Genomic DNA, 61010 nt, shown 5'->3' with positions numbered 1-61010 from the left:
TTCGGTGGGCTTTTCTGTTCCTTCCTCTTAGGTCAAAGGTTCCAACTTTGTAAGGTTTTAAGCTATTGAGGAGAGCAATTTAGCTGTCCACTTCTGGTGGACCCATCATACTTTTCAGAGCCATGAGTTACAAGACAATCTATATTACTACTTTTGTTGGCTTAGATTGGAACATTGGTTGGAGAAGGATATTCTCAGGTATATGAAAAGGCAATGCTTTGTAGTTGCTATCTAAATTTCCCAATTTCCCTTGGCTTGATTGCAAGATCACTTAGAAGTTGTCATCCCTCTTTGCCTTTTCCTCAATTTCATTTCCTGCTGTAGCTCATGTTATAAGATGAAGTATCACAAAATGCCAGTTAAGCCTGGCTAGGTTACACATGCAATTGTCATTTAGCCGCATGGAGGATTCCTGTGGCCAATCCAAACCGTTGGTTTGATCGATAGTTGGTTTGTCACATGTTAAATTTCATGGTACCAAGTCAATCATATAGCCCACCATGTATATTAGATTTTCCTGCCATGGCTGAACAACCTTTAGCTATCCCTTTCCCTAAATTTCAAAGAGTGGTTGGAGTTTTTCCTCGTGTGTCTTATGTTAGTGTACATTACAAGAATGTTAAAGTGTGTGGTGTGTGAAGGACTAACGTATTGGAGTTGCTTTTTGGATTTGATGTTTATTTTGACATGGACAGATTGGAAAGGTTCTAACTGAAATGGAGACCCTATGGTTTCTTGTTCACATATAAAAATTGCCAATTAGTAAGTTTGATATTGAAAGTTCAGGATTATGCGATAGTGCTCAGTAGTGGTTTGAGGCTTTGAGCATTGTAAGTAGGGGTGAAACAAGTCCAGGTTAGGCTGGGTTTCTTAAAACCCTAACCCAACCCTAGGTCCCCAAAACTCAACCCAATCCTGTCGGGTTCATGCTCAGGCCCATCCCTACAGAGCTCAGGGTTGGGCCGGGTAGGGTCGGGTTGATCCTAGCTGGTCTTCTTAGTGGAATCACATTTCAATACAACAGAATGCAATGACATTATGGGCTGAGTTAAATCTTGGCCACATTGAAAGTCCATGTTGAGAATTGTTGCTAAATCATGAAAATAAAAGAAAAGAAAAGAAGAAGAAGAAGAAGAAGAAATAAGATAGCAAAATAATAAATAACAAAAGCAAATGGAGAATTAAAAATTATCATACAAATTAACAATAACAACACAAAAACAACAAATGTCTCTCTATTGATGCTTGATAAATAGGGAGCAAGGGTTTTAAAATACATTTATAGTGTATCCTAGGGTGAGAAAACATTGTTAGTTAAACAAAATAATAATCAGGGTTAGATTCAGGGCGGGTTAGGGTCGGGCTGGGTTTTCTATGCCTCAACCCAGCCCAGCCCAGCCCAACCCACATAGGGTTGGGCTGCGTTGGGCTGGGTTGACCCTCATAGTCGGGTTAGATAGGGTTTGGGCTTAGGGTAGGTTAGGGCGAGTTCGAATCGTCAAGGTTAAACTTATACCCCTAATTGTAAGCATGTATGGATATACACAGGGACGCTTGCAAAGGAAATGGGTTGATTGAATTAGTTATTGAAAGTTGACACATGATTAATCAAGATTACTGTACTACAAATCCTACGGTTAGAACTATGACATCCTCTTTTCAAGTGGCACAATGTGGATGGACTGTTTTGGCAAGCTTTCCAAAGTGAGGCTGCTGTTAAAAAATTCTTCTTTAAGAACAAAGAAATTTTCTATTATGGGAGTGGATCATTCTTTTTTCATAAGAGTTGTTGCACGGGATGATGTGGACCTGCACAACACAAGTTAAAAACTGACCCAGAGGGAGCTTCGGGATCAGGCTCCGATGCTCAAGTTAGGCCTAGACATCTTAATTCTTACGTAGAGTATTCAATCGACTGAGAGTCTTACCTGTAAACCTGATTGAGTCCCCTTTATATAGGCAACATGGGTCCTCCTCATTGGTCGAGAGTCTCTGGCATGCTTACTTGGGTCCTCCTCCTATTGGAGGGATAATCCTTTGTCGTGGCTGACCTGGTTGGACCCATAACGGTTAACTCAACCTGGGTTAGCTATCACAACGGTTAACCCAAATATGGTAAGGTTCTATAACGACTAACTTAACCGTGGTGAGTTTGGGAGTTAAATAACCACCTGACCTTAGTTAGCCACCTAGGGGTTAAATAACTGCCTAACCTTAGTTAGCTACCTTGGTTGGTTGGGAGCCTCTATTGTTGCTTGGGGAGGTTGGCTCGTGCTAATGAGGTCGAGGTGTGATCTCTCAGCCATTGACTAGTCAAGGAGTATATATGGTACATCATATGCCTCCCACTCTTAAGCTCCTAGCATAGGAGCTTAGGGAGTATCATTTTCAATTTAACACCTGTTCCGAGGCTAGTCGACGAGTATATGATATATCAATGAGTGTAAAAAATCATATTAAAGTTACTATTTTTTTCTCTCTTGGTAATATTTGAAAAATACCATTTTGCTAATAGTTATTTGATCTTTCAAGTTATGACATTTAATATGCTAAAAAAAATTTTCAACTAAGATTTCTTTTATGTTCTCACATGCAAAATAATTCTTTTGAAAGGAATAACCTTAATGATGCTTACTTAATTATGGCCATGGTAGTCTACTTTTTAATTTGTTTTATTTCTTTTCCATTGCCCATCCTCTCTTAAATTGCTTTTTGTATTGAAGATTAGTTTTTTTTCTTTTTCTAGAAGAACAATTCATCGAACTTAGGAAGCTGCTCAGTAGGCTGCCAAAAGAAGTTATGAAGTAGAAAATTAACACTTATCTAAGAAAAACTTAGGCTACGTTTGGTAAGCATTTTCAGAATGCATTGTAAAGTGGACAATATGTTTTTTAGTTCACATTCTCATTTTGAAAACGTAATGCGAGAAACAGCTCGTGACACGTGGCATCACATGCGATGACCCAATTGACGATAAATCGCGGTCCAGCTGGGAAGACAGCGAAGATCTCTCGTTTTCATTTGTGATTTTACGAGTTCACAGAGGAGAGGGATAGTGCGTCATTTTATCGAACTTCTCAAGTGTATCTCTTCTCTGTCCTCACTCCTTAGTCTCAGACTCTGGAGAGACAGCATTGAAGTCGTCGCTCTCTCGAGCTTCTCAATTCGAAAGTAAACCATACTTCTTCTTCTCGTCCTCTATCCTGTGATCTTGAGTCTTGTATTACAGACTCCGGAGACACCAAATCCGTTGCTGTGGTCTTCCAATTTCCATGGAATCACCAACTCTAACAACCTCTCCGCTTCTTCCAGGGCGGTGGCGCCGCTACCTCCCACGCCTCTCGTGGGCTACCAGCTTCGGCCTGAAGACCTCAGTCTGGTCCGAATTGGGTGGCTCTGTGGGTGACCTGGGCACCTACATCCCCATCGTCCTGGCCCTCACTCTGGTCAATCACCTGGATCTCGGCACCACCCTCATCTTCACGGGCCTCTATAATATCATTACAGGCTTCCTCTTCGGTATCCCAATGCCAGTCCAGCCCATGAAAGCTATCGCCGCTGTCGCCATCTCCGAATCCCAAACCCACCTCACCATTCCCCAAATCATGGCCGCTGGTATCTCAACCGCCTCCGTCCTCTTTCTCCTGGGCGCCACAGGCCTCATGTCCTTCTTCTACCGTTTCATCCCGTTGCCCGTCGTTCGTGGCGTCCAGCTCTCACAAGGCCTTTCCTTTGCCTTCTCTGCCATCAAATACATCCGTCACCAGCAGAACTTCGCCACCGGTAAATCGGGCTCTGCTCGCCCCTGGCTCGGTCTCGATGGTCTCATCCTCGCCCTCTCCGCCCTCCTATTCATTGTCCTCACAACAGGTTCTGGCGACTCGGTGGACGAAACTGAAACTGAACCTGAACCAGAACCCCATCGCCCTCGTCATCCGCTTCGAAGGCTGCGTATCTTATCGGCGATTCCATCCGCGCTTCTTGTATTCCTCCTGGGTCTGGTGCTCTGTTTCGTTCGTGACGCTTCCATTGTTAAGGATCTCAACTTCGGTCCTTCGAAGATCCATGTGGTCAAGATTTCGTGGCATGATTGGAAGACCGGATTCATTCGAGCTGCCATTCCTCAGATTCCACTCTCTGTTCTGAACTCTGTGATTGCGGTCTGCAAATTATCAACCGACCTGTTTCCAGAGAAAGAGGCGTCGGCGACGGCAGTCTCCGTCAGTGTGGGAGCCATGAACTTGGTGGGCTGTTGGTTCGGTGCATTGCCCGTCTGCCATGGCGCAGGGGGGCTTGCAGGGCAGTACCGTTGTGGGGGACGAAGTGGTGCGTCGGTGCTGTTTCTGGGGATAGGGAAGCTGGTTCTGGGGCTTGTTTTTGGGAACACATTCGTGAAGATACTGGGTGAGTTCCCAATTGGGATATTAGGGGTTCTCTTGCTCTTCTCTGGTATTGAATTGGCAATGGCTTCCAAGGATATGAACACCAAGAAGGAGTCCTTTGTGATGCTGATTTGTGCTGCTGTGTCCTTGACTGGTTCAAGTGCTGCTTTGGGCTTCGGTTGCGGGATTGTGGTGTTTTTGCTGCTGAAACTGAGGGAATCGGATTTCTCTTCATGGAACTACAAATCAAAAGGGTCTGCTGATATTGATACTGGTCTCCATCCTTAGGAGATTTCGCCTTTATTCTTAGGGTGGGAGAAAGAAAGAATAAAAATTATGATATAATTTATTGGTAGCAGAAGCAAGTTGATGGCAATCATAATAGTGGGAATTCAAGTTCTAGGAAGATTTGGCTCTGTTTTCCCAATATATCTGGGCATGCATCTTTCGACAATGTTTTGTTACTGCATTTTCTTGTTCTTGCGGAGAAAAACCTAAAAAACGATTGATAAAGTTATTCTTATTTATAATTCTAGAAACAACTTTGATAAAACAAGTCGGTTTCTAGAAATGACTTTGAGAGAAAAAAAAGCTTTTGTGCTCGATAAATCTCTCAATTATTTAAACCTAAAAAGAGACAATCGAACCCTTTCTCCCTTTTGGGCATCCGATAACACTATCGGGTTTTTTAGTGGCATTATATTTATAAAAAATATTTCAAAAAATAGGTTTATCAAACACCAAAAAAATTCATTTTGTTTTTAGAAACGTGAAAAGCTATTTCTACTATTTCTAAACGTTGTCAAACTATACCTAAGAATTTGAAACATTGGGAGAAGAATAGAAGACAACCATGTCTTTTGAGGCAGGTCCACTTGGTTGCATGAGAAACCCTTAAAACCAAACAGAGCCCCAGATGAGTGAATCCCTTAAACCCTGCATTGTTCCCAAATTTGACGAGGGTTTGCATTCATTTGGGAATATTTTGTTTTGTTTGGTAGATATTGATTTAGGATTTGGGTAGAGCGAGGCTAAGGTCAACCTACCTTGATCCCGTTTCAAATTCCTAGTATGTTAGTCTTGGGCTGATGATAGCGCCCAAATTCATGGGCTTTTACCCCACTCCAGCTAAAGCTCTGCTAAGCTTGGGGGCCTCTACTTGATAGGACTTATATTTGTAAGTTTTTGGTTTTTTTGGGTAGGCTTATCTTTGTAAGCTTGTTGTAGATTGGGATTCTTTTGGTCCCTTTTAGAAATTAAATGGAAAGGGTTCCCCCACAACCCCAGCATGGGGAGGAATCTTCATGCCAAACCAATGGCTATATTGGAAAAGGTATTATCCATAGAGGGCCCAATCAAAGTAAGAGGGCCAAAAAAAAAAAAAAAAAGTGCAAGGAGAAACTGTACTTTATTATGGGAAAGATTTCATCTAATAAGCGTTTATCTCTCTCATCCTCCCCTTGGAAAAGTCCCCTATGCTCTTTCCATTTAAACCCTCCTCTCATTGGTTGAATCGTGAACTCCAAGAAAATTTACAGCATACCCAACCTTCTGTTTAAATTTAAAAAACAATCAAATAATAAAAGGAAAAGATTAAGGGCCCGTTTGATAACGTTTCTGCCGTTTCTGTTTCAAGAAACGGCAGAAACATAAATTTTCGTTTCTAGAAACAGAAACGGAATTGAAGGTGTTTGATAAGTCATGTTTTTAGAAGTTGATAGTAACCAATGAAAGAATGGCCACAAGTCGTTTCCAGAAACAGCGAAACAAGTTGAACTTGTTTCGCCTAGGTTGTTTCTTGAACCATAAATAAGTAAAAATTTCTAATTCTATTTCTGAAAATAAGTGAAACGAAACAGTTTTATCAAACGCTTTTTACTCCGTTTCTTGAAACATTATCCAACGGGCCCTAAACTTGCTAATGGATTACTTAGGAATAAGGCATGTGCAATTATTAGCCATTAGATGATAAAATTGTAATATTTACCATTGAATGAACAATGACAATGTACATAATATATCCAACAATAAATGAAAATAAAGACATACTATCTGAATCCGTGTACATAATTAAATCTTTCTTCTCTTCTTTTCTCCTCTCGCAACTGACAAGAAACACCACAGGTAGGAATCCCTCCCCTTCCTCTGCCAACCATTATCCCCCCTCTTTACCCTCCCTTCCCTCTACTTCCTTGTTCAAACCGACATCCCAAAATCTTCCACATCCCATATCTCTCTCTCTCTCTACTGGTTGTCGGTGCATGTTAGATTATAAAATAGCAGGGCTGACATAGCAAACCTATTCCCTCCCTCCTTTCCTCCAATTGCTCCTGGCCTAAGAAGCCACATGCTAACGGCACCCAAGAATCAATCATTAACCAGACTACCCATTTCCTCCATTCCAAATCCCTCTCCCCCGTCCCCCATTGCGACTACGCAGACTCCACCAGACTCCACCGGCAGTGAGCTCGCCCTTGGTTCAATCCTCACCCCCCCACCCCTTCAACTCGTCACCATGGATGCCTTGGTCTGTTGCTCCCATCCAACCCCTTCCACCATTGACGCACGTGCCCAATCCCGACGAATTGGAATGTACATCGTTGGGTCCTCCACTCGGGTTGAAATCGTTTGTAATTCCGATATCGTACAATTCCATGCAATACCACCTTCAGGTGGTGACACGTGTATTGATACCAATACAATGGTCCAGATCTGGTACAACTAATAAAACATTAAACCAGTGAAGAGGCATTTAAATCAGATCTGAACCATTGCATAGGTATCAATACACTTGTCACCCCATGAAGGTGGTATTTCATGGAATTGTACGAGATCGGAATTGCAGACGATTTTTTTCCCCTCCACTCGCATCGATGCCAGAGTAACAAATAGGAATAGAATCATTTATGTCGACTGGCATTATTTTCGCCTGTGAGATTTATGACAAGCTAGCAGGTTACCTAAGAATAGGGTAAGCTAGCATTTGTTGACCCTAGGATTTTGTCAGTTTGATTTAAATGGTTGGATTCATATTTGTTATTTTAATTTTAAATATAATAAATGAAAAGAAAAATACTTAAGCAGGTAAATATACGAGAATACGTCTTCTCCAACTCTACTGTGTCATTATGCAACAAATGTTGCAGAGTTCGGAGATTCACTACTTCCTTCTCAAATGACAGTATTAGGAGTGATGACGAATTGCAAAGAAACATCCTGATCACCCTAACCTCTCAATTGACACCCCTATGTGGGTGGCATATGAATTGGAATCGACTGTTTATGGTAGAATTGAATCAGATCGTAGAGAAATGACTCGATTATGATTTCATAAATTATCTTCCTAGTTCGGTTTTAAATTTCAATAGAAAATTACAAACTGTTTTCCAAATCTGGCACTACAAACCAGATAACAAAAATCAAATAAAAACTGATAAAACCGGATTAAATGCAGATTCTGTCTGGTTCTTATTCTGTTCGATTTTGATTTGTAAACCAAATTGAAGGGAGACAATGGTTTGGACTTCTAGAGTCATCGTTGTTCAAGTTCCACTGGTCAAGGTTGGCCCACGACTTTTTTTTTAAATGGTGGGCCCACAACAAATAGTTAACTAATTTGAGTTTGAACCAAGAGCCTTCCCTCCATATTAGTCCACTTGGAGGCCCCACCGAACGGATCAATTTGGGATTAAAATTTGAACATCAATGACCCCAAAGGCAAAAGGGGCTTTTTAGGATCTGGTGATCTTATTGTTATGAAGTTCAAGTTTAAACCCAAAATAAGAAGAATCAGATGCAAAGCTTCCCTTTTTGTCTCTTCCCTTTATTCTCTATCTAATCTTTTTGGAGGAAAATCATTTGCTTCTTTTGTGTTTGGTGGTGGGATCTGGCCATCAGGGTCGATTCGGTTTAAAGTTGACCGGTAGCTGAAGTAATGTGCCATTTGAACCAATTCTCTCTCCCTGATGTTCAGACAAAGGCCAATTTTGTTATTCTGAGATGTTTCAAGAGTTTTTTTTTTTTTGGTGCAAAAACCCTATTGATATGGCGCGTGGATCAATGGGAGGGTGTGTGGGAGTATTTTCAATGCATAGCAGTCGGGGGGCAGTGGTGGTCTTTTTGCTCTTGACTCAGTCTAGGCGTTTCCTACCCCAAGACTGGTAGTTTTTTTTTTATTTTTTATCAAGAGCGTTAAATGACCCAAATTTGTACGAGATAAGGTCTAGAAACCTGGAATCAAACATGCGTTTGATCTCTTAATTCAATTCAGTTTGGAATTTCAGTCTCTATCATTGTGATTGAGAAAAGAAGCAAAGAGTTTCATAAATTGATGAATTAGTTAAGCATTTCTACTTAAAAAGGCTTATAGATCTTATGACAAATAAGATTTTTTTTTTTTTTTTTTTGACAATTTTATTAAGTAAAAGAAAAGAAAATGATACTAAAAAATGTCATAGAATATTCATGGTCGAATACAAAAGATTACAAGAATCATCATTAATCAGCGTTGAAATCAGCAAAATTTGCTGGATCCACTTCTTGAAACCATATGGCATAAATTTGGGATCTAAATGAAATATAATTTATTATTTATGTTTTGAGAAAGGAGTTTGCTATCAAGCTATATGGCCCTTACATTAGTATGGGGGCCTCTGATGTGCATGTATGGGCAATTAAGGGGAGAGGTAGACTGATCATTTCATTGCCCCATGTGAGAGGGCATAGAGGGCACTAATGGGACAATGTTCTCTTGGATTCAAATCCTCTCCAGCCACACTAGAGGCTCATCCCTCATCCCATGGCTGACAGCCCCTTAAGGTGCATGTCCAAGTGCTAGGCTGTGTGGCCAGGATAAAAAGATGCTCTTATCGGTTGGATAGACTGTTATTTTCCCTTTATCATTTAAAAAAAAAAAGAAAGTGCATATGGTGTTTTTTTTTTTTTTTTTTCTTATTAAATATACTGTTTGGCTCTCCTCTATTGTTCTATGTACAAGATATACCAGTGTAGGCGTGTAGATGCCTCTCCTTTTCCTTTTGACCAAATAGTAGGATTTGTTGTTGGAGGCTGGGGAGTCCCTCCGGACTCCAGAGACAGCACAGCTAGCCGTTACCCCCTTACATCGATGACGTGGCATAAATTTTGAAAAAATTAAATCTTTTGGCCTAGCCCTTTCAAAAGACGAGTCAATAGTTACAATCTTCTTCGACACACCATCCTCGTCCTCCTCCTCGTTCAGCTATTTCCTTCCTGCTATCTCCGTTCTCACAGGTTTTCTACCCAAAGGTGATCACTAGAAACCATGGCCGCCAGATCTTCATTGAAGGAAGATGACTTGGTAGTCGATGATGCTCTCGGATGTCCCAAATTATATGCAAAGCTCTGCCAAGACCCCCTTCTCACTCCTTACAATCATGGCCCTCCCTTCACTTTCATTCCGTATAAATTTCAGCCTCAAGAGGTAAGAAAGCCTCTGTCTTCCTATTCTTTGATCCCTTTCTTATTTCAATTTTCGTATCGGAATTTCATGTAAGAAATAATTCTTTGCTAGATATTAAGTGGTCGGCCAATTTCTGGTTTGTTTATAATGTGAATTTTTTTTATATGTTAATAGATTCTGATTGAAGTTCGATTTTTGAAGTTGAAACTTAAAAGAAAATCATGGGTTTTGCTTTCCATTGTATATATCTAATATCTGTTGCAGATGAGTTCAATTATGAGTTCAACTTGACTATGAGAAATTTTATTTTCCATTTCCTTTTGATGTTATAATCTTTCTAGCTTTTCTGGGTTTTCTGAATTGTATAGGATTCGAGAGCGAGGGAGTTAGATCAGATGTTCCCAATAATTGACCCTGAAGCTAAACCTTCCACGAAGCCTAGAATTTATGCCAGCCTCCTCTGGAAGCAACTCAATCACCTTGGGTGAGTGTCTCAAGTCTCAACTCCTTATGTAGAGCTTTCAGAAAGGGGAAATGAATTTTCAGATGGAACTTGATGGTTTCTGATCTTTATTTTCAATATTCTAATTTACCAGGAATGCTGGCTTTGATCCCGAAAAATTTCGAGTAGACCCTTATGGCAACGTTCTGTATTATCATTCAGATTCAGCTTCTCCCCTTTCTTGGGAAATCGATCATTGGTTTCCTTGCTCAAGTAAGGGAACCTTTTTCTGAAATTTATTTCCTAACTGCTGTGTCTCTATCTCATATGGAGGATTTTGGGTCTTTTTGTTGGTGCTGCAGGAGGAGGACGGACTGTTCCTAGCAATCTGAGGATATTACAATGGCAAGTATGTAAGAAGAAGCACGATAAGTTGGAATTTCTCGTTCCCTGGTGGGATCTTCAGTTGGGCATCTCTGTAAACCAGTTTCTTAACATATTTGCTTCTTCCAATTCTGATTTCAGGTAAGTTTCTTTCATTTTCATTCTTTTAATTATTTGGTATCTCCAACATTTCTTTTCCACTTTTGAATGAGCTGAAACTAGAATTCAGTAATGTGGATTTGAAAACATTTGTCAGGTATAGAGCATTTTCGTTTTTATTCTCTGAGGGCGAGAGTGAAGAGTTAAATGATTCACAGACTGCACAGTCACATACTTTTCCCAAACATTTCGTTGAGTCGAAACGGAAAATTGGCCTTGCACCAGCTGCCATAATTTTATCTAGGGGAGAATATTCTGATGGGTCATCAACATTAAGATCTATCGATATCAATAGACGAATCTGGCCAAGCTCCCCTGCAACTGGTAGTGGAAGAACTAATACAGCATTTCTCTGTTCCCATATTTCATTAAATTCATGACTATAATTACTTTGTTTTATTCTTTGAACATTACAGCTTCCAGGAAATTCTTGGTTGACAAAAATCAATCATGCTGCCACTCAATTCAGAGATTTAGGCCTGGTATATCAAAGGAAAATGAGAATCCTGACATGGCTACTAATCCATATCTGGCCATTGTCATGGCCAGAGACTCCTTTAAGCAGAAGGAAGAGGCAGAGAAGATGCAAGCAGAGATTCGAAAATTGGATGAAGAACTGGGTGAAATGAAGCAGAAGAATGAAGTGGAGAGTGTTTCCCTTCAAGAATTGGAGTTGGTGCTAATAAAACGTAGGAGAAGGGCTGAGAAGTGTAGGCGGCTCGCAGAAGAACAATCATCATACAGAGCTGTGCTAGAGAAGATGATTCGAGATGCCATGCACCAGTAAGATTAATTACAGAAAGTAGAAGTTAAAACAATCATATTTTATCCTGGCCTAAATAATTTTGAATTTTTCCTTTTATGTATTGCAGAAGTGTTATTTATAAGGAACAAATTAGATTGAACCAGGCTGCAACCACTTCTCTGATGGCAAGACTAGAAGCACAGAAGGCAAAATGTGATTACTCTGAGAAAGAACTCCACATAAAATTCAACCAAAGAAACGATGTTGAGAAACAGATCAGGCCTCAATGGGAGCAAGCTAGGAAGAGATCGAGGATAGATGATACACTTTCTGATGAAAGAGAAGATAAAACTCTTCTTTACTTACCAGGTATCAGGCCAAGGAAGCATTCACATAAGGAATTGAGAATGTTCCTGCAGGAAGAACAGAAGACATCTGAAGTGGGGTCTTCCTCATGGAGCCCACTTAATGAGAAGAGAAAGGATAAGGTTGAGGAAAAAAATGAACCCATCAAAGGTATTGGCAGAGAGAAGGCTGAGGACCCAAATATACCCATCACTTCCATGGAGGATGACATACCAATTGAGGAAAAGCTTGGAAAATTAGAGATTGAAGAAGAAAGAAAGGAGGACATGTGGATTCCTGTTCTTCGTAGCCCTGAAAGAGAGGAGGATGAAGAATGCAGAAAGCAACGTGGAAAGGGGAATGTGGAGAAGTGGCTAAAAATGCTGTTAGACAAAAACCAGGAAGGACCGACCGCGAACTCACCTCCTCCAACTGTTGATGAACATAGTACAAGAAAGATTGAGGAATCTCCAATTGAAGATGAACATAGTTCAAGCAAGACTGAGGAAATGATAAGAAAGTTGAACCTCACAAACCCACAGAAATATGTAAAGATTTTGCAGTTTCCAGCATTAGAAAACGAGGCAGGTCTCAAACCAGTCCAGGAAGATGTTGCTGTGCGAAATATCCATCAGAGAGATGATGGAAAGGGAAAAGAACAGATTGATGAGAAGAAAATTGGTGAAAACATGTGTGAGAAAACCAATGCAAGAGAAGTGAGTAATGTAGGTAAAGGCATTGGGAGTAGCATGAGCTTTGAAAGTAAAGAAACAAGAGAGAATAGCGGTAAGGAGAGGGGGCTTATGAGGAGTGAGAGTGCCAGAACATTTAGGCCAATCCCATCTTCTCCCTCTGTGATATTGGGAATTAGAAAAGGAGTTGATTATTGCATTCGAAAGAAGCCCATGGTGATTGGGTCTGATGAAGATAGAGATGAGAATCCTGTGGTGAGAAACAATTTCATCAAGTCATCCATCAAAACATTCAAGAAAGCAGTGAAGATATGAAAGTATTTGTTGCTTTCAATTAATCAAGCAATGAATATGAGAAGTGATTTTACATTGTGTGCCAGCAAGTTACTAATTGATTTAGGATGCTAAATAATAATTTCTTTAGTTAAATAACTGTTTGTAAACATAGATGTTCTTTTTGTATCTGTAAATAAAGATTGGTGTCCATGAACTCTATGAGACATTGTATGTTGCATAATTTAATGTCTATGAATGCTAGCTAGTAACTTCTTTACTGGGACAAAGGATGTGTCCAGAGACTCCAAACTCCAAATTCATTTTATGGGAAGCTATATAGTAAAAGAACAGACAAAAGAGGTGGGAGTGCTAGTCTGCTAGGGGAGAGGAGAAACCAAGTCAGTTCTTTCCTCTTCCTAAAAATAAAGATAATGAAGGGTCTTTTGGTCAGTGGTGATTTCCCTTTTTGTTATTAGTAAGTTACCATTTCAGGGGTTTTAAAAGTTCGTTTTTCCTTGATTCACCAAAGAAGCCGTTGCACTGAGACAGGCCCAGTTGAATACTCCCCTCCCCTCCTTTTTCTTCTTTTCCTAGCCAAAAACTAATCCATGGCCCTTCCTTGACCAGCATGATTGATGCGCTTCCTCTACTTTCACCCTCGACAATCATCACAAACCAACTTAAGATGGGCTCAACATCATCAAGTTATCATCTCTCTCCTCAAAAACTGCTCCAAATTACAGTCATTGAACGAAATCCATGCCCAGATGATCCGGACTGGTTTGATACAGGACATCTTCTTGGTTAGCAGGATTATTGCTTTTCTTACCAACCCATCTGACTATCTCAACATGCGATATGCTCGTCGCATATTTGATCAAATCCACCACCCAAACGTGTTCATATGGAATTCAATGATCAGGGGCTACACCCAATGTCGTGCTCCAAGAGATGCACTTTTACTTTTCAAGCAGATGCTTCTCCGTGGGTTTTCTCCTGACAGTTACACATATCCAATTTTAACCAAAGCTTGCTCTCACCTATGTGCGCTTCAAACTGGTAAAATTCTTCATGGGCAGATTGTAAAATTTGGGTTTCAATCGGATATATGCATAATGTCAGGCGTTATTAGTTTTTATGTAAGTTGTGGGAGAATCAGAGTTGCAAGAGATATATTCGATGAAATGCCTGAAAGAGATGTGGTTGCATGGACAACAATGATATCTGGCTATTCTCAGTTGGGCTGTTCTGAAGAATCCTTCCTTCTGCTAGATGAGATGGAAAGGACTGGTGTTAAGCCAAACAACGTTACCATCATGAGCCTACTTTCGGCATGTGGGCATCTCCAAGCTCTAGACAGAGGCCGGTCTCTCCATTCTTATATTCTGGAGAATAACATGGAACATGAAACGGTGATTGCTAATGCACTCATCAGCATGTATGCTAAGTGTAAAATTATGTCATGTGCGTGGGAAGTTTTTGAGAAGACCCCCATGAAAAATGCAGTTACATGGAATACTTTGATCGGTGGCTTCGTTCAGAATGGCCTCCCTACAGAAGCAATGAGGCTCTTCCGAGAAATGGAGCGTTCAGTTGTAAGACCTAATGAGATCACAGTTGTAAGTGCTTTGTCAGCTTGTGCACAATTGGCTGATCTTGAACAAGGAAAACTACTACACTCATATATAAAGGAAAAGAGGTTTAACTATGATATCTTTGTAGGAAATGCTCTAATTAACATGTATGCAAAGTGTGGGGATTTGATTGGAGCTATGTGTGTATTCCATCAAATGCCAGGCACAGACGTTTTTTCATGGACAACCTTGTTAACTGGCCATGTGCATGGAAGTAAGTTCAAAGAGGCCTTGGCAATCTTTCAGGAGATGCAGCTCTGTGGAGTCAAAGCAAATGAAGTTACTTTGGTTAGCTTGTTATCAGCTTGTGCACAGATTGGAGCATTGGATCAAGGCAAACTCATTCATGCTTACATTGAAGAACACCATGTGAAGCAAGATCTGTGCCTAGGAAATGCATTGATTGATATGTATGCCAAGTGTGGATGCATTGAAAGAGCATTATGGGTATTTCATGGTATGTCTTGTAAAGATACTTTTTCGTGGAATGCAGTGATGGGAGGGCTTGCCATGCATGGGCATGGGAAAGTAGTCATTGATCTCTTTACCCAAATGCAAAGGATAGCGGAAGCCATACCTGACGATGTCACCTTTATAACTGTTCTTAGTGCATGTTCCCATACAGGTATGGTTCTCGAAGGATACCACTACTTCAAATCCATGTCTAGCTTATATGGAATCGCCCCAAGCATTGAGCACTTTGGATGCATGGTGGATCTCCTCAGTAGAGCTGGCCTTTTAGAAGAAGCAAGGAAGTTTATTGTAAACATGCCAATAGAACCTAATTCAGTCATTTGGGGATCTCTGCTTTCTGCTTGTCGTTTCCTTGGTAAGGTTGAACTTGGGGAGGAAGTTGCTGAGAAAATCCTCAAGTTGGATCCTGATGACATGGGTGTATATGTGCTTCTTTCAAACATATATGCTAATCTGGGTAGGTGGAATGATGTGAAAAGGGTGAGAAGTAAAATGGAAAATAAAGGAATTGAGAAGTCCCCTGGATGCAGTTCAATTGAAGTGAATGGTGTTGTTCATGAGTTCTATGTGGGGGAGATGGCGCATGATAAATCTAGTCATACATATTTGGTTCTCAATGCACTGATGCTTCAGTCAAAAGAGTTGTTCTACAAATAAAGTCTCAGTTACATTCACTTCTTTTTAACAACAATTTAGTGTTTGACAACTGCTTTAATCTGGCAGGACTTCTGGAAACAGATCATCCAATGAGTCTATTCATCATGTTCAGAGGCAAACTTGCAAGTCCTGCACCTTCAGCACTCATATAGTCCCATAAGATTCCAGACGGCATTTGCTAAATGAGTACAATTGAAGTGTTGTTTAGGATGTCAAAATTATTATTTTTCTTCCAGTGAAAATATTCAACTATTAGAAAAAAAATATTCAAATTATTAACTTGAGGAGCCCCTTGGGGGGGGGGGGTGTTAAGTATCAAGTGATCAGCAAACTAATCATTTTTGTACTGATAGATCCATTTGCATTGTCTCAAAGAAGCTATATCATTTCTACACTGGTAGATCCATTTGCATTGTCTTTCAAAAGAGAAAACCAGTCTTGTGGCCCCTTCTATTGATAGACCCCTTGGGGAACAATGTTCTTGTAGAAAAGAAAGTGAGCTTAAATCGACGTCTTGTTCAAACTCAGTATGGGTGTTGACATTGTTGTGTAGAAGATATTGCCTTCAAATTACTGCCAGAGCTCACTATGGCTGGCTTTTTTTCTTCTTTTTTTTTGGGGGGGGGGGGGGGGGTGGGGAAGGGTTGGCATGGTGTTATAATTGTGACGTGGCAGTTTGGTTAGCATTGAATTAAGTGGATATCCATCACACCATCTAATCATGGGTCAAACTTGATTTCCTTACAATGACAATATGATGCTTGAAATTTTTGAAATGTCAATCCTATGTGAACAACTTCTAATTTTTGCCAAGTCTAACCTAGTTCAATCATAGAAGAATAAGGAGAAATTCCCTTTCTATGCAGGTCATATGATTGATATAGGTTATTAAACTTGAGCTGTGACATATCATGGGAATTTTACCAAAAAAAAAAAAGACATATCATGAGAACTCCCCATCTCTTAATGGTTAGATCGATCATCCTGTCACATGGCTATATAGGTCTCAAAGATTGAGATGCAAGAAAGAAGCTAAGCTGTGTCAGATTAACTGTTGAGAAAGACGAGTGTTATTAAGGCCCAACCACCAAAAATTCAAACAGTGAAGCTGACTTAGCTTTAATCTGTGCCTAAAGTTGGGTTTGGATCATATTTATTTTTCCAAACATTTTCAGGGAAACAAAACCCTTGAAAATGATGGAAACTTTGATCAGCTTAGGACCTTAGGTGGCCTGTCAATTATGTCACTGTTTGAGCTCAAAGAAACACAAAACATTCCACAATGACATAAGAACTACTGGAGAAACCATAACCTGAGATGCTTCTTCAAGCTCTTGCATTGGTGGTTCTTTCTCCACCACAGAACCTTCCCCATTAATTCCAAATTGCATGTTTACACTTTCTGTTATATCAAGAAAAGCTAATCAGAACTGTTATACTGAAATGCCAACCACTAGTTACAGTGTTATCTCTTTCATATATGTTGATCTTCTAATTCTTCTTCTCAAACCAATGACTTATGACTAGTGACCAAACACTGCCTTATAGATTACATAACAGAGAAAAATTAGGGTAAATTTGATGGCACCCTTTGCTTTAGGTATAGAGATTTACTGCTGCCCACCAACTACATAGCTATAATTAAATTAAAAAAAAAAAGAATGAAAGAAGATATACGGTTAAGTTGCACTATTGTTACATGTTGGTCACAAGTTCAAAACTTGGAAACAGCTGGTGAGCTTGCTGGAAACCCATGGTCTTTACTTGATCCAGAATGTGTTATGTATATGTCACTCCAAAGTAACGTATTCATCTCCTAATAATCGTTTCATGGCAATTCCATCTATCGCTCTATCGCAAATGACCAAATCAGCCAAATTTGCCATAAGTACCTCCATATTCTACCAAGTAGAAACGGAAGGCAATACATCCTTACGTTACCAAATCAAAGTGACGTATAACACTTAAACCATTTTTCTATCATTTAATGCTTAGTGGTGCTTCAAAATCTCTTTCCGGAAAGGATTTACCTAAAGCACGATTTGTCAGATATATTGAGTCATATGGGATTATCCTGTTCTCTCCCCCGATCTCCTTATTTTATCCCTTTTTTAATTCAATTGCTTTTTAATTTTTCAATTATACTCTTTTTTCAATATTGAGAATGACAATAGTGTATTAAAGAGATATAATTTGATCGGGGTTAAATAGATCAGATATGTTTGTCGCATCTAAGGGTGTCAATAGGTTCGGTTTCAAATGATGGTAAGGTAGACCATAACCGAATCGAGAACCAACTCGGTTCCATATACAGATACTCAAGCCGATTCAATTTGGCTCGGTCTGGTTTCGGTTCCAATTTGGTTCTGATATGCAATTTTAATTCGGTTATGAAAACGGTTCCACTTTTGAACCATGATTGGGATGGACCGAAGGCCACAATGAACTCAAGTTATGGCCTTATGATCATTGCCATCTCTAAAATTGTGTTAGCATGTAAATATGTGATAGATAAATTGCAAAAAACACTTACCAAGTAAAAAAATAAAAAAGAGCTAGTAAAAAACGCTCTTGAATTTTCAAAATTGAATATTGAAAAAATCCTATACTAGGGTTTTTATTTCCTTTCTTTGGTTTTAAAATAATTCAGTTCAATTTCGATCCAAACCAATAGTTCTTACACTTGAAACCGAAACCGAATCAAATTTAGGAGCATACTCACATACTCAAGCCGAATTTGAACCGAATTAATTTAGTTTGGTTTGGCTCGGGTTATTTGGATCAATATCGATTTCGGTATTCAATTTCGGTTCCCAATTGACACCCTTAATCGCATCCCATGAGGGCAATCATTAGGCTGCCAAAATGTGGCAAGTGGAAGATTTATAGAATTCCTAAAATGTCCATGTGGTGTGATACTTACAAAAAATGCCATGGGAAGAAATATTGTTTATTTTTCGTTGGGGTTTTCCTCCAAAAAACTGTTACATCTTCTTTTGATTCTTTATGAAAGATATCTAGTTGATCAAAAATCAAAGTTAAAGATAGTCTTTATCCTCACCATGTTTTTATATGGAAACCAAAAGCCATTATGGGAATGTATACACGGTGGAAAAAGTACATCAATCCATTGAAATATTATTTGCTACAATAGAATATTTGAAACAAGAAATTTAATCTTAATTTTAGGATGATAGACCTTTCTAATGGATTTTTTTTTTAGTTCTACTGGATTTCATATAATGTCTTTTTCAATAGCTATAGGAAATACATCTCAAGTACACCAATTAGTGGGGATGAGAGGTTTTATCAATACTATAAGTGGTGCTTGTTAGATACGTGTCGGGCACGATTCTACTAGGTAAAATCCCCAATATTATAGTTTTGATGTCTACAACTTGTTTAGAGATACTCGGTGGGGCTCACACATGGTGTGAGTTAGGTGTTTGAGGTGACTCCCGTTGTGACCATTGATGGGGAACCAGATCCTCTCAAGTGCACTAGTGCGTCTAATGCACGGATATCCAACAATCAATGATGCATGTTTGGGTGCTGTCAACTGTCTGTTGCGCATTGGGCATGTTGGGGCACTAGAGAGGATTCGTTCTTCTTCTTTTTTTTTAATTGCTGGCATCTTGGCCTAATTAATCCCACAGGCCCATATTGACCCTACAATCACATGAACTAGGGCATACTAGGGTTCAGTGAGAACCATTTAATTGTCACTGAAGGTAATGAAGAGCATTAAATACCCCCTGTGAGTGGCTTCAAGAAGTTAAGAGGAGTCGAACTCAAAACCACATGCTTTAGCGACGGAATTGTGAAGATGCATCAACAATGGATCACAGGAGATACAATCATAGTGGATTATACAGTTGAGATGCCCCATACCCATCCAACAATCAATAAAATACCAGTGTGAGAGATTTCATTACACAAGGATAGCGTGCCAATCCCACTCTCAACAAAAATAATTGCACTAAATGTAATCGGGATGTGAGGACTGACCTAACTCAAGAAGTAATACAAATATAGTAATAAGGGTAAGGAGGTCTAGTAGTGGGTTTTTAAAATTTTTGGAAGTCTAGTAGTGGTTATTCTTCAATCTAAAATTGTCCAAATCATGTCCATCTCTATCATGGAAAAGATTTGAAATTTGATAAATAGGAGATGTAGCCCTACTTTCCCACAAAGTGGGGGCATGCTCCTTGCCACATGGTAGATATTAGATACTAGGATCTCCAATAAGTCCTTCCTAAATGGCCATGCATGAAATTAACATTCATCTTTAAAATTTGGTTGATAAAGGAACTATCTTAACTCCATAAAATAGGAGAAAAAAAAGTGGAGGGTGATAAGATCAAGATATATTTGCATCTCTCACGTTAAGTCAACTGAGGCATACGAGGGAATGACTCATGATATAATATAAAAGATCCACATGATTATGAAGAAGAGTAGAAATCAATATTAGGTCATTTTTTTTTTTGTTAATCAAGGTGTTCAGGCCAGTTTACACGCACTTTGACTAATCCTCAAGAAGACTAGCACAACAACCCACTGTTATGATCTCCACTTAATATTAGGTCAGTTGATTCGTATCAGTATTAGTGATTATCAATATTAACAATAGCTCGAAACTAAATAATTGATACATTATGATATCCGCATTTTTTAGAGCATCGTGCATTGGATATAGCCCCCCCTTTTTTTTTTTTTGAAATGTATATATTTTTTTAAAATAAAAACACTTTTTTTTTAAATGTATATATATATATATATATATAATTTTTTTAATAAAAATATAAAGATGGATCCTTAATTAGACCATCCAGGCAGCCAAACATGACTCTGAGATCTGATTAGGAAACAACTGAAAAGGAAGAATCTCTTTTAAGTATTTCATGTGTTATCAATGTCTTCAAATAAGCAAAGGTTGAAGACTTGGCGAGTGGTCTAACTCATGACCACGTGAGTCCTTGAGGTTGTGGGCCTGGTCCCATAATACGGATTTGTGCGATTTGGTGGGGGCCCACTTATCAGAAGATATGCCCATCTGGAAAGGCGTGCACGTGAAAGTGGGGAATCATAGGCTCTCCTAAAATCCTATGATCTTATCCCGTTTCCAGGTAGGTCCATTTTATTGGTCCCAACGTAAGTGGGCCTAATATTTTATGATCAATATTAAAGAATTTTTTTTTTTTTTTTTCGCTCCCTCCATTGGTTGTACTATCTTATACTTTTGCTAGAACTTATAATTTAAGTGCTTGCAAATAATATCTTCCTCATAAGTAATACCCAAAATAATATTAAATATGTAAAATAATTGGAGGTTTCAAGCTGCAAGATAATGGAGGTTTAGGGGGCCCAAGTCACCTGCTCTGTCTCAATCTCACATGTTCATAGAATCAGGACCAATGGAAGAATGGACCCCACCTTCAAGATTATATCACCAAATCCAATAAATATAAACAAAAAGAGAGCCTGATTTAATTATTTTTAAACATTTGATGGAGATTCTAAACTTTTTACCCCTCATGCCAAAAATAATAACAATAAAAGATGGATACTAGAAGCTTTTGGACATGCAAGAATATTACAAGACCAATCTAAGTCATATATTTTTCATGTTTTTTTTAATCCTATTTACAGTTGGGAGAGTATAAAGATGTTTAAAGTGCTAGATACTAATAAAAATAGATTTGTTTGGTGACAAAGAAATTAAATGTCTACAATAATCTAAATTCATTTTAAAATTATCCTTTGTAAAATTTACTGATCCAAATTTCTGTAAGGCTCAATCTATTTCAATCTAAATTGAAAAAAAAATAATAATAATAATTTATGAGTAAGAAAAAAAGATCTTTCTAATTCTTCGAGTATCATATGATTGTTGCTATCAATCCATGTATTTATATCATATGATAGGAATCGCTGAACAATCACTGCTCATATGATATCTGCAATGTGTCAACTTTCATACTAAGCTTCTAATATGCACAAGTATTTTAGAAAGTCATATTGTGCAATTAATTTTTTTTGGAGAACAAAGTTGCTTCCCCAATAGTCTGTGCTTCATTGAAGGAAGTAATAAACCCTTGCCACTATGACTCTATCTCAATGGAGCAATTAATGCAAATGAGTTAAAAAATTTGCATGGGGATAAGTAGAGAGAAAAGATATCAAATCCTTAGGGGATAAGTAGAGAGAAAAGATATCAAATCCTCAGGTTTAACAACAAAAACGGTTTTAAACAGGGTTGAATGGTGAAACAGAATTCATGTAGCCACACCATTTAGTTGGGAAAAGGCTTAGTAGACTTGAGTTGAATTGAGCTGAGGAAAAAAAATACATATATTTTTCAGCCTTCAACTTTGCCATATGTCATCACTTGCAGTACACTCTAATGTGGGACAATGATTTCTGCTAATGCTCTCAATCAAACTGAATTCAAGCTTCTTTTACCGATTTCATTTAGGAAGGATCCAAATTTCGGTTGACCTTTTATAATCTTCACTTACCCTCTCAGTTCAGCTCTAAAACCTATAATTCAGTATATAGAACTCCTTCAAGATGGATGTCCACATCCAATTCATCAAGTTGAGTTTTATTTCGTTCAACAGCTCATTACAATTTTTTTTCCCCCAAAAATCCTCTAAATATTTTTCCATACCTCTTAACAGCAAGAGGGAGCCTCTTTAGCTGAAGTTACCTAAAAGGAATCCATAGGGATTTCACGTATCTAGAGCAGTATACAATAGTTTAGTTCACAATTAGGTCTGTTTTCGCCTTTGGCCTGGTGGTTGTTGTCCTTGTCTCATATACTGTTGTACCTATTCCTTTGCTTATTCAATTTAACTTTTGCCTTTTTTTTTTTGAGGTGGGTGGGGTGGGGTTGGGTGGGTGAATAGACAGATAGTAGTCACAAAGTAATCAAGTCGAACTTCTAATGTGTCCTAGAGATTAGTGTGCATTGGATGGCTGGGAGGCACTTGGGATGCATGATCGGGTGCTGCCGGCCGATTGTACAAATGAAATCTTTGTAGACAGCTGGAAGCACCCACGCCCACTCTCAAGTGCCTCCCAACCATTCGATGCGCACTGGAGATTGAGGATCTTATCCCATTAAGAAAAATAAAATTAATTGCTGCTCTCTTAAACCTAATTAAGGAACCCGCAAATTTGGGTCCTAAATTACTACCAAATATATATCTACATTCTAAGTAAGCACCGGGCCACGCATCCCAAGTGCCTTACAGCCATCCGATGCACTTTGGATCTCGTCACATTTAGAAAAAAAAGAGTAACTGCTCTCTTTAATCCTTTTTTTTTTTTTTTTAAAATCTTTTTAAATCTAATTAAGACACCCAAATATGGGTGCATATTTTAATTACTGCCAAATATATATCAACATTCTAAGTAAGGACGCATCCCAAGTGCCTCACAGCCATTCGATGCAATTTGAATCTCATCCCATTTAGAAAACCAAGAGTAATTGCTCTTTTTAATTTAATTACTGCCAAACATGTATCTACATTCTAAGTAAACAGATCATCTTTGGAGCTCCAAAAGTAATCCCTATTTCTCCATAAATACCACTCATTATAAGCAAGGGGGGAACCAAAAAGCAGTCAACTTAACATCGGAGTGAGGATTAGCTTATGACAGTTGGAGATTTAGTAAGTAATGGCTAAGGTTTCTTATACCCCCTTCCTCATCGTTGCTATCCCTGTCTTCTCAGGTTTGTTCTCACTTCCAATTCCTAGCCCTATGTGGTTTGCAATGTAATGATAGGTTTAACGTCATTATTTGGTGTTGATGATGAACTATTAGAAAATATTTATATCATGGGTTGTTTACATGCAGTTGCATCATCAATGGTGATGAAAGTAGATGTGCAAGTGAAGGTTTGCCCGGTGGTATTGCATCCTACTGGCTGCACCCTCCAATCTTGTGGTGAAGAGTGCTACAAAAAATTTAATGGCGCCAAAGGAGTTTGTGAACATAATGATTTTTCTGTAAACCCCACATATAGATGTGTTTGCAACCGCATTTGCTAGAATCATACTAATTAAGCCTCTCTCTGTCTCCACATGTATGTTCACCATTTGATGAATAAAAGGCTTAAAAAATAATCTGGTTCTTTCCTTTCTCCCTCGTGTTTTTATTTAAAAATTTTGTGATCCGATAAAGCTTTTATTTCCTCCTTAATTGGTAGTTTAGAAGGAAAGTTTTGACCAAAATTCCAATATGTAATTATTGAATCCCAAAATTTTATTTGCTTGAGCTTGGGCTTTGCTCTCTAGCTCTATGAATAAAGGAAAATGAAACCCATCAAGCAACTTAGTGTTATAAACCGACAGTCACTTAGAGAGGGGGTGAATCAATGAGTCCAATTTTGATCCCCAAAAACCTATCCGATGTCTGGTCAAGAAAAACCTGACATACCTGTCCCTATTTGCACACAGTCGTATGCATACTCAACCTCTTATAGACATTTCCAAGTGTGTACACCCATTTCACATTCCACGTACTTCAAGATAAAATGCAAACAACAAGCACCCACAACACAGGGTTTTTACAAGGTTCGATAATTTGCCTACATCCCCGGAGTAGTGCCTGTAAAGCCTTCGTACCTACTCAATACACTACTTTTGACTACACCCACAGTCAGGAGCACCCACACCTAATTTTTTCAAGCCAAAGCTGAGATGGCACTAGCAATGCCGGTACAATGTGTAGAACCCACTACACGGGAGCACCCACTAAGCACTCAATAAATAATACAGTAAATTTGGGCTTATATCAATGCCCTACAGTTAAGCCTTGCCTAGCAAATACATCTACAACTAGCTAGCATGCTTATAGTTCATCCACAACTAACCTAGCATGTAAACATTCATCCACAACTAATCCTAACATACATACATATTATCATATATGCATACAATGTAAATTCTAGGGTTAGAAAAACTCACAGCCCTTGTCTGTTGTTAGCAGAGTTGTCTTAGAACATAGTCTCTACACACTGGAATCCTCAACTCCCCTCTAGAGTGGGAGACTTGAATCTTCAAGTAAGCTCAACATGACCATGGCATCTCACAAGTCTTCTCCCTTGTCTTCTTGCACTTTAAAGCACAAATAGAAAAACCCTCTCTTCTTTTCTCTTTTCTCTTGGCTTTTGATTAATGAAACATTAAGAACACTCAACTACCTTCTCAAGCCCACTTTAATGGAGTAAAGACACTTTCTATCATGCAATAAACCCCATTCAATGATCAACCATCAAGAGAAAAACTTCTCATACCAAAATCGTAGCATTCCTTCACTCAAAACTCATTTATCTTGCTGCCATGGTGTAGGGCTTGAAAAAACGAAGAAGTAGCAACTTGGTTCACCCAAATCCAAGTTAAAATGAGGGAGATATGACCATTTGAAGTTGGAGCAATGAGATAGTGTAAAATAGAATCTTCGTTGGAGTGGCGTAGGCTACGCCGGTGGCACGCGCAACAGGGGCAAAATCTGATCGTAGATCTCATCTAAAAGATCTTATAATCTAAGCCGTTCGATTAAACCAATGGACAATAGATCTAAACCATTATATTTGAATCTTATAAAGTCGAAGATGACGTCATTATGACGTACGCACTGACATTGTCAGACGCATTGTCGATCACCGATTGGCTACTATAGCGAGTTTCATGGTACGCTGTCAGCTAACTTTAATAAAGCTCTATTGATCTTGACTGTTAGATCAGAACTGATTTGATATGATTGGCTTAGATCAAAATATGGAGAATCTCTTTATAGATTCTATGCACATGCGCTACACATAATCATTACTCAATATGGTGAGGCGTCACACCATGATATCCGATGCACTTCACCAATGAGGACCTTAACGCAGGAATCTAAATCGTCTCATCAACGCCTAAGTTCAGCAACCGTTAGATGAGAATAAGGCCTACATGGCTTCATCTGAACCCTCCATTGTATAACTCTATACTATATTTTATTACAATCAAGCCCATGCATCCATATATTTCAGTGCTTAAAGACTCCTGCAACTCAGACCTTCAAAATCTTGAAATTTTATAAAAGCCCTTCAAATTTCAAAAATAAATTCTGAAAAACCTACCCAACACCGAGAGCAACCGATGAATTTTCAGTTTGGATTTTCGGACCAGCTTCACGAAAATACATATAATTTTTTTATACGATATCCAATCGATATGAAATGAAGTACGTTGGAACCATGACTGGACACTCTACGACTTTCTAGAATCCCCAATCATTTGAATCAGCCATGTAAAAAGACCAAAATGCCCCTAGACATTTCTAATGATGCATCTTTCTCATACAGAATCGGAACTTGATGAAATTAGAACCGTTGGAAAGAGCGGATTTTTTTCGTATTGTTACATGGAGAACATTTCATTTAAAAAATTTAACTTCAATGTCGAAACTACCCTCGATTGCCACAAATGTCGTAACTTCTTCCTACGGTATCAGAATGCGAAAAAATCAGATGCAATGGACTAGATAAATTACAATCTATCTTTTTCATGAAGAAACAATCTTCCAAAAATATTATTTTCACTGTCGAAAATTCCTCCTAGTATAAATAGGCTAATTTTTTCAGTTTTGACCCAGAAGCCTGCACCACCTACCATGGATGAATTAAACTACTCCATGCACACAATGTGGCTATGTTATATCATCAATGATACTCAATGCAACCATGTCATCACTTTCGACCATGTCGCCCAAACTGGCCACATCATCACTGCCATGTGGCTTGGTTGCCAACAAGGACAACCATACAACAACACCTAGCCCATATGATAAGTGGCATGATTGATGGATTTCTACTGTTATATCTGATCTGGAACATTAAATTAATTGATTAATTGATTCATCACCTCAATTTCGATGGCCTTTCTCTAAGGGTGACAATTGGTGCTCTTAGGTTGGGCTTAATCGGGTTTGACTAATTTTTCTCTTGCATCTTGATCGCCTGTTTACCTAATCAGGTATACCTTAAGCATGCAACCTCTTGTTTATTATTTGGCCTGAGCTGGAAACTGATGTTAGTTAAAGTACTATAAACTTTCAAAAAAAGAGGGAATGTGCTCAAAGGCCATGAAATGCCTGCTTGGTCAGAAAGAATCCTATTTGAAAGTTCCGCATCAGACTACACCTCCTTAATCATCCATCTTTTTTCTTGTACTTCTGTGACTCCCTTAAGTAACACCTTTGTTGATGCTTCAATGGGATGCCTAGTCATCAAGTAGTTGGTCATAAATGAGAGACACTCTCCATTATAGATAAAGCATGTTAACCATCGACACATATTTAATTTTTCATCCGTAACCGATGCAATAAGAATGATGATATTAATCTAAATATAGGATGATTATCACATGATTTGGAAGGGTGTTGTGGGGGATTACCTATTGATTTGATTCCTTAAACTCGTTTGCGGCTGGAGAATTATTGTACCACCAAAGAGTGGGAGATAAAATATTATGTGGATTAACCTTCGCATGCTTAAAAATAATTTTGTTCCGATGGTTCCAAATAAAGTAGCATGTGATGATTAGAATGGTAAAAAAAATTTATTGGTTCTCTTAGGAATGATATCTTTGTTGAAACATAGCATAACAAAATGTTAGAAAGAGGGAGTAGAGAAACATTCAGTGTTTAAACTCAATGGGCATGCAGCCCAAATGCAATTGGTAAACTCACAAAACAAATGCCATAGGAATTCATGATGGTAATGGCAGAAACCACAAAGCAGGTCAATTTGCTTCCATTTACCGAGATCATCCCTAGTGAGGATGCCTCCATTGCATATTCTCCCGAAGAAGAGTTTAAATTTCGGATGTAGGGGTAGTTCCATAAGAATCTCCACCAATTTAGCAGAGTAAGGGCAAATACACTTGTTAGAGAGTCCACTTTGGTTAGTACTCAAACATGAAATTAAAAATTTGCAGCCAATTTAGTGATTAAAACTCTGCATGTATCAGTGTGATGTGAATCATAATATTCAAAAAAACTGGATCAGGGAAGATGTTGGAAAGTAAGACAGTATTCTATTCATTCCCACATGTCAAGTCACTAACCCTACCAACAGAGTGTGTAGATGTTACCTGAAGCTGCAAAGAGACGATGGTATGGAGTGCTAGGAATCCAATCATCATTCCACAGTGTTGCAACCATTAGCAATTCTACGATGAGCCATTGTGTAAAATTGGTAAGATGCTAACAAAACTATTCCAAGTAAGGGAACCTCTTTTCCTCAGGGTAGAGGGATGGAAAGAGGACCTATTGGGAAAGTATTTAGAGGACAAAACAGAGGTCCAAAGTGAATCTCCTTCATGAAGAAGGTGCCACCACAGTTTGAGAAGGAGAGCTTTATTTTGAGTCTCGAAGGATCCGAGCCCCAACCCCCCAAGGTGTTTTGGAGAACACACTCTATACCATCCAATAGGATGAAACTTTCTAATCTCCCCATGGTTGTCATTCCAAAAAATCAAATAAACAGAATCAAGTTTACTATAAATGCTTTTAGGAAAAGCAAAACATGACATCAAGTATGATGGAATGGATGAGAGTACAGATTGCAAAGGTGAAAGTTTGGCCTTGACAATCCGAACCCGCCCTGAGCCTGAATAGGGTTTGGGCCAAGTTTTTTGACCCTGAAGGCAGTTTAGGGTTGGGTTGGGTTAGGGTTGAGGCCCAACCCGTCCCAACTCGACCCGATATTTAACCTTGCATCTTTATAATAGAAATTAGGGCTCCAATAGGTATTTTATTTTTCTATACTTTTTTTAATATATGCGATATGAATGGAAACATGTCAATCAAGATTAATCCAACGATTATAGGAGCCAAGGTCAACCCAATCCAGGCCAACCCGACCCAACCCGACCCTGATAGGGTCAATTAGGGCCAGGTTGGATTGGTATGAACCCGACAGGGTTGGGTCTAAACATGAACCCGATAGAGTTGGGTTGGGATGGACCGGAGTTGAATTTTGAAGACTTATGATTGGGTTAGGGTTTTAAGAAAGCCAACTCAACTCGGCCACGTTGCACCCCTAGTAAATTGGATGAGAACCATTCTAGCTACAAAAGATAGTAGTTAGCTCCAATAAGTTTTGGAACTCTACTCAAAAGTCACGTGGACTTGGCCAAGGTAAAAAAAAAAACAGTAATGAATCATTAGTCAAAATTTTGGAATCGGCCAATAAGAAAATGACAAGACTTGGTAATAAATCATTCGGGTGAAATAAGTCGACTTGATCTTTCATCCGAGTCAGCGCAAACTAGGAAAGTCTTGTCAAATTTAAAGCATAATTTAATGCTTGACTCATGGCTGTTGAATTAATAAACCAATAAATATAATAAGGGAAAGAGTTAGGCATAACACTAGCTTTGCTAGATATAGCAGCTCAATCGAATGGTGGGGAGGGTGGCAGGGATGATAGGGGCATATTCAAATTGGGGGGAGAGAGAATGACATAGGCTGTGCACGTTGTGTTTCCCATCAAATAATTAATGAAAAAAATAAAAGGTCTGAAACGAAACAATGTAAACCTATAATACTTGAACAGAGTGGGACTTCGCCTAAGGAGTTTTAGATTCCATTTTTTAAGTGAAGTTGGCAAAATTTCCTTTGCCCCATTGTACCATTCTTGCAATCATAATTATTTCGAAATACGTGCATGCTAACATACTATTGGAAGTTTTATATTTATAGTTCTCTGTTATGAACTTTAGTCCTCAATTTTTATTGAATACCTGAATATTACCTACAATATTCCTGTGTGAATTGCATATTGGAGCGCACCTTAAGCAATTTAAAATTATTTTATTTTAGAGATGAAGACGTACAGTCAACCCGATTGCATACATATACGGGGAGCCTGAACTCTATTGCTTACAACTATATATTTCTATTTATTGTATTAGTTATGAAGAAATGTATAAATACAAGAGGAGATACTCTATACAAGGATTAGTCGAGGTGCGTGTAAACTAGCCCGGAGACAGAAACAAAAGGAGATACTCTATACAAGGTAAACTAACTATAGAAGATAATGTTGACTATACAAGGAAGATTGACTCAATACAAGATGATCATTTACAGCTAACAATTCCCACTATACCGCAACTTGACCTAATGTGGCACATAGGCCACAACAGCTTACAAAGATAGCATGAGTAATGTCCAACTTCAGTTCAACCTGGTTAATCTTGTTAATGTTCAGTTCGACACGAAGCAAATCACCAGATTGATTGAAGTTGAATTACCATGAATACCATAAGATAGATATATGCTAGATATCATACCTCTAATTTCCATATATTAATAAATTTATTCTCGTTTCATCAGAAAAATATAAGCTAGATATATATACATGGAAATGAGAAATCTGTTACTTTCAAATCTAGGGGTGCTCAAAATGACTAAAACTAACCCAAATTGATCAAACCGATATGAGTTTATTAGATGTTTTTAGTTGGGATTTTGTGAGGTTGAAATCAAAATGGATCATATTAAAATGGAAAAAAAAAATGGATGGAAGTGAATATAACCCAATAAGAAACCGGTAGCAACACGAAATTCATAAAAGACATTTTAATATATTTACATGGTAAACAGAATTCAAACCGAGAAGAGAAATTGAAACCGGTGGACCTTTATTGGGTCATATTTTGGTTTCACTCATTCTCACACTAAAACCAATGAAACCAAACCAGAACCTGTCCAAACCAACCCATTGCACCCTTAATTAAACCTTTGGTACGAGATCCTCTCCAGTACACCAACTCCTCCTCTAGTGTGCATCGGATGGCTGGGAGGCACTTGGGATGCATGATCGGGTGCTGCCATCCAGTTGCAGAAATGAAATCTCTATAGACAGCTGGAAGCACCCGCTCACGCATCCAACTACCTCCCAGCCATTCGATGTGCATTGGAGATTGAGGATCTCATCCAATTTAGAAAAATAAGATTAATTACTGCTCTCTTAAACCAAATTAAGGCACCCACAAATATGGGTTCTAAATTACCACCAAATATATATCAACAGTCTAAGTAAGCACCCAGCCACACATCCTAAGTGCATCCTAGCCATCGGATGCACTCTGAATCTCGTCCGTTTAGAAAAATAAGAGTAACTGCTCTCTTTAATCCTTTCCTTTATTTTTTTTTTGTTTTTAACTCTCTTTAAACCTAATTCAAATATGTTAATTTGATTACTGCAAATTATATATCTACATTCTACGTAAGCACCCGGCCATGCATCCCAAGTGCCGGATCTCTTCCCATTTAGAAAAATAAGAGTAACTTCTCTTTTTAATTTAATAATTGTCAAATATATATCTACATTCTAAGTAAGTAGATCATCTTTGAAGCTCCAAAAATAATCCTTATTTCTGTATAAATACCACTCACAATAAGTAGGGAGGGAACCAATATATACTGAATGAAATAACCACAAAACTGGCAGAAGTCCGCATATGTCATGTGATTTGGCACTGCCAGCACACAAACAAGTGGTTTCCTCCCCACCTAATAAGAATAGTTTTGAGAAACAAAGACATGCATTAAACTCTCATTCTGCTATCATAATAATAATAATAATAATAATAATTCTTCATTGATCTTCACAATTCAATTCCTAAAAAGAACTGAGTTCTACGTGAATTGAAAGCAAAGACAAGGAATTCAGATAAATAAGAAAATATTGATAAAAAATAAAGAATCACTCACTGGAAGCTCAGAACTTGAGGAGACAAAACACCTTTTCTTCCCTTCACTGCCTTTATCCAAGCCTGAAGATATATCAACAAAGAAGAAAGAATAATGCTATCTATATTATTACAACAGATACAAGAGAAATAGATTACAATACCCTAAACCCACATGCAAACAACAAAACGAGGAACCAACCTCAATCATGAAAACGATATCTTTTTCTGTATACTCTACATCTGACAATCTGACAAAAATATATGAAACTACACAACGATTACACACAGAAGAACAAAAATTCCAGGTTTTTCCATAGATCAAGAACTTGAGAGTTTCTTTTCAGTATCGATTGAGGTTTTATAATTTGTAGTAGAAAAGTCTTTTATCTGATCTACAGCACTAACATCCTGTTTTCTTTGATCACCACCATCGAAGCCCAACATTCTGGGATGTGTAATGAGGGCGCTAGAGATATATCCCCACCAATCCGAATTCGGATGGTTTGGTTTTCTTGAGGCTTCTTCACATGATTAGCCATGTCAGCCAAGGGTTCTTTCACCAAGAAGAGGAGTTGGGGAGAAGGAGAGCTGGAGAAAATATCCAAAATAGAAAGATACCGATTGTTTTTTTTTTTTTTTTTTATTATTATTTTTAGGGAATGAAATAGATTGTGTAAGATTAAAGGAGAATAAGAAAAGGAAATAATTTCGAAAAGGAGAGAGAGGAAAAGGGGCCGTCAGAGTTTGGGAGAGACACCCCTTTTTTTTTTTTTTTTTAATTGAATGAAATAGATTGTGAAGATACAAGGAGAGTAAAAGAAAAAGAAAAGAATTTCGAAAAGGAGAGAAAGAGAGAGAGAGAGATTAGGAAAAGGGGCCGTGAGAGTTTGGGAGAGTGGAGAGTGGAGAGTTTGAAGAAAATAAAGAAACTGATATATTTAATTATAAAATAAAGGGAAATTAGGAAAGTATTTTTTTGGTAGAAAAATTAAGAAAGTAATTGGAAAGTGAGAATATTGAGAGATATGGGAGAATATATATATAAAAGATAGAGGCATGAATTTGAGAGATCGGAATAATTATAAGGAAAATAAAGAAATTAGTATTTAATTATATAAAAAATAAAAGGTACCAATAAATATAAAAATTAACAAAACTGAAGATAAAGTAAACTAATAAATCTTTGATAAGGAGAGAAAAGCAAAAAAAAATATATATATATATATATATATATATAAAACTGAAGATAAAGTTAACTAATAAGTCTTTCGTGAGGAGAGAAAAGCAGTTAAGAGAGAGGGCGTACGAGTTTGAGACTTTGAGTCAATAAAGAAACTAATTTTTTAAAGGAATAAAAGAAAAGGGAAAGGGATAGGTATGCCAAAGGGTTATAATAGAATTAGAAATGTTAGCGGAATATTAACCGGAAAATTTGTTCATCCTAAATATAGCCGTTGGATGGAGGTAATACACCTCTTCTCTCTCCCTGTTTTTCTCTCCCCGCCACTGCAATTGTGTTGTGCCGCTGTTAGACCTCTTTTTTGCTTGTCATTGGCTCTCTCTCTCTCTCTCTCTCTCTCTCTAGCCTGCCTTCTACCTCACCCCTATTCCTAGCTCGTCTGAGCCTTGCCACTGCAATCCCCTTTAAAATACAATACTGTTAGAGCTATCTGAAGGTCTTGAATGCAACCTCTTCTCTAATAATATAAGAAAGAGGTTAAATGGGCATGCATCAAATTTGAGGGTGTTAATTGATTTGGTTCCTGCTGATTGTTTTGATTTTGTTTCATATATTTCTCTAATTTCCCAAAGTCAAACCGAACTTTGTTCGATTCTAAATCGGTTTCCCACCCTTCTTTCTCTTCAAGTGCTAGTCATCCTCTACATTATTTCTTCCCCAATTTTTGCTTTTGGAAATCACTATCATCTAAATCTTCGACTAAAGAGGCGGGAGAAAACAAGCACACACCTTCATTGGATTTTTGCTGCACCGGGGTTGTGGTTGCTTTTTCAGTTCTAAAATCAGGGATATTTGTATCTTTATATTCTTTCTAGAAGGGGGATTGTAGCGGCAAGGGTCATAGATAGTAGATAGTTGGGATAGGGGTGAGGCCGAAGGCGAGCTGCAACGGCGAGGATGGTTTCGAGTTAGGAAGAGTTCGGATCAATTCCATAGTCAGTTGCTCCTGCTATGAGAGAGGAGAAAGACAAAGGAGAAAGATTCAATTAAACCACGGAATTAAATCTCCCCTTTTTCCCCTTCATCTTTGAGTGTGATAAAATCTCCCTTTGAATTGTAGTGAAATATTGTCGATCACAAACAAGTTGTATTATTAATATATTAACTTCATTCATCACCTACCACTGTTAAACCAATAATGCATAATAGCGTATACAAAAATGTTCATAAGTGAGCGACCAAAGAAACAATGATGGCTACAAGTGCTCAACCATCGTTTTAAGAATAGGCGGATTTGAATTGAAATCAACTCACCTCGATTCGATGATAAAAAGCAACATGGGTGATAATGCACGATGAACACATGGCCTTAAGATCTCACACATGATGACCAAGTGGCCTAGAGATCTCAGGCATGATTGAGATGTGCCATCATATAAGCATATAAAAATAGTCCTTTGGAAGAACTAAAGAAGGGAGTAGGAGGTAATTAAGGAAGCATGAAGAGAGAGAGAAAAGATTTGGATCTTTTCCACTGAACGCTTCAATTACCGTTTAACTAGACATAAGCACGTTTAAAAAAATATATCTCAAAATATTAAGATATATACTTATGTCTGATTGAAAGGTTATTTAAAAAAAGAATCATTGAAGAAGAGCCGAATCTGTAATTAGGATGAGGGATGGAAGGAGGATGCCAATACATTACATGTTTCGTGGTCGAGTTTTGAATACAAAATTTTACATTTTGATAATAATATTAGGAAAAAAGTGTAGTTAAAGTTAAGTTTTAATTTACGTCACTTTAAGTATGACGTATACGAACAGTCATTCCATACGCCACAAAAGCTTATATGTCTAGATTATTTTAAACATATATTACTGCATTTATCATAATATATATATATATATATATAAAGAACTTTGGCGAAAATCATTATATAAAGGATAATTTACAGCGCCACCCCTTAAAGAATGTCACTATTAGAGAAACACCCCCTGTATAATGTCAAATTAGACTTAGACCCCTTGCCGTTAATTACGATTAAATGAAGAGTTGAAATGACTGATGTACCCTTTTGGCTAAAACACATCCAATTGGACTTTTGCTTAATTCCCACTTTTTTTCGTCATTCACTGTTGGCAAAGATGGACGACAAGGACGATCTCCCGCATGGATGACGACAAAGACGGACCAAAACCTTTTCGACCTTTGTCGTCTTCTTCCTCAATTTAGCAAACAAACCCCAAGATGATATTCGTCCCGAAACCCTAAAAAGGATTGGACTCGTCCCGACTCCATCCTGCTTGATCCCACTTCTCAGAAAAAAAATTCTTCATCATCTTCAAAAAACACTCAAATATGAAAAAATCACTTCAATTAAAAAGACTACATAAAGAATTTTTTTTCACTGAAAATCATAACTCTAGAATCGACTTTAAAGCGGATTCAAAAGAGATAAGATGGATTATGAAAATGTAACTAAACAGCTGACATGAAATCGTCGACTAAAGTTGTTTTAAAATTGAAGGAAAACATGTATAGATCTAAGAACAATGGTTCTTGAGGAGAGGGTTCAAGTGGGAAGAAGAGAGAAGAATGGATCGCTAATGATCGAATAATGAAATGAACAGAGACCAGATAAAAAAAAACTGAGAAAAATCAGATGGAAGAACATATCATTATGCTAGACTTACCAATGAGGAAACTATTATCCAGTGCACCCAAATCCAAGCTCTGAATCCCACCCTTGTCCGCCACCTCGTCAAATTCCTCCAACAGATCTTGACTAGGACACATCGGTGTCACCGAGATAGGGCTTTTAGCCAAAATATTTTCGGCATCCTCCCACAGTGAATTGTAGGCAACTTCGAGCTTCATCCAGCCAATGAACTCCTTCCCAACAACATTGACCTTGTGTTTATCGTTCCCCTAAAGACCAAAAGTGTTCTCAAACAAGCAACTCTGATATTTGGAGGCGAAGTTCTTATAATCTTCGTAGTGAAGAACTTCATAGCCTAGACTAGGGGTGTCAATAGGTCGGTCCGGCTCGGTTTCGGTCGGGGTTGAGTCGATTTCGGTATGGGAAAGATGAAATCGAAACCGAACCAATAAGGAAATTCCAGTTTCGGTTTGGTTTCGGTTTCGGTGCGGTTTGGTTTCGATTTGTCTTCAGTTTCTTAAATCGATTTGTAACCGGGTTGGTTTTGGTTTTTGGTCTAGTTTGGATTCGACTTTCCATACAAATGTATACAAAACTATGCAAATTTTGATCTTTTTAATGAATTTTGGAGTGTTTCGGTTTCTTACCGGTTTGGTTTCAATTTCGGTCCGGGTTTTGAGCCGGTTTCGGGTTCATCTGGTTTTCGATGCGGTTCGATTTGGTTTTGGGGTTGCAATACTCCAAACCGAACCGAACCAATAAGGTTTCGGTTCAGTTCGATCCGTGTTGTTATCGGTTTGGTCCGGCCTGTTTTACCGGTTCGATTTAGGAATTGACACCCCAAGCCTAGACACCCTGGTAGACGAAATCAAAGTGACGCTAGCTGTTGAACTGCCTCAAATTCATTTCTCTGGGGACCTTCGCTCAAGCTTTGGAGCTAACCTCCAATACCCACCACCCCTCTCCATCTTCGTCTTCGGGTTTGACCCTGTCGTCCACGCGGGTGATCTTAAAGAAGGAGTAAGTGGTGAGGAAGAAGAAGAGAAATTGAGCACCAACAACACTACACCACGACACGTCCGCTCGAGGTTTGCATCGCATGGACGGGACTGAGAACGCCAAGTTACTGGTTTTCGGAGAAAGAAGAGAGAGAGAGATATTAGAGGGTATATTAGGTAACTCACCTTTTGCAAGGGTATTTTGGTATTTAAAAAAGTATGTACTAATTGACATCAACATATAAAATATATTCCGTAACAACTTACGGCAGGGAACTAAGTATAATTTGGTATTATAGATGGGAAGTCTCTCTAATAATGGCATTCTCTAGGGGTGGTACCGTAAATTACCCTTATATAAATATGATGAAAGGATAAGGTGTTCTCTTGAAAACATTTATTTACATCAGAAGAATTTTTTGTTACGCACTTAAATTAACAACCTAAAGAGCATTTATCTACAATAAGAAGTGGAAGTTTTCTCCAAATTCACTTCATCAATCCAAATCAAACCTGGACAACTGAGTTGTTTAATTGGTTAAGCGTCTGTCATGCCATCGTCGTGGTAGATCTAGATTTTGATTTTGGCCTTGAGTTGGAATTCTCCTATATTTACAATGCTAGTTGCCACTGCCACCCTCTTTGGGTTTCACCCTACACATTTTCACCCTTGTTTGCCCTCTTGGATTCTGAATTAAGTTCCTCTCCCTTGCAGGTAATCACCCCCATTCTGTCTCACATCATCTATGGGGTCACACCCCAAAGATGATACCCGTATCTCATGGACGGTGCGAGATAAGGTGGGGGTGATTAACTTCTGGGGAGGGGATCCAGAGACTCAGACTTGCCGATTTCAGAGCCATCATATCAAATCAAAATCATCGAAGTGACAGACCAGATGATAAAGCAATACCTCCCATGTTCAAGCCTTCCATCCTGAACTCAGGCAGTGAGACACATTTCCAATTTCCCTTTCCCAGATCATAAGACAGCCAAATCAAGTCCCATTGGCCCTTATGGTTAGACATCAGGATCACACTCACTTTCGCATATCTTTCCTCCAAACAACCCATCATTACTCCATAAGGTTTTCTAACCTTTTCCACCAACCCGTTTGGGACCTTGGAAACAAATTCCCATCGCATCCCATCCAAACTAATTCTCCACATCTCTATACAAGTAAACATCCTCACCTTTGCAAACTCATTTACCACCGTCGATCTTATGATCACCATGTTCCCATCACCGTACACATGTAACCGATGGACCTCATCGCTCGCGCTGAACCCTATTGCTAACCGCTCCTCCATTCCTCCGTCAAATCTCGGCCGCACAACAACCGGTCCATCGGTCTCCGTCTCCGATAAAGCGATCGCAACGCTCTCTCTCCTCCGATGTACCACGCTGAGGTAGACCCTCCTCCGATCACTGCCACGTTGCTCTCTGTCCTCGCTTTCATTGGCATCCATGGAATTCCACGTGTCAGTTTCCGAGCTGTACTCGAACAAAACCGGCCGGTTCTCAGACAACTCAGCGAACAAGAACCGGAAATTATCCGAACCGGAAGGTCCAGCGATTAATTTCAACCCGGATCGCCGCCAAGACGATGTGCCACGTGGACCAAGTGGACTCGGAGGAATCTTTCTGGTGGTCTTCGCCGTCGGATTCACGGCGATCAATTCTCGGCAGTTATTCGAAGCAAAGAGGAAAAAGTCGCCGGAAGCCGTCAAGAAGTAGAGATCTTCGCCGGGAGGAACCATAGGAAACAAGTACTTGACGATCGGAATGTTGAACCACCGATTGGATCTCTCGGTGAAACCATGGAGTACGGACGTACGAGTAGACCTCTTCGTGTAAACGAAGAGCCAGTTATCTGAACTCGACCTGACGTTGAACTCACGCCGGAAATCATTGCCGGAGATGATTGAAGTTAAGAATTTGCAGACTGACCTTAGATAGGAGAGTTCAGGAAGTGCAAGGCGTATCAGAATATCCTGAATAAGCTCCGACGGTAGGAGACATAGGCCGACGGTGTTTGACGCCGGATTCCGGCTTCCATCCATTTCGCCGGCGATGTCTCCACCCGACGCCACTGAGTAACGGAATTCGGTTTTATAGGCAAGCGTTTTGCCCAAAGTAGAGTACGGCCAATCGGCTATTATACTATCATACTACCGGAATGTCCTACTTCTTATAATAAATATTCCGGATCGAAGGGTGGAGATTGGTCAACGATATGTCTAGGTGGAGGATCAATGGATATGATGGCCAACTTAAGCGTGCTTTGCAATTGGGAGTTGCGTAATTACATGTAAATTCTACGCAAAGCACGCGAGCACTTTGTGGGGGGCATAGTGATTTGGAAGGAGGCTATCAGTGGAGCCCATGTGGGCCCCATCTTCATTTGTTTTAAGATGTGTTCACGTGTGGGATATGTTAGGGCTGAGGTTTTCTAAAGATGCCACGTGTGGGTGAAGAGAAGGATCAACGTAGATTATTTGACTAATTTAGTCTAGGGCGGTGTCGGCTAGTTGGGCTGCAACGTGCGTTTGGCCTAATAAGGTTGGCATTTGTTTTGTCTCCCATAAGAGTCATACGTGGAGGACCTCTCTCATTAGATCAGATTCAGCCGTCCAGGTTTTAGACCGACACCTGGGACAACTCTGAGAGTTAAAGTTGAGCCACGTATTAATTTATTAATACAAATCCATGATCCCTTTATAAGAGTGTAGTAGAGTTATCTAGAAGAGAAGAGGACAGCTAGAAAAGTTTTTGGGAAGGAGAATGAAACAATCCTAGGGTTGCCCACATGGGTAAGAGAATTGGGAATCGTGTGGATAAAAGCATTATTTTTAATTTCGATTCTTCATTAGGGTATATGTGATTTAAATGGATATTACGATGATACATTACTGCACTAGCTTACCTAGAGATCAAGTCTGAAAATTCTTTTATATTATTTCTTATACTTTTGATCAAGTGAATAATCGAAAATAATGTTGAGATAATTTAGGAATGAATGCATGCCAATACATTGGGAGAGTAGACAGCTTAACTTGAATCTAAATTCTTACAAAATGATTATCGAGATTGTTCACCAAATGATAGAATTGTCAAATCATCCTACCACGTAACAATCAAGGAAAAGCTTATCTTGATGGGAGTCATGAAATGACATTTTTTTTATAAAAATATTGAAAAAATAATAGGGAATTAGGTGAGTGATACATGATTTACTTATCTTAGCACTTGTATTATAAAATACAAGTGCTACAATTGGACAATTGGATCTTCAAATTTTTTACTCTCCAGTTGCTCTCTAAGGTTCTATTTGGATGTGGACAATCATTGATTTCTGCTCATCTCTTCTCTTAAATCGATTTTTTTTTTCTCTTTTCTTTTCTTGACATTCAAACATGGCCTAAAATTCTCAACAGTTATGGAGAACATCTTTCTTTTTGGTCTGATTGGTGCCAGAATTTTTTATTTTTTTTTGGGATGCTGGACTCAACACTGGGATGAGATAGGGATCCACCAGAAGCCAGACAAGGGGACTTACTTCGTCACACTTATTGCTAGTTTGCTAAAACTACTACAATACTACTACTATTTCAAGAAAAAGGTAGCGATAGGGGGATCAAACTAGTGACCTTCCCAAGAATTTACGTTACACCCAACTATCTAGCTGCTTGTTATTGGGCTAGAAGCTCATCCCCAGCACCGAAACCTTGGAGTCTTGGAATTGAGGGAAAACTAATATGTTAAACGATCCCATATGAAGCTTATCCATGCTTTGCAAATGGAAGAGAATTGAAAAGGGATTTCAACAAGTATTTAAATCTCAATATCTAGGACTGAATTAGCCAATCACAACCTATTTCTGGCTGAATTTAGAGATAGAAAACAATTGGTTTTTGTAGTTGATCGATGTTAGTGCGCTTCACTGCTTTCAGTGAAGGTTAAATGGTTCTCATTCAACTCCGGTATGACCTGGTCCATGCGGTTGTGGGATCAGTATGGGCTCGCAAGACTAGTCAGGCCAAAGACCTAGATACCCACCGTTAGTAAAAAAAAATAGTTGATCGATGTTATAATTCATGGATAAGGCTCTCCTTTAGTGCTTTTACTTGCAATCATGGATTTCAAATGTGAAGATTCCTCCCTTTTAAAGAAAACAAGGGCCATGGATAGACTTTGCTCTTGTTGACAAGTCAATGTCATTTTAGGTCAAATAGTAGATTATTTATTGAGTATGACATTTAGTGAAAAGCATTGAATCCATAAATAAGTTGTCTAAAACATCTATCATCTTGACGTTTAAGTATAAACAAGAGCACATGTCAATTTACGTATTAAAGGAGAGGATTGAATTGGATATCATTCATTAATATTATATTATCATATAAAAATAATAAAAATTTTAATTGAAAATAATTGTAATATAATATTATATTAATTAATATATGAATTAATGTTTCTCCATAATTATTAGTTGTTAAAAGAAAAATAGAAGGTGAATTTATACATTAAAATAAGAAAAATGTTCTCCGAGCCATAGGGGGAGGGCTCTCTCTCTCTCTCTCTCTCTTTTCTACATATGAAATGACCTCATTGTCCACTTATGAAGGAAGAAAAAGAATCTGCCGCACGATGTGCTCCTCAATGCGCTTGCTCAAAAAATCACTCCCCTTTAAATAATCAAGTTTTGATCAATAAGTAATTTTTTCACAAAAACGGAGTGATATAAAATGAAAATAATCAAGTTTTGATCAACAAGTAATTCCTTTCACAAACATGGAGTGACATAAAAGGAAACTGTGGGAACTAAAACAAGACAATAGCTACGCAACAACCATTAAGAATCTCTTATGTGTTGATTGGGATGATATTTGGTTATAAAGCATATAAATTCATATATTAATCAATTCATAATATAATCAATGAAAAATATCTAAAATCTTCAAGCATAAATGAAAGCACATGCCAGTTACTTATAAAAGGAGAGAGGATTGATTGGATGACCATAAGCTATATTATATTGGCATTTGCTTACAAAAAATAATACAATTTTAATAATTTTAATTTTATAATAATTAATACCATTGTTTTCCATGATTATTAGTTATGAGAGGAGATGTAGAAGGGTTTTTTGCATATTAAAATAATGGGAGAATGTTTTGTAAAAGTCAGCGTGGCTTCTACATTAGCGTATGGATCAATGGAAGTGCACGTAGAAGCATCAACAATGGCAGAATTTCTACCCTTTTATGTGGGGCAGGATGATCACTTTGCTGTGTCTTGGCATAAAGTCCACACTACCTTTTAAGGTTCATTTTCCTAACGTAACAAAGAAAAAAAGTTCTACACGATTTTTTATGCAGATTCTCCTTAATGGACACACCTATTATTGTAATGTGCAAGAATGATATGGCAAACATGACTATTAGATATTTAGGAAATTATTTGAATTTGTAATGTATCAAATTTCAGTCTCAAATTTAATTATGAGAAAAAGTTCTCTGAGCCATCAGGCGAGTACTCTCTCTTTCTTACTCTCTTGAAATGAATTCGCTGCCCTCCCATGGGCAAAACTGTTTTATCGCACCCACTCTTTTATGCCCTTACTCAAAGAATCCTCTCTATTAAATTGTTTGCTCTTTCATCTTATATCATACCCACATAAAATTGTCCACACATCCCCTAAATATAGTCCTATGCACACCTTGATATCCTTAGATTTTTTTAATACCTTATTTTACCACTTGTCAAACTCGGATTGATACGAAATTAATAAATAAGATGTCTAATGACAAACCAAATGAATCCGTAAATTATAATTCATAAAGTAATCTCTCTAAAATATCTAAATTATCTTGAGGCTTAAGCATAAATGAGAGCCCTTCTTTTTACGCATGAAAGGAGAGGATTGATTGAGTAACTTTAAACTTAAGCTTTCTTATATAATATAACCATGTTGTCCCCTTGCTGGTTTTTCATCGTCTTTTTAAACAAGTTACCATTAGTTAAAAGATAATATTTTAATAAATAATAATCGGAATACTATAATAAAATAAATGATGTAGCCAATGTATCGCACGCACTTTTACAATATTTTTTTTTTCTTGGAAAAATTACATAATTACTTATTTTTAGATTTCTCTTTACAAAATTATCTATTCATAATTTTAATTATCAATAATACCTAAAATCAAGTTTAGATTTACAATACTACCCACTTAATGTTTTAGTTAACTAAAGTATTCAAAATCAGGTTAGGATTTACAAAAGCAAATTTTGGGTATTTTTGTTAACTGAAACTTAGGGTGTATAATTTTGTAAAAGAAAATTTCAAAGTGGGTTGTCATATAATTATTTCTTTATTTTTAACCCCCTCCCTTGACTATATTGGTCCCATGTAGTTGATTCTAATTCTCACACCGCCATTGGTGTGTATGAGATATTCCACCGTATTGGCAATGTAAGGAACCCTCTGTCTTACAATATATAATTAATCCTTATTTAATTATTTTCATGATAAATAATTAGGGATTAAGGGGAGAAAAAAAAAACAAATGGTTAGAAGAGGGGACAATAAAAGGTGCCAATCAATCAATTCGGCCGATTTCAATTGGTTTACTGTGCCAACCTGAAAACCATACCAAATCGTTAGGAAAATTTTGGTTTTGACCAGTTTGTTTATTGGTTTGTAATTGGCCAAATATTAGGTTCGGTTCGATATAATTTTGAATTCTATATGTATATATTATACATAAGAAAATCAACAGAAAATTTCATTATTTTTTTCAATTTCTTATCAGATTACTATTGGTTTGATCTCAATTTTTATTTGAATCTGATTTGATCCACTTTTTGATCGGTACAATTTACGTAGTTTTGATTTCTATTGATTCTATAAAACCTCAATCCAAAATCAAATCGGCAAGATTTCAATTTGATTCGATCCAAACTGAACAAATCATTTTCAATTGGTATTGTCAATTAAGGTTTTCTTTTCCTATCAAAAAAACAAATTTTTATTTATTTGTTTTTTAGTGGGAAGGTTGGGGGGTGTTTAAATATTAGGGCTTAACTTCGAGAGCCTTAGGGGGTGTTTGGTTCAGTAAATCTTTGGGATGACATTCTTTAGAATGATAATTCTTAATTTTTAGAGTTGTTTGGTTCCACTAGGATGACCCTCATAAGTGAGCATCCTACTTTTCATGAATGACCATATTACAAAGGATGTGTTCCAAATTTGAATTTACCTCAACACTTAAACTTATATTTGAGCAACCTTTTAAACACCTAGTATAAAAGGAGAAAGCGGAAAGACGTTCTCTACGGAAGCCAATATCTCAACCCGCGAGAAACATGTACTAGCCTTAAGGCAACCAAACGATTTTTCAGAAAGAAACATAATTCGGAAGAATGTCTATCAAAAGATTGACATTTATATCTGATATATACACCATTTGATTTATCGAACCAAACACCCCCTTAGGAATCAGAATCACAGATCTATTATTTAGCATCTTAAGATGATGTGAAAAATATTTTCATGCATCATTTGATTACGATTAAATTATTTTTTTTCTTTTCTGTTCTTTATATCCAAACATATCAGAAAATAATCTCTTCAGGGTAGTTATAGGATCCACTGCTCGTATCATCTCATCGTACGAATTAGTCTCCAACACCTGTTCCACCATCTGCCATTATAATGATAAAAAAAATATATATGGAAAAGAAAAAAGACATGTGTTGGATATTAACTCATGCAATCCGATGATCATGCGAACAACTGATCTATATTTTCAGGGTACAGTTATTATCACCACGAAAGATGATGTGGCAGATGTTGTTACTTGGCAAAGTCGGATTGGTCCGAAATAATAATAATTACCAGACCTTATCAACAGAAAAAGTCACCAAGCAAGCACTGACGCAGCCATGGCTGTTCCTCTTTCCCTCCCGTACCATACACCATCCATGGCTTCTGAAAAACCTGGATTCAGGAATACCACCACCAATAAACCCAACGGCACTACCAACAACAACCCAGTTCAAACACACCCATGTCTTGTTCTGCTAGAGAAATGCTCCAACATGTCGGAACTCAAGCAAATCCACGCCCAAATGATCAGGATTGGCCTCTTCTCTGATGTCATTTCTGCCAGTAAAATCGTTGCCTTTTGTGCTCTAGAGGATTCGGGAAGCCTCAATTATGCTCGTCTAGTCTTTACCCAGATTCCCAATCCCACCTCCTTCATCTGCAACTCCATAATTAGAGGTTACACCAACAAGAACTTTCGCCGAGAAGCCATACTCTTCTATCGGGAAATGATCCAAGAAGGTCTCTTTCCAGATAGATTCACATTTCCTTCATTGTTTAAATCTTGTGAGGATTTGAACGAGGGGATGCAATTGCATTGCCATTCTGCCAAGTTTGGTTTTGCATTGGATTCTTATATTCAAAACACTTTAATGAATATGTATTCAAACTGCGGGAATTTAGTGTCTGCTCGGAAAGTGTTTGATAAAATGGTTGAGAAAACTGTGGTTTCTTGGGCCACCATGATTGGGTCTTATGCTCAGTCGGATTTCCCACTTGAAGCTTTGGAGCTTTTCCGCCAGATGGATTTCAATAAGGTGAATCCTAATGAGATTACTTTGGTGAATGTTTTAACGGCTTGTGCGAGGACGAGAGATCTGGAAACCGGAAAATGGGTTCACAGGTACATGGATAAGACTGGAATGGGGTCTCATGTGGTTCTCACCACGGCTCTCATGGATGCTTATTGCAAGTGTGGCTGCTTCACTCTGGCTAGAGAGTTGTTTGACAAAATGCCTGAAAGGAACTTGTATTGTTGGAATGTAATGATAAATGGACACGTCGAGGATAGTGATTATGAAGAGGCTTTGCTACTTTTCCGTCAAATGCAGCTTGAGGGTGTAAAACCAGACAAGGTGACGATGGCGAGCTTATTGTTAGCTTGTACCCATTTAGGTGCTCTAGAGCTTGGAAAATGGCTGCATCTCTATATTGAAAAGGAAAACATTGAAGTTGACTTAGTCCTAGGGACAGCACTTGTGGATATGTATGCAAAGTGCGGAATCATGGAGACTGCATCAAGAGTTTTTCAGGCAATGCCTCAGAGAGATGTTATGACTTGGACTGCCCTGATTGTTGGTTTTGCTATGTCTGGGCAAGGGGAGAAGGCTTTGGAGGCTTTCAATGAGATGCAGAGGTGTGGGGTGAAACCCGATGCAATTACCTTTGTTGGTGTTTTGGCTGCTTGTAGTCATGCTGGCCTTGTAGATGAAGGGTACTCACATTTTGATTCTATGTCTAGCCTTTATGGTATTCAGCCAAGTGTGGAACACTATGGGTGCATGGTAGACATATTAGGTCGAGCAGGCCATATTGCTGAAGCAGAGGAGTTAATACAAAATATGCCAATGCCACCGGATAATTTAGTACTGGGAGGTCTTCTTGGTGCTTGCCGGATTCATGGTAACCTTGAGGCTGCAGAGAGAGCAGCTCAACAGCTTTTAGAACTTGACCCAGACAATGGTGGAACCTATGTGCTCCTCTCTAATATATACAGCAAGTTAGGGAAGTGGGATGAAGCTAAGAAAACAAGAGAATTCATGGTAGAGAGAAACATTAAAAAGCCTCCTGGTTGCAGTCTGATAGAGGTGGATGGAACTGTTCATGAATTCACCAAGGGAGACGAGTCTCACGCTCGGTCTTCAGAAATAAATAACATGTTGGAGGATATGATATGCTGCTTGAAGATAGCTGGTTACCTTCCCAACAAATCTGAAGTTCTATTTGACATGGGTGAAGAGGAAAAGGAGGATGCCCTTAGTCGCCACAGTGAGAAGTTAGCAATTGCCTTTGGGCTCATAAGTACAACCCCTGGTTCGCCAATTCGGATTGTGAAGAACCTTCGTGTGTGCAGTGACTGCCACTCTGCTACAAAGTTCATCTCCAGAGTATACAACAGAGAGATAATTGTGAGGGACAGGAATCGGTTCCATCATTTTAAGGATGGATCATGTTCATGTAAAGACTTTTGGTAATAATCATAATTCTGTACAATTCATTCCTATTTCTTGATGTAGGATACTTTGACCTAATAAACCATGGATAATGCAATTAAGCTGAATTATTGTAGTTGCTTGAATTTATAAAAACCCCAACTGGAGACTATAGTATATATTGCTACTGTTCCCTCAACACCCCCCCCCCCCGGGGTAAAAATAGTCAAATTATAGAACTATAAACTATTACCTATTAAGTTATTCTCGAATCTCAACCTTATTATTATTATTATTAGGCATTTGTGCCTTTACACAGTCCAGTTGAGAGAAGCTTCTCTCCACAGGACCCCTTAATGCTCTCACGTGGTAGGATGATTTTATAATTCTGATTGTTGATAAACAGGGCATAGTCTGAACAGGCCATATGTCAATTTTCACACTCACACTCAACCATGCATATTTCTTCAGCCTTCCTATGTACTTTACTCTGACCCATATGTGCACTCTCCCATTTCCTGGACTTCTCAAAGCCCTGTTTTGCCACTTGGCAAACTTCATTTGACTGAAACTTGACAAGTGAGAAGGAAGACCTAGGGGATACCTGTCCACAAAATTTGGATATCATCTAATTACGGACAAAACAAATGACAGTGAAGAGAAAGCTCTCCCTGCAGCTGTGAAAGAACCTTTGGTACTATTATTATTCTTATTACCATTTACCACTACTATTGTTTAGCCAAAATCTCAAAGAATGAAGAATCAAGAACACTTTGATATCTATGCAATCAAAGCATCAAATTACGTAGGATTATTGGGGTGACTTCGGAAAGGAATGGCCACATGAGACCTTCTTTGTCATTTGATGCTCTAGTGACCTTTCTTATAGCATAAAGAGATATGAGAGATAAGATTGTGACTGCAGTAAAGCAACCCATCTCATTGACCAAATCACAGAGCTTCATAAAAAAAATATTAAAAAATAATTCAAAGCTTAGTATGAGGTACATAAGTAGAAAGTAACACAAAAATAACAACAGATTTATCAAATCATTCAAGACATGGATTTCCTCCATTTGGGTGTGATTCGACCTTGCACCAGCTTTGCTTTCATATTTATAGGCGTTTGCCCATGGCCCAGCTCTCCCACTTCCTCACTTTCCTGAATTCCATCTATCATGCTACTAGATTTGAATGCAGGTACTCGTAGCTTACGCCATGTAAAGAAGCCCTTCCTCTTCTCTACTACCTTTTCTAAATGTGCTTGCAAGGAATTACATTGGTTCTGAAGCTTAAGAACATCTTCTCGCAACTTTCTTATCTCCGTCTGCTGTGCTGTCACTTCACGCTTTGATGGGCAGCGCCCTGATGGCTCAAATCCAATGTTTGGGCTTCGGGTTCCACTCAAGGATCCACTCCAATCAACTTGACGATTCAGCTTTGCTTGTTCAGAAAATAACACTTGGATTATAGCACGGACAGGTAAACGTTCATTTTGTGCTGCATGGAAGGATGCCTCTGGTGTGAGTTTCTGGTTATCAATCAATCTACAGAGAACTTTCCTTCCTTCCTTGGGTATCCCTGGGTGTGCCTGCAATTGTCATATGGATTACAAGAGTTGAAAAAAAAGGAGGAAGAGCACTGAGTTTATCCTGATCATTTTGAATAAACTAAAAGGACTGATCAGATGACTACCATGTAGGGTAAGGTATGTATAAGGAAGTGGTAAGACCACATGCCTGGTTTTGGTGTTCTGCGGAAGAAACTGAAACTAAGAATGAGGTTGATTCATTTTGAGCACTTCCCACTCCAATCAACACTGTCATTAAGGCTCTGTTTGTTTTTATGTAAACTATTACATGGAAAATTTTGACTTGAAAATTTTTATATCCAACATTTTGAAATATATTTTTTTAAAATTTTTGTTTGTATAAGGTAATATGTGATGTAAAATATCATTGCAAGATTTTTCAATTCTTGCTTGTTATTTATTATGCATAGTAAAATTATTTTAAATAATCACATAAAACATTATAATCAGATTTGAATTATGCAATCCTCATCATTTGGTTGTGAGAACTATGTATGGACTATGGACATGAATCTTAATGATACATAGGTCATATGTGATCCAGCCAACGCAACAACGGATTTTCTTAAAAAGTTTATGAGGGAATATTTTACTTCAATTTACACCCATAACTTTCCAGGGCAAAATCTGGAAAATGTGTGATCCCCCTGAAAAAAAAATCCCATATAAAATTATGAATTAAAAAATAAATAATTACAATTGTATTTTATAATAAAAATTTTCTTTCCCAAATATTTTATGCAAAAACAAATGGAGACAAAAGCTAAACAACTGATGTCATTAGTTGCTGACCCAAGGGCCCAAGCTTGGTTGAATTTCACATGTTCTATGGCCTGCGGGTCCTCTGCATGATAGAAACAAATCAAGAACTCTTTTGTAAAGGAAATTTGTGCCGTTGGAAAGTTGCACCCCCATAGAACTCTAGGCCCTAGCCACATACAGAATCTGGTGTGGTTGTAATTCAATAGCTGCTTTTCTTAGGGTGTGTTTGGTATGTATTCTTTGCATAAATTTTCGGTTTAGAATGCATTATGAAGTGAGAAAATAGAGAAGAATCGGGTTTCAGAAGGCATTCTAGACTCTATTCGGAGAATATATACTGACACAGCTTTAGAGACCCTACACTGCTTTTATGGGTTTGAGAATAAAAAAGATGAACTTGTGAAGCTGTAAAAAGCCTGTAATGGGGTTTTAGGAAATGTAGCTGGAAATAATGAATCAGAACACAACCCAGAAACACAGCATACTAAACAAGTGACAAACATGTAAAAGGTAGTAAGTTGTTATAGCCAATGTAGCTGGAAATAACATATCAGAACACAACCCAGAAACACAGCTTAGGAAGGAAGTCATGACAAACTTGTAAAGCATGAAACAGGGTTGTTGTTACTTATATGTGAGAATGCATAGGGTCTTACTTTGATATAGGTATCAAGGGCTCGATACAGTCCATCATCTGTTGAACGAGCGTGTCTGGGGAGAGCTCCGGCAAGGGCCACAAACTCTGATAACGTCAAATTGGCATCGACAGCAGCTTCTGCGAGGTAGCAATCAACAAGTTTGGCGACTTTGACAAGAGCAGCTCCACTCTTACTAGCTTCATCCATGTTGTTGAACCTCTTAACCAAACGAAGAACAAGTTCAACATCCAGAAGTGTTCCACAAGTGTGACTGAAGGCTGGTATAAGGAGCTCTTTTAATGAGGCTTGGTCAAGCTGCCATGAAATCCGTTTCTCAAGCTCTGCTCGATAAGCTGGCTCAACACTAACCATGTTAGCTATACGTAGAAGTCGTAGGAGGAAATTGCAAGGGACAGAATCCTTCTCTGGAGGAAGAATTCCGACGAGAGTCTCTACACAGAACCTTTTCTTCATCCATGAGGCTGTGACACTCTCTGGTGAATCCTTGAAGTCTGTTAGACTCTTATTGGCATCATCAACAGATAGGTCTGGGAGCCACTTTGAAGCATAGTGAGCTATGATTGAACCAATGAGGTCTGGACGAACTCCTTTGGCCTTGATGCCGGTAAGGGTCTTAACAAAGTAGTCCATGTCAAGGATACAAGCATCATCAAACCAACATTCTTCTGCAAATGGTGTTGTTGGCTTACCAGAGATGGCTGCAACTTCAGACAGTGAAAGGTTCTTCATTATAGTGAAGCTGTAATAGTTGACACTTGATAGAGATTCTAAACTGTGGAGAAGAGACTTGAAGCTGTGAGTGTTTCTTTTAAGGGTAACCTTATTTTCGCAGAGAATTCATGTTACAGATTTTATTTGATAAAGGCCATTTCCCCTCTAGATTGTCATCCACCAATTGACTCAATTACCCTGGAATTTGAGGTTTTTTTTTGGTCCTAATGGTTGCTAATTCATAGAAATGACATGGGTGATTGCGGAAAGATTGAAAATGATCTTAATCGTTGAAATTTGGATGAAAATGAACCATAGAAGAATAATATGGGGGAAGAGGAGACACAGAGAGAGAAAGACAAAGCTCTCAATAAATTTAATATTCCTCCATGACACCTCTGCTATGGAGAAACAAAATTCCAATCACAATGAACAACCCAGAATGAAAGAGACCTGAACTACGTAGAACAAAATTTCATTATAACAAAATTCCATCATTGCACCATCCAAAAATTAAATGGACTTCAAACAAACCAAAAAAATAAATAGAGGAAAAAAAAAATCTGTATGAAAATCTCTATCCTCTGTTTCTGGCACTAGCCCTGCACCCAAAAATTCTTGTCTGGAATTCTACATTGAATTAGGTATGATGATCATCAGATCAGAATTTTCTGGACCCGATTCAGATGCCGTAAATTCCTCATCAGAAGGGAAAGGATGCCGATCAAACATTCCCAGCTTATCCAATCAAGGAAGGAAAACCAGTACTGTCTATGTGGAATACAAATTCAACTTTTCTTTTTCTTTTTCTCTCATTCACCTTTTATTATAACAATAACTATTTTCTCCTTTTGCTGCTGTACATTCAACTGCAGATAAGATGGTTAAAACTCTGGACTGAGTGATCCAGAACAAGCGGACATGGCAATATGGCATCTCTGTCTGCACCTGAAAATTGACAAAACAGAGCATAACTGCATGGATCTTCAGGGCTCCATGTGAACACTTTTGTTTGTGCCAAAAACATGGCCCAGGACAATCACAATATGTGATGGGTCTCCTAATCAAGTTGTTAGAAGCTGCATCAGGACCACAGGATAGAACCTACATCAGGACCACTTCTGGCTCCTTTTGTTTCAGTCCTTGAAATGAAGAAATGAATCCTATGATATACACAAAGAAAGGATCTTAGTCTCAAGTATGAAAATTCAATGTCTGGACTCTTGAGGATTCTGACATTCTTCACAACCTAAGGAAAACTATGTTCTCAGACTTGAGACACCCAGATGATCTTTCAACAGTTTTACATGTTCCATCACTCCCCAAGGGAGAAAAGGAATAAGGTTTGGTTTTTTGAGAGGTGTGAGCTCTTTACTCGTCCCATTTTTCCATGAGCAGAGAGGAAAGAGAGAACCACCACCACAGAGAGGGCTTTGTGGATTTGTGTGAACTAAACTGAGAGGCAAATCTCTGTCACAAGTAAAAAAACAGAATGGTACACAGAGAGTGCAAATAATTGAACAGATAATGGTGCATAGATGTTGGTGCACACAGAATGATATACACATAAAATGACTGTTTCTCGTACATGGGTAGCGCAAGAAAAGAAAGAAAAGTGTGCAGTTCTTCTTGTGTTTGCCATGTCAGGAATTGAGGTGGAAATGGTCTGTTCAAAAAATAGAAGCCTAGATATTAACTGACAATGGGATAAAAGGGTGTATCTGAGATGCACGAGGCTTCCGCATGTGTAAGGTTTGGAGGGCAAGAACTACACATCCTTACTCCGAGAATATCGAGAGATTGTTTCAATTGAAATGGGGTTTAATTGATATTTAACGGGCATTTTACCTATAGGTGTGTAAAAGAGAGCTCAATTGTTCAATTGGCCTCATGGATGTGTTTCAAACAAAGCCTCAAAATTCTAGGGCCATGGTTCTCTTGTCTAAAATGGTTTAAATTGAACCCAATGATCAAATTATTAGGAATATTAGGGCTTGGTGAGGGTTAATGTCTTGTATTTTGATTACTAGGTCGTGAGCTGCATTTGAAGGGCCAATTAAAAGCATTTTTTTTAGGGGTGCCTGGATCTTTGACCCGATTAGTCCCTGGGGTCACTGTGGTACTGCTTACACAACATCGGGTCTGTCCGAGACGAAAAATCTCAGGCGATGGCCTCAAGAAGTTAGGTGTAGCGGCAGGCCTTAAGGGAAGCTTTTGGGGTTCACAATTAGGGTTACAAGAATTTATTTGTAAACAGAGAGATGTGAGAAAGAGAGTATGAAACCCTTTTTCCCTTTCTAGTGAAACTGTTGTCATCTCTTTGTGAACATAAGCATCTTATCTAACCATGTAAATTCTTACATTGCGATTGTGTGATTTTTTTTTCATTTTTTTCTGTTAATTGTTTTCATACCCAGCGTTTTAGCTTTTGTATTTTCTTCATGGTGAATAGGTTGAGTGCGGATCAGGTTCTTGTATAAAAATGATTCTCAGACAGGCTGATCTACACAAATGAAATCCAACTCAGAGTTGGTAGATTTCGATTCCTACAATTATGAATAGCTTTACATAGATAAAACCTTCCCTTAATGGGCTGGGCCAATGTATCAAATCTTTCACCAAAATAGAGTAACATGTACACCCGTGACATGGGGCTGAGGTTAAATACTTAAATGTACGAAACTTAGCTTGGAAGGCATGCCCAAGCCCAGACAATGTAATAAATGCACGCACTGGCCAAATCCAAGAAAATCCTTTTCATCCTGTTGGCTGGTTTCCGCAGGTGCTGGTGCGCTAAGTTAGCTGGTATGTTCAAAGGTTCATTGCAGGGTTTGAGGTCATAATTATAATTAAGGATGTGAATTTGAGATTGAAATTATTTATCGATATCAAATCGACCTGTTTATATTGAAATCGTAAAATGGTAAAATCGTTTAGTAAATAGTTCGGTTTTGATTTTAAGTTTAAGATCAATTTGTTCAATGGATCAGGTCGGTTTTAACCATTTAATCCGTTGGTTTCAAACCAAATTAACACCATGAAAACTTAACCATTTAAACCATCAAAACTGATCTGATTAACCTGTGTAATGATTAAATATTTGATTGTTTTAAAAAAAACATAATGGTTTAATTTAGGGAAGAATTAAGCACCATAGAGGTTGTCCAACAGTCTATTCAATAATTTACTCATATTATATAATTATGTAGTTAAATCCTTGCTTGTTCAATGTCTTATTTAATTTGATACAAGATTAAAACATTTATCAACAAAAGCAAATTTTAATAAGCATGCGAATAAACTAGCAAACCGATTTCTAACAATTTAAAAATCATATGGAATAAACCATGATCAAAACCATTTAAAATCGTAAACCGACACCGTTTAAAAATCATAGAAACTAAACGATTGCAGTTTCAGAAAGTGCAACCATTTAGTAAATGGTGCGATTTTGGTTTCAACCAAATAAATGTGAACAAAACCTAATAACACCGTATACACCGAAATGGAACCATTAGCACCCTTAGTCAAAATGTATGTAGTCTTACTACTCTTACCCCCATTTCATAGAAATGTTGTTTTCTAACTCGAATGCATACCCACTTTGTCACAATGGAACAACCTTACTATATTATTGCCATTCACCCCCATCAATATCTGAGATCCAATTTGAGATCCAATCCTTCAACTTTTCTGCTCCCCACTTCCCACTCCCCACTCCCCACTAAACAAATAAACCTAAAAATATAAGGAGAAAGTTTTTCTTCACTAGGCCGTGAGGTTCACCACTCCATCCTAGGGAGTACAAACCCCAATAGAGTTTTAGAACCTTCCCAAAATAACCCCTTAATATTCCCCATGTGCATCTCAGACTTACTCGGTGAATGAATTCCCATTCATCATGGCCTTGGGATAGCAATATTTTTTTCCGACAGGGGTAAGATGGCAAAAACAAATTGTTTAGGACGCACTAACATGTGAACATGGTATCTTGAGTTTTTTTTTTTTTTTTTTTATCTTTTTATATTATTTTTGCCATTAAATCTTAAGATCTTATTACTCAAATCCTATACCATGAATGCATCCCTCACATCCCCCTTCCTTCTAACTTATGTTTCTTGTTATCCCTCTCTCTCTCTCTCTCTCTCTCTCTCTCTCTCTCAAAACGAAGAAATAAACTTGGGGCTATATAACAGAGTTGTTAGGATAATTTTGGATCTATATCATGATGATACTTTATGTCTAAGTATTCATATCATCTTTCCCTTGCTTGTAACAATGCTTATTTAATCTTTCAATGATCATCAATGCTCTCTCTCTCTTTCTCTCAACGTAAGACAACACATGTAACTTTGATTTTTTTTAGTAATATTTGTCCTCACGTGCATTTGCATGTATGTTTTTATTGGATATGGAGATTGAATCAACCATCTTGAGATAACGATTTGTTGCTATCCCTTTGTATTATTTATTGGTAGTTTATTATGAGAGTATTCTACGTGTTCTTTGATTCAATGTGCATGCAATGTTTAACATGTGTTTTTTTTACTTGAATTAATTTCTTCCTATTGTTTTTTTCTGATGGTGTCTTTAGAATGTATAATGTTCCCAGAAATCCCAATTGCGCTAAGATTGTTAGTGCACCTTCTATTGGGTGGTGGTGTTGTATATTCAAAGAAGGTGGAGTATCTTTGGCATGACAGCAATATGATATGGCAGTCATTAAATATTTTCTTTGGCTCAGGAGATGTTAATCTACCATAGGATGCAACTCATGCTCCATTTTATGTTGTCACTTTCTTAGAAACATTTGAGCTTGACGCTTGGAATTTGGATGATTTGTTGATGGGTAATATTTTTCTGGTCATGCTATCCTATGTGTATCTTATGTTTTGTTTCAACTTGTAGATTTAATGTTTGTATTTTGCTTCTCAGATCACCAAATAATCATCTTAAGAGCTGTGAAGAGATTACATTGACAGGGTTTAGTCTTGGATTGGTGCTTGCATTTATATATATATATATATATATATATTATTTATTTATTTATTTATTCTTTAATGTTCTATCTAAAAATATTGGAATTGTACAATCTATGAGTGAATGTTTGGTTTTATCTTGTTTACAAATCAGATCCGTGCTGAATGAAATCCTTATATTACTTTCTTCATTAATGAGCTCTAACGTCTTTAGCAAAATTTTTATGTCATGATACTTATAGTTTCTGATATTTTGAATGCCAAGTACTATTCAACATTTGACAGGGACTTTTTTGCTTTTTATAGGATATTAGAATGGATATACCTCCTTCTACAAAGATTCTAGAAATTAATCCAATGGAAGAAGAGTATGTTTTTTCTATATCCTGTGTTTCTTCATCCTATGATTGCATTTTTGAATTTATAAGAATAAAAAATGCAAGGCAGAAATAACATGATATCTTTTTTATGTAATGTCCCTCGTTCAGCTCCAATAGACAAAGGTGTGGGTGTTTCAAATCTTGGTCCAATAGATCAAATAGAAACACCCAGTTAGAGAGATACTGAAGTGCCTACCTCCCAAGGCCTTCCTAAAATTGAAGTTATTAGTGATGTTGTTCATAACTTTGGCCCAGAAGACTTTTCAAAGCTGCTAGATCTCAGTAATGATACTTTTGAAGAAAACATACAATTAAACCAAAACATGAGTAGAAAAAAGACACTCTCTAGATGGTTATAGGGTTAACTCCTCTCTTATGCCTTTTTTCATTTTTTTGGTAACCCTTTTATTGCATCTTTTATTTTTTGGAAATGTTTCTCTACAACTTTTATAAGGCTTAGCAAGCTTTTTATTGCCTCTCTTGACTCCTTGTACACCATGTCTCTAGAAATTTTTTATTTTTCTCCGAGATAAGGGGTTTGTGAGAAAAAAAAAAAATTACACATTGGAATTATAAATTTCTCGGTAATATGTGTTAAATTTGTTTTTATCAACTTATATCGTCTGAATGTTAGATTGTTTTTAATTTTTAATTTTTAATTTTTTTTTTTTATTTCTTCAGTGTTATAATGGGTGAAGAAAGAAGTTGACCCAATTCCATGGCAATTAGAGAATCATGGCTATTGGATTGGACTTCCAAGGCTCCCTACCTTGTTATTGGGATTCGAGCAGTATAGTCTTGGTATGGGTTCTGATCCTCATAAATCTTTTTTGTGTTTATTAATTTTTATATTAATGGATATGACACATTGGCAGAAGGATAGATTTTCTTTACCCATATCAATGTTTTGAATGCATTTATGGATGGTCTTAAAGTTGTTTTTAATATAATATATACCATGTCTAAATCGAAACCTATGCATTGATAGTTTTTTTTTTTTTTCATAGTTCTTTTGTTCTTGTACTTCTTTTCATTCCAATAGTTCCAATTTTCTTAGTTTACCTATATATTTAGAATAATTTTTTTTAAAAATATTTGAATTGTTGCAGGTCCTTATCACTGATTGAGAGTTTGAAGAGTCGATAGTTTCAACTGCAATAGAGCTTTTTCTTTTCATCCTATGTAATGTAAGTGATATCATGTCGTTTACCAAAGTGCTTCCAAGGATTTACTCTTCTGTGAGTATCTAAATCTGAAATTGGTAAAAAATATGAATTATTTCTTTCAAATCCCTTTGTCATTGTTGCGGATTAATATAAATTTTTCTAATTCCCCTTCTCTCTCTTGTAGTTCTCTTCTTAGTTCACTTCACTACCACACTCCCTAGACTTGTCTTGGACCGAATCCATTCTCTAATATTTGTGAGTAACAATGTTGGCACAACTCTAGCACTGAGCAACAATGACCAAACCCACTCTTGAAACGATGATTGAAAGTCGGACTTCTTTGCAACTTTGTCGACACTGTGAAAGATGTCAAAAATATAAAATATTTCTCTTAAATTCTTTGTCATTATCAATATTTAAGTTGAAGATACTATGGAATTTCTCAATTCGTAGGATAGACTATTACTTTTTTTTTTTTCCCTATGAATCTTTATTTTTTTTCTGCATTGAGGGTCTCATGATCTTATCAACTATAAAGGCATTGAAGGTTACTTTATTTTTTTCTAATGATTTTTTATGAATATTTATTTAGCCGATTCAACCATATTTTGCCATCTTATCTGACTACTTATTTTGACATTTGTGCTCATTGCAACAACTCCTTATAATGCTCTAATTAGCTATCCCTTGTTTCAATGGCAATTTAAGGAGAAGAATGTACAGTGATGTTACTCAAGGTTTTCCTGTAAAGTAGCCTAATGATCCGTTTGTGTTTTGAATTGTAGTATTTTTTCTTATGATTTCAGTTTTATAAATTATTCTATATACTTTGGGAAAAAGGTTGGGTATGCCGCCGATATCAAGTATGTTAGCACCCATTGTGTCTATCTCTCTCTTCTCTTTTTTCTGAAATGACCCTTATATCTTTCTTGAATTATACTTCATCATGTGATCCTATTGGTGCCATCAGCTAGTAGTGAGTGACAGTGAGGATCCAACACCTGGGGTGTATGCCGAGATCCTCGCAGCCATTGAATTTTTACTGTCACTCACTACTCACCGTAGAAGATTTGAGTCTAATTTTTAGACCCATCCAAGTATCTGAAGTAGCAAAGTGAGCAATTGAAAAATCTAAAATTACCAAGATGATGCATAGGAAATTAACCCAACCAGTCGCAAGACATGCAGTCCCATGTACTATAGCAAACGAGCAAGAAACCTGGGCCCATATAAGACCCTGCAGCCCACAAGCCCAAAGCCCATATGATTCATGAGGTTGTGCGAGTGGCCCAATGGGTAGAATCGAAATCGAAAAAATAAAAAATCGAAACTGAATCCAGACCGGGTAATTGGACCGAATCTAATAGAGTTTGATTACAATCCGGAACTGGGAAATAGAACCAAGGGGGAACTTGATTACTTTTCGGTTCCACCATAGGAATTGATGGTTATAACCAAAACTGATCCACATTTGGGCACCAACATATAATACTCTATTAATATAGTAGTAATAGTAGCATTAAATTTTATAATATTATTATATTATAACATAAGGCAAGTGTCTTTTGTCCGAGAGCAGGCTCTATGTCTAAACACAAAGGTGTTCACCCTCAGGAGGGGTATGGTGGTTATTGCTCACATTTTGAACTCTCGGACATTGTCCTGACTATGGTATTATAGAACAATTTATTATACTATGTAGTATAAACTGAGTAGAGGAATTGAAACCAAACCACGTAGGAATCGGATTTCGAAACCAAATAGGAATCAGAACTGAACAGATTCGATGTCAGTAATGATTTTCAAAACCGAGAGAGGACTCGGTCTGATTTCAAATCACACCAACACTTCCTAGAACTGAACAGAAACCAAACTGAATAATCGGTTCTTGACCGATTGACACCCTTAAGTGAAATTTTGGATCTGTTGCTTGTACGATCACATGGTCGTACATGTGAGCATCTAATACATATCATTTTTATTTTTAAATATACTCCTCTTCACCCTTGCAATGACATGAAATAAAAAATGTATTGAATGCTCACATATACGATAAGATGATCATTATACATGCAACATATCCGAGTTCCCTTACGTGGCCTTGATCTCGAACTAGTCGTGGACCGAAGGAAAAAACAAAAGAAAACAAGCCATATGCCATAACACGTCATCACTTAATCCACACTCTCTGCATATTTCCCTAGATATTCGATTCCCATCCTCCCATACCGGATCCCCCCAATAAAAGAGGAAAATATATATTTTTTAAATTATTTTAAAAGAAGAAGATGACTAGGTAAGCTTTTTATCTCCATATTTCTACTTTTATCCTAGTTCTACTAGGAACAACACGGGTGGTAAGGGTGTAAATTTAGCCATGATGATTCGAATCCACCCTGAGTCTGAATCTTATCTAACCTGATTATGAGGGTCAATCTGACCTAACCCGACCCAACCCTGTGTGGGGTTGGGTAGGACCTGGGTTGAGGCATAGAAAACCCAACCTGACCCTAACCCGCCATGAGTCGAACCTTGATTATTATTGTGCTTTCTAGAATATACAGATATCTCTCCTAGCTAAGGGAGAGCTATATTTTCTGGTGGGAGTTTCTTGTTGTCATTGAGTTTCTTGTGTAACAAAAATAAGATAGAAAACAATATAGCTAAAAGAGAAAGTACAAAGCTAAAGGAAAAAATCCATCACTACAACCATGCAATAAGGAATGAGGAGGGGCAGAGGCTTGCAATACTTGAGTTTCTTGGTCCTTATTTATTAGAAATTAAACATTATTATAGATCAAGATGAAATTCTAACAACAACCTTACAGAAAATATGATTTTTTCAGGTGCAAGTGGTGCATTGTCACAGATAATGAACCTGACTTGCAAAAAAAGGATAAAACAGAAATCATATGATCCAATGCAAGTTGGATGGTGGTGATAGCTGCAACTCAACGGAAGAATCTTACAATCTCCATAAACGAAGACCTAAGCCCATGCGTTCAGTCATCACAATCTTCACAACTCTGAACCTTATTCAATTCCCCTTGTTGCTACAACTTCAATATATTGTTTCCTTCATCGGTGGCTGAATGGGATGGTTCACATGGAATCGCCTTTTTCCCCACCCTCTCTTCTATCTATTGTCTTGGGTCACGATGGATCACGATGAATGAATTTCTTAGGAAAATCTGATCCTTGTAAATTTGAAACTTGTAAGTCCTTTTTACCACAAAAAAAAAGGTTAGCCCTAGAAAAAGTTTTCTGAGCCATCGGGGTTAGGTATATTGCCTATCTTTTCGTTTATGTGTTTCCTCTTCATATGTAATGTCCTCGATGTCATTCAATCTATGATACTATCTTACCACATCTTTATCAAAAAAAAATCTTACCACATCTCTTGGGTGGGTTTCTTGTGCTGCTTGCTTCGAGAACCCTCTCCTTCTTTTTTTTTTTTTTTTTTTATCAAAACTCAAAACAAATAAAAATTAATACAGGAAGGTTCACTAGGTTAGTTCAAAGGGGAAAATACATTGAAATGTATGAATAATTAACTAGACGCTTTCAAATTACTTCACATATGTTAAAAAAGAGTAAGGGAATGCTACCTGTTGGCACAGATACACACAAGAGTGCAAGGTCAATGGAAATGTTGGTGCGACCATCATAAGCATGAAGCAGCATGGTCATTCCACACCCCTGTATCTAGGAGAGTACCTTCGTCAGGAAGTAGCATTCTTTATTCCGTTAAAAATTTCATGAAGTTGCTAATGGAAAATGTTTTTGATCTACATTTCAAATAATCAGCTTTGGTCGGGTGTTTACAACTTTTGTTAGTTTGTAAATCATATTAGGCTGAAATTTTGGGACCAAATAGGATGCGAGGTCCTTTGCTTACATCTCATTTCGGACAAATGGAGTTCACCGATGGACAAAACAGAGCATTGAGAATAAAAAAAAGAGATCAGGTACTAATAATCACAATAATTGTAAGCATACATGCATATACATCCACGGGAATATATGTTAATACATACCAGTGAATTGTCTAGTATCTTCTAATTATCTAATGATCTAAATTTACCATTTGACCCTTCCACATGGCAAAATTATCTGTCCAAACTAGAGACACCTTTTACTCAATCTGTAGACTAGTTAAATTTCTTTTAGGTTTTAATTCATAAATTTAAAAAAAAAAAATTAAGGGAAAAAGAAGTTTAAAAAACAGTGTTGGCGTTACGCCTAAGCACAATGGGAAGTGAAATGACCACTCCACCTCTCATAAAAGGTAAAAATCTCACTCCTATTGATGCTTTCACTCACATTCTCATTAGTCCCACACTAATTCAAGGATCATATTTCCTTTTAAGAAACCCTTTTCCATTAAATTAACAATTCCATTGATTATAAATGGTAGGTAGGGGTGTCAACGGTCCGGTTTGGTGCTGTTTCGGTCCGGTTCCACCGGTTTCGGTGTGAGTTT

General features: G+C 37.7%; 6 protein-coding genes across 6 annotated transcripts; 4 read left to right on the top strand and 2 right to left on the bottom strand.

The window, feature by feature from the left end:
* Positions 1-3006: 3006 nt before the first annotated feature.
* On the top strand, positions 3007-4788 carry LOC122075229 (molybdate transporter 2-like). The gene has a single exon (XM_042640185.1). The coding sequence runs from the start codon at positions 3273-3275 to the stop codon at positions 4668-4670; it is 1398 nt and encodes a 465-aa protein (XP_042496119.1). The 5' UTR covers positions 3007-3272; the 3' UTR covers positions 4671-4788.
* A 4769-nt stretch (positions 4789-9557) lies between these two features.
* Positions 9558-13089, top strand: LOC122075226. The gene is made up of 7 exons (XM_042640181.1): positions 9558-9843; positions 10191-10306; positions 10419-10537; positions 10627-10789; positions 10905-11131; positions 11224-11590; positions 11680-13089. The coding sequence occupies exons 1-7, from the start codon at positions 9685-9687 to the stop codon at positions 12902-12904; spliced, it is 2376 nt and encodes a 791-aa protein (XP_042496115.1). The 5' UTR covers positions 9558-9684; the 3' UTR covers positions 12905-13089.
* A 168-nt stretch (positions 13090-13257) lies between these two features.
* Positions 13258-15647, top strand: LOC122075228 (pentatricopeptide repeat-containing protein At3g22690-like). The gene has a single exon (XM_042640183.1). It carries the CDS (start codon positions 13501-13503, stop codon positions 15628-15630), a length of 2130 nt encoding a protein of 709 aa, XP_042496117.1. The 5' UTR covers positions 13258-13500; the 3' UTR covers positions 15631-15647.
* A 20926-nt stretch (positions 15648-36573) lies between these two features.
* Positions 36574-38354, bottom strand: LOC122075230. Its single transcript, XM_042640186.1, has one exon. It carries the CDS (start codon positions 38296-38298, stop codon positions 37114-37116), a length of 1185 nt encoding a protein of 394 aa, XP_042496120.1. The 5' UTR covers positions 38299-38354; the 3' UTR covers positions 36574-37113.
* Positions 38355-44102: 5748 nt separating this feature from the next.
* LOC122075227 (pentatricopeptide repeat-containing protein At1g08070, chloroplastic-like) lies at positions 44103-46415 on the top strand. Its single transcript, XM_042640182.1, has one exon. It carries the CDS (start codon positions 44186-44188, stop codon positions 46319-46321), a length of 2136 nt encoding a protein of 711 aa, XP_042496116.1. The 5' UTR covers positions 44103-44185; the 3' UTR covers positions 46322-46415.
* Positions 46416-47199: 784 nt separating this feature from the next.
* LOC122075702 (root phototropism protein 3-like) lies at positions 47200-50470 on the bottom strand. Its single transcript, XM_042640839.1, has 2 exons — positions 49289-50470; positions 47200-47870 (listed from the first exon to the last, which is right to left on the bottom strand). Exons 1-2 carry the CDS (start codon positions 50018-50020, stop codon positions 47334-47336), a joined length of 1269 nt encoding a protein of 422 aa, XP_042496773.1. The 5' UTR covers positions 50021-50470; the 3' UTR covers positions 47200-47333.
* Positions 50471-61010: the final 10540 nt, after the last annotated feature.

This window comes from Macadamia integrifolia, chromosome 4 (genome assembly GCF_013358625.1).
Source record: "Macadamia integrifolia cultivar HAES 741 chromosome 4, SCU_Mint_v3, whole genome shotgun sequence".
Lineage (NCBI taxonomy): Eukaryota > Viridiplantae > Streptophyta > Magnoliopsida > Proteales > Proteaceae > Macadamia > Macadamia integrifolia.
Note: the sequence above shows the minus strand (reverse complement) of the source record. Positions and strands in the feature narration are given on the sequence as shown.

What these genes read in the sequence shown, in the direction of transcription:
- LOC122075229 (XM_042640185.1), top strand. Translation starts at nt 3,273, where the DNA reads ATGGAATCACCAACTCTAACAACCTCTCCGCTTCTTCCAGGGCGGTGG.
- LOC122075226 (XM_042640181.1), top strand. Translation starts at nt 9,685, where the DNA reads ATGGCCGCCAGATCTTCATTGAAGGAAGATGACTTGGTAGTCGATGAT. An exon ending in ATAAATTTCAGCCTCAAGAG is followed by an intron (nt 9,844 to 10,190) that starts GTAAGAAAGCCT and finishes TGAATTGTATAG; the next exon opens with GATTCGAGAGCGAGGGAGTT. An exon ending in TCTTCCAATTCTGATTTCAG is followed by an intron (nt 10,790 to 10,904) that starts GTAAGTTTCTTT and finishes AACATTTGTCAG; the next exon opens with GTATAGAGCATTTTCGTTTT.
- LOC122075228 (XM_042640183.1), top strand. Translation starts at nt 13,501, where the DNA reads ATGCGCTTCCTCTACTTTCACCCTCGACAATCATCACAAACCAACTTA.
- LOC122075230 (XM_042640186.1), bottom strand. Translation starts at nt 38,298, where the DNA reads ATGGATGGAAGCCGGAATCCGGCGTCAAACACCGTCGGCCTATGTCTC.
- LOC122075227 (XM_042640182.1), top strand. Translation starts at nt 44,186, where the DNA reads ATGGCTGTTCCTCTTTCCCTCCCGTACCATACACCATCCATGGCTTCT.
- LOC122075702 (XM_042640839.1), bottom strand. Translation starts at nt 50,020, where the DNA reads ATGAAGAACCTTTCACTGTCTGAAGTTGCAGCCATCTCTGGTAAGCCA. An exon ending in CCCTTGATACCTATATCAAA is followed by an intron (nt 47,871 to 49,288) that starts GTAAGACCCTAT and finishes TGACAATTGCAG; the next exon opens with GCACACCCAGGGATACCCAA.